Source organism: Misgurnus anguillicaudatus, chromosome 8 (genome assembly GCF_027580225.2).
Source record: "Misgurnus anguillicaudatus chromosome 8, ASM2758022v2, whole genome shotgun sequence".
In the NCBI taxonomy this organism is placed as follows: domain Eukaryota; kingdom Metazoa; phylum Chordata; class Actinopteri; order Cypriniformes; family Cobitidae; genus Misgurnus; species Misgurnus anguillicaudatus.
In genome coordinates, this window is record NC_073344.2 from 10,639,218 (window position 1) to 10,691,505 (window position 52,288).

The window sequence follows — 52,288 nt, forward strand, 5'->3', positions numbered from 1 at the left end:
ATTCTTACAGTTATTCAAAGATGCACACATTATTCCGCATATTATTTGAATATTAGTTGAGAGTATATAATGGCAATGAACGTCTTATATGGCAATAAATATCCACATAACTAAATATAACAGCATAATGAAATAAATAAAAAGACAAGGAAGTAGGATTGGCATGTAAATTGTATTATTATTACCGGAAAAACAGCAAAATAACTGAAATAAACTCTGAGGCCATGCGCCAAACACGTTAAAATAAATGAGCAATAACAGTGGAAAAAAAACATTATTATCTCTCAAAACTTTATATGACAAAAAAATTATATTTAAAGGAAAAATTCTTACAGTTTTTCAAAGATGTAAAGAAAGTATTCCATATTACTCCCATTTATGAGCACGTTCATCTCTGGTCTCGCTCTGTTATGTAATATCTGATTGACAGGTGCGCATCTCCGTCTTTCAAACAGGTATCATTTTGTATAGTTACTCATTTAGGAAAATTATCCATGTATAAAGATTTTATTATTATTTATGAAATTATTATGAATTTTTATTTATTTTTTGCAGATTGATTACGATTTGTATTACCCTAGTTTTACTACATACAAGACCTTTTTTACCACGGAGGGCCGGTGGTATACGAAATTTCCCGGTAGATTTTTTGGACGCCCCTGATTGCCACCAAAAAACGGTATGCAGGATGTAGAGACTTATACCGTGTCAACAAATTTTACATAGAGAGCGAAAAAACAGATTTGAGGCTGTATCGCACAACTTGCGCATATTGACACGATACTTGGTACTTGTGATTGCAGTCAGGAATTTGCATGCACAGGAGGTTGCATGCACAGTTTAATCCAAGACAAATAGTTTACATGCCTACAACTTTGGCCGCGATTGACATACTTCTTGAGACTAGTTGTTGTCAAGTCAAACGATACCAAACATGCCAGGTTTCACCTTACGGTTAGTCCAGTGCTGCGAAATACTGTAGCACTTAAAAAACATTTGCGAATATCTCTGCATTTTTCCGTTCTAGACTATATACTAATGACAACAAAATTCCAATCGAAAATGGCTGAAAACTGCAAAGACAAAAAGTTTCTTTTTTGTGTGTTTTTAAACATATATGTTTATAACTCCTCAATGAAATTAGATATTTTACCAGATTTGACACACTGATGTCTGAGGCCACACAAAAAAAGATGGTATGCCTGAGCAACTAGTTTTATAATTGAACAAAATTTTTGAACGGCAAGCAAGCCATATGGTCATACAGCTGTATCTTCGCAAAATAAAAAGTGTATTGTCATGAAACTTCCTACTTGTAATCACAGTCATAATTCTGAGGTTACATGCACTTTTCATCATAGCGCCACCTTGTGGTCTCGAAATATGACATTTTTTTATTTTTATTTTTATTTAAAGGGACAGTAAGTAGGGTTTTAAGTGTTTTATTAATCAAAATCAATGTCTTTATTCATAATTATGTCCTCGTTGGTGTCAAATGACCCTCTGCCAGTGATCTGACTTTTCTTTGTAAGCTTAGAATTTCTTCTCTTTACATTGAACGGGTAAGTCCAAGGAGGCTTCCATGTTGTTTCGCCATATTGATAAACTATAATAGCACTAGCCTACCAACGTGTTTCCACAACGTGTTTTCGTTCAGAACCCGTGAACCAGCTGAAACGGACAAGGAGATCAGTGAGTACATAACGGCTACCGTAGTTGCAACACGCATTTGGAAAAGCGAGGCGCTAGAGAGCACTATTCGTTTGAATGCAAAATACAATTTCACCACTAGATGGGGGAAAATCCTACTTATTGTGCCTTTAAAACTAACGTAAATGTAAATTGAAAATCAGGACAGTCATCATGGATGATTCCTATTGTGGCTTAAAGTTTAATCATTGCTGGATGCCAATTTACTCACTAGTAACTAAACAGAGTACAATAGCCAGTCCTTCCAGAAAAACGCTTTTTTTGTTTTTTTGTGATTGTTGCAGGCAAAAATCCTCGATTTTGCGGCACGTTTTCTTAAAAAATGCGATGGAATATGAAGGATATTTATGCAATTTATGCGATGAAATTGTGGGAATTTGCGAAAATTGCGGAACTTGCAAAAACTGCGGAAACTTGCAAAAGCTGCAATGATGTTCACGTCACATAATCACGTCACTTCATAACGTTCCCATTGCAATAGAGGACACGGCTGCGCTTTTGGGAAGTAAATGCAACATTTTTCAACTTTCTGCTAATATATATGTGACTTTTTGCTACAAAAATGCAGAGATTATAAAATCATGCAAGCCCCGCATTTTTTGTGCGCGGAAATATGTAATTAATGCGGCGAAAGTGCGTCGTATTTAAAAAAAATGCAGCCCCGCATAAATATGCGGACTTTGGCTGATTATCCAATATATCGCGCGATCGCACAATCGCGTTTTTCTGGAGGGACTGACAACCATTTAGCAACTCCTATATCTCTGCATCAAAACACCGTAGAGACACAGGGGCAGGTTCTTTAAACTGTTAACCCAAACTCTACTTTATTTAGTAGTGTGCCCTTGTTCGGCTTGACCCCCGGTATTGCTTCTTGCAGCTATATTTCATTTATTTAGTTTTATTTTTTGCTATGGTTAGATGTCTATTAAATTTTTACAATGCAATGCTCTACCACTCAGCTATACAGGAACATGCATTCCAATATGATTTTTTTAATGTATTACAATATTTCAATTGTAAAAATGAATTTTTTCAGGAGTCAGTAGTAGGCAGTACTACCACGATACATAATTTATTATCTTGTTACATAAATCATAATTTTTTCATCACAGTAACACATTTTCTCCACTATTGCAGGGCGTGCAGAATTTTCATAAAAATTTGTTACTATGCAACAACATATTAGTCCTGTTAACTTGCCTTTATTTTTACAGTATATAAAGTATATTTCTCTTTTCTTTCTTTTAGTTTTGGCATTAAATATTCCCAGACATTTAGTTACTGGAATTATAAGATTCACCTGTATGTATATTTGTGTTTCAGCAAAAGTCATACATATTCAGTGGTTTCCTTAAAACATCACAGACATTGTCATGATTAAAACCTGCGTGTTCTTAAACACCTCTGCGGGACATAAATCTACTCTCCCCGATGTGCTCATTTTAAGAGCCCATAAATTTTACATTTTGTCTAAACCTTTTACCAAAGGATTCATGCTGTGTGAAGCCAAACAGTGCTGTATTATCATGTATTTTAATACTCTAATTATTCCGCCTTTGCTGTACCAAAAACACTTACTCAAGGTCGGACTCACATTTGCAACCAGCTGAAAACCTCAGTGCTATTTAATGTAAAAAATGCCAATTAATCTACACTAGTCTGTTGAAAATGCACTTGAATCTTCTTTATCCCCAAAAGAAAATCAAGTCACAAATATTGTTTCATGAAGTCCCAATGCACTGTGTGTTTGTATAGCTGGAGGTCTAATAAAAGATCAATTGCAAGGCACCTGTTTGTACAGAGACATGACTGCCACTATGCGCTCCTTGAGTAAAAACAACAGTACGTGTGATGTCAGTTTCATCAAAAGCCTGCAAGGCAACAAAGGGAGATGAGAAGACAGAGAGTGCCTTTTAGATGTACCCAGACCTCCTGAGGTTACACCGACGTCTCTCAACTTGAGCAAATCACCTAATGAAGACAGCGGTTTAAAGAAACGCCATCTTTTGGCGAGTCCAAAATGAATAACCATAAAAAATAGCAAAAAGTGACAGTTTCGGTGAAGTGAATGAAAGGTTGGGGATGCATCATTGATAGTCTTGCTTTGGAAACCAATTCACATCGGGCCCTTAGGGAAATATTATGCAAACATATGCGGCCCCAGCGAACTGTCAATATCTTTTGTCATTTCATGGATTTTAAGTGATCTTTGAATTTAATTTCTTGCATATTCCATTTGCCTTCGGTGATACAAAATGCTTGAGGACGTACCTTGAGGCGGTGTCAAATAGCCTTTCAATTTTATTTTTTTGTGAGAAAAATAGATTCAACAGTGAAACGCACGCTATCACAGAATGGATATTTTTTGCCGCTGGAACGCCCATCTGAAGTTCAGGATACAACTGCTAATTTAGGTCCTCCTGACAGGAAAACGTAAGCGATCTTCAAAGCCAGCCTGGGAGTCTTTGTCTGCTTTAGCGTCAACATTGCCGCATGTATCTCCGAGGGAAAAGAAATAATTGGCTGTATTGTGCCAGGCATATGTGTCAGGTCTGATAAGCGATATACTTGTGATGTACACGTTGACATGAAAGGAACATGGAAGCAGACTCTCTTTTGAACTCTCAATGTGTTGATAAAGTAAGCATCCATATTTAATGTCTCCATATTCACCTACAGCGTATGAGATATTGCTGAAAGGTGGGTGAAAGATCTAGTTTTTCTACGCCTACACCTGCAACTTTTTCCCCTGGTGGCTGTCCCTGTTTGCAGTTTGTGATTTGTGTGCTTTCCTCTGTTAACGTTTCTATTATGCTAATTAACTCTGGTTTAACACTTCTAAGGAAACTTCAAAGCTCCACGTAAAGCAAGTTCTGAATAAAGAAAGTGTCAGGTTGCAATATTTTAATTCCTACTGGCCACCGTCAAAAGTCCAAAAGGATTTCCGTTTTCATTTATGTTTCTTAAAAATGTTTTTATGCCTTTATTTTACTATTTAATGGGATGAATATTGGGATTTCAGTGTGAAAACAAAGCATGATTGATAGGTAGTGATGTTCAAAAACACACAAACCTGTAGATGTGGTAAAGAAGTAAACTCAAAGACAAATAAGTTGGCATTAGTTGAAGTTTACTCAAAATTTACAGTTCTCTTATTCACATGCCCTCACATGAGGGTTGGGCGGTATATCAAGTTTTGGTAATATATTGGTATTTTTTCCAGCAGGATACATGATGAGACAATACATAAACAAAGGCTTTTGTGGACTTCCACATACAGTAGAATCAATAACAACAGAGTCCTTTACAGTAGTTTATTTCTGATAACAAGGAAATTAAATTACAGGTAAATTACCTTTGATCATATATCATATCTAATGCGTATCAACTATTACACGTATCAACTATTATGACGTTACTCTGTAAAATGAATGTATATACACAAAATTTTAGTGTGTTGTCCCAAAATTAACACTAATGTGTTGTGTTTAACACATTCATTCTAAGAGTGCAATATTAGCTACAGGGGTTGCATAAGGCACCTTAAAGGGACACACCACTTTTTTGGAAATATGCTCATTTTCCAGCTCCTCTAGAGTTAAACATTTGATTCTTACCATTTTGAATGAATTATGCTAAGCTATGCTAAAAGTGGTACCGCCAGACCCGGAGATCAGCTGAATGGATTCCAAAACAGTAAAAATCAAATGTTTACCTCTAAGGGAGCTGGAAAATCAGCATATTTTCAAAAAAGTGTAGTATCCCTTTAAAATTCCTCCTAAGAGGTGGCAATTTCGAACAATTTCGCTCCACCCATAACCCTACCCTTAAACAAATTAGTCACCTTGTAAAACAGTTATAAATTGCTATAATATTGTGTTGCCTACATTAATGTCAGAATTCCATTTTGAAATGTCTTGTTTATACCCTAAAAGCGTCTGTTGTTAGCAGGAAAAGTCTGTTGCAGTAATGTGTACCCCAGAGGCATACTTCTTCAGGTTCAGAGAGGTACATAGAAAGATTTTGCTTTGTAAGTCCTGGTTACCTGCAAGTCACAGCTTCTCATTCAAATCTGTACATAACATTTAATTCACGTATGAGTTATATTTCATATTTCCATGGTATCGTACAATGAACACAAATTACTAGATTTTTATTAAACAACCTGTCTGAGTTTCAGGTTTAAGTAAATTCACTTTCAGCTCTTTCAAAGAGTTTCTCTAAAATTGCCTGACAAGCAGTCAAAATGTATAAAACCTCAGGTGTCTAAATAATTAAGCAATATCGCTCGAGTAGGAGTGTGATATAGCTCTATATCATCACAGCCGTGATGATATAGAGCTATATCACACGACTCCGAGAGCGATATTGCTTTCATACAACAGTTCGACGGCACACGTTTGAAAAACGAAAACTAGAAAACAACAACGGAGTTATTTTAAAAGCCTCTTTGTTTGAGAACTACTTCTTCCGCCACGGATTTGAGGGCGGCCAGAATGACAGGTAAAACTTTCGGCTGCTTTGAAGCTCATAACAACTCAATGGACGGAAAAGCCGTTACTTTATATTACCGTTTCTTGGTCACAAAGTGTAGTTTTAAGATTAGTTCAGTCGAGAATGTATATGTATTATATTTAAATCTGCAGTCGATTAGTAAAGATAGCGCCTGTTTGAACGTTTGCTTAGTGAGATTCGGTACGAATGAGAACCAAAGCATGAGCGGACATCAGTGTTCACTCGCCCCGCTGACCACCGCTCTCTCTGGGCTACATATCTGACAGAGATACCCTGGCTCAAATGTTGGCCTTGTTTGTCAGCAGTATTTGGTGTCATGATCAAACTATTACTTGTTTTTTTAATTCATATTTAGTGTCTTTTGTGTTGTTATTGTTTTGGCGCGAGGTAAAATTTAATAAAACTACTTGTATAACGTTACTATTGCTTTCTCATTTATTCTTAACGTGATACGAGCACTCGATTATTATTATTAAACTTTGTTCTTGTCAGTACTATATAAAACGTTTTTTTATAAGTGTCAGAGAGATGTTTTTGCATGCTGCTTATAAATATACCAGTGGCGATATCTCATAACATGTTTTAATAGTCACGTCACGATAAAGTAAATGATCAATGTCCACATTTAAAAGCTGCGGTGCTTACCTGCAGTTCCACGGTGTTTTCGCGTTCTGATAAAAGATATAGCTCCAGAAAAAAACGAGTGTTTATATTCCTCTTTCCAAGTGTTAATCGTCCACACGATGTGACAAGACATTTCTCCCATTAACTTTAACGTAACATACAAGAGCGCTGATCTTTGAAGGAATAATAACTTCCGATTGTGGATTCACAGACTGATTTATGAGCTAGTAATAATGAGACCCACGGAGAGTGATTCAAAACAGGGCGTCTGTGTTTTTCCATTCAGAGATGAGCTAGTCTCGCGTAGCCAGACCTTCAATACAACAGTTTGTGGGCGTGACGTCTGAGGCTGAGACTAGAGATGAGCCTGCTTAGGACCTCCATTCACTAGGTGGCGGAATAATACGAAAGGTGAAGCGGTTACAGTGCCGTTATCAGCACAATATCGTATAGCTCTTAGCCAATCAGATTCGAGAACCAGAAAGAACTGTTGTATAAGTTACTTTATTGTACCTTACAATATTAATTGTTTTTGTTTTTATCATTGTAATAAGTTACTTTACACATATTAAAGCTGTAATTGTGTAACCTTTACATGTTTATAATAAACCAAAAATCAGTTATACTGTAGAGCAGGGATTCCCAAAGTGTGGTACGCGCACCCCCAGGGGTACGCGAGCTGCCACCGGGGGGTGCGCGAGTGGAAAAATGTAACGGCGGTCTGGTTTTTTAAGTGGGATTTTTCCATACAAAAATGAATAAAAAACATGAACAGTAAACATTTCCTTTGTAATCGCTTTTATTTTAAATAAAAAAACTATACTTTTAGTTTTTGATAGAAACGTAGAAGACAGCTGCTGTCTTTTTCTACGCACTGCTCTTCTGTTATGCACTGCAGCCGCTATATGCGCATCAACTCGTTTCATTCATTCCATATTATAAATATGCTTAACTGGCTGAAATCAGGGAAACTGTCAAGTGGGACGTCTTATGATAAAGTTGTTAGTCACGAAGGAGTAGAGGGACCAAGAGAGAGAGACTTTTTTTATATGGCAAAAATAGAAATAATCAAATGGGACGAGACATGGGTGCGTCTAATGCACAGGCACACGCGAGCAATGTGCTTTCATGCATGGTAGAGAGACCGGCAATTAATTTTATAATAAAATACATAAATACTTACAAAGACACTGTAGAGAACTTATTAAAAGCTTTCATTTAATTTTGTTTGAAACTTGAGCTGTTATAATGAATCTGCAAACTATTATACACTTTTTGTGCGAACTGTAAGCTTTTGTGAATGTGTTTGATGGGTCTGCACGTGACGCACGCATCTTGAGGGAGAGCGCACTGGTAAACATGAGGAAAGCTCTCATATGTCATCTAGTAGCTGGCGGCAGTAAGTGTACGTTTCTTACCATAGTAAACTCGAATGGCGTCTAAATATTAAACGCATACACGGGGGCGCGCATCATCTACGCTGAGCGTAGCTGCGTCTAGTCGTAGTTTCAGATGGTGCAACAGGCGTAAATATTTTTCACAATGTCAGACGTAGCTAAGCCCGACGTAGGACTTACACCCAACTTCTTTACGTCCGGCTGGTGCAACCGGCCCCTGGTTATTTGCACATGATTAAGCATGAGTCTTTATGGCGAGTCTTTATTTTTTTTTGAAGTGGGGTTTGGGGGTGCGCCAACCCGGTCGGGACATAGAAGGGGGTGCGCAGGAAAAAAGTTTGGGAACCGCTGCTGTAGAGTGTTGAAAACTAACCATACGCCGATTCGCAAAAGTAGCTTATAACAATAATTTATCATTTCACACGTTAGATCGGATTTTGTGGGAAATGTCAGTTTGACAACTTCACTTTTAAAAGGATACAATAGTTCACCCAAAAAATTCTGATCATTTACTCACCCGCGTGTTGTTTTAAACCTGCATGAGTTTCTTCATTCTGCTGACCACGAAGTTATTTTGATAAATGATTGGTAACCAGCTGACTTTCATAGTAAGAAAAACAAATACTATGGAAGTCAATGGGTTCCATTGACTGTGCATGTGGGTGAGTAAAGATGGAATATTTTTTGGTGAACCATCCCTTTAACCCATTTAAAGATTTAAAATAACCTGTAATTTTATGTTTTACAATAGATTTTTTTTAATTGGCGATAGAGAGGCAAAAGTTCTGCATTACAACTTCAGCCTTTTACCTGGAACAGCCCTTTTTGAGTGGGGGGTTAAAAGCTGAGGCACTATGAAGTGGAAAAACATCCACTTTTTGGACAAAGTATATGGTAACATGAGCCACATGAAGTTTACAGCTCTGTTGTGTATCAGTTTCTTAGTTTATACAAAGTTTTTGAATAGGGTTTGTTTCCAAATAAACTGAAAATGTCCCACTGGCCTTCATTTCTATTTTGATTATATTGTTAACTTTAATAAACCTCAAACATGTATACATTTATTTGTCCCAAAAATGGTCGGACAGAGGGTTAACAGAAGTTGCACATAACAAAGATTACCATTGACTCAACTCCATAGAGAGCACCCATCAAGATCAAGTCTGATATGTAGTGTTACACTCCACAATCATGCAGTCAAATTACCACAGACTAATGTATGACACTTACTCAAACTTTATTAAAACAGCACAACACATCAAGTCATGATGATAGTAACAGGTCCACTAGAAACCACAGCTCCCTCACTAGAGGTGGACACCACATCAACTGCTCTACCTGCAGAACAAGAAAGAGAAATGAAAAAGCCACTACTACACAGACAAAGGGTGTTTCTAAATACACTTCCTCATTCCTACATTCTACAACCTGGTTTCCAATTGAGCCTTCCCATCTTGTGGACATCTCATCAATTTAATGCCTATACTTTTTGTATATGAGACAATATATTTAACATTCATGTTAAGACCACCCATATAAAATGATCAGTGAAACCAGTTTTACAGCACTTAAGAATGTTTGTCTTCATTTTAATGTAGTAATGCTATGAACTTCACTCAATGCACTTTATAATGTAAAAGAAAAGGAACTCCCTTGAGTCTAAGGTTATGCAGTTTCACTTAATTCTCGGTCCTCACGTCCTTGAGGAAACAAGGACGCAAGGAACTGAGAAGCACCCCAATATTTAAACAACTTACGTTTCCTAGCACAGCTCTGCTCACAGGACCCAGAAGCAGGATGGCAGACTGCAGCACTGCAGTGAATGAAGATCTGACAAGAGAACATGAACCCTTAGTACCCTCAAAACTACAGAGGGAGTAAAAGTGTTAGGTGATCAAGTGATCATACAGTTTCCTGCAGAGGGGCCATTGATGCTGGATCCACAAATGTAAACATCTTTACAATGAAGCGTTTGTAGTGGGTTGGGAATGGAAGATCAGAAGAGCCAACCACAGGAACCAGAGTGGTCAGGTAACGATCATCCTGGTAAGGGCATCTAAAACAGAGGACTTGCAGTCAGGACTTGTTCACATCAGGCTAACTGGACAATCACTTCACATCCTACTTACCCATTAACTAGAAGGTCCCACTGGGGTAGACCGAGTGGACTCGGGGTTGATGTCGCCCAACAATGTCCCAACATCAGGACAATATTGGGGTCAGTCCGCTCCATAATGCGCACCTCAACATACACAGGCTCTCGCAGGACCTTAGTGACTGGATATTCAGCATCACTGTAGTAGGAAGTGTACGCCTCATCCCCTGAGAAACATCATGTGTGTTACTGTTGAATGCAGTTTTACAAAGATACTGTAGTAGCTTGTTTCAGGAGGACATTTATGAGTTACCTTCTGCACAGCCTTTGGTGATACACTGACCATTTGCCAGTCTAAGCTCCACCCTGAAGGGTCCAGGAGCAGCTACTGGTGGAGGAGGAGGAACAGTGTTGACCTCCACAACCAGAGCTTCCACAGCAGTGGCAGAATATCTACACTGGAAGAGAAGCCTACACAACAAACAGTGAACTTCTTGGATTTGTTTATTGAGCTCTAGTCACGATAAAACACAAATGACTTACTCAAAATGGCTGTCTCTTGTGATGGAGCCAAGAGGTCCAATCCCCACTTCATAGGATGAAGTCATTCTGTTCTCATAAACCACATAGCCGTTTTCCTCCTGTCAACAGGAAGATGGACAAAGTCAAATCTGTTCAAGGACATCGAAATCAACAGCTAACTCACCATCATGCTTGTGCCACAGGCTGTGACAGGAAACTGGTATATGGCAAAGGAAGGTGTGGAACCAACAGGAGCACAAGGTGGATCACTTCCACCCAGTAGATGGATTGAATCCAGACTCAGATGAGGCAGTGTAACATCTCTAGCCACCACTAACACAAACTGACCATCTCTGATACACTGGACAGTCACTGTAATGAGAAGAAAAAGACCAAGTCAGAGAAACTGTTTGACAGGTAACGTTTTACTAGTTTAACAATCTTACCTGACATCCCATAATAACACCGCTGTCCATTAAAGCAGCAGTTGATAGCTTCACACTCAGCACCACTGATACCAGGTTGTCCACATTGGATCTGATCAGAATCAGCAACGCTACACATGTTAAGAGGATCCGTTTTCAGCACTGGCAGCTGCTGCGGTTGTTTTTGTTGCTGCTGTGGTGGTTGCTGCGGTTGTTTTTGTTGCTGCTGTGGTGGTTGCTGCGGTTGTTTTTGTTGCTGCTGTGGTGGTTGCTGCGGTTGTTTTTGTTGCTGCTGTGGTGGTTGCTGCGGTTGTTTTTGTTGCTGCTGTGGTGGTTGCTGCGGTTGTTTTTGTTGCTGCTGTGGTGGTTGCTGCGGTTGTTTTTGTTGCTGCTGTGGTGGTTGCTGTGGTGGTTTTTGTTGCTGCTGTGGTTTTTGTTGCTGCTTCTGCTGAAACTGAAACATCTGAGGAGACTGTTGTCCAGGTTGTTGATAGACTGAAGCTTGAGGAATCTGGGGTGAATTACTCCACCATGGAACAGCATGGCAGAAAGCACATAACCACACAAACAGCACCAACTGCCTCATAAACCAACTCTCTCCCATTGTTCCAGAATTTAGTACACCACCAATGTGTTTCCCTACTCTTTATATATTCTGCACACTGCCACTTTAACACTGGTCCCTCCCTGTTCAATTAACAATCATGGTCCTTCAGATTAACCCTAAGTGACTACAAGCCGCCGCTAATTATAATTAATAAATGTGCCTGCGCTAACATTGGACAATACCAAGAGTTTTACTAAATGATCTCATCTTTACAGCATGACAAACAGCAATTCTAGAGGACATTTTTTTTACATTGTGCAAGAGGAATGCATTTAAACCAGCCAATGTGGTATTTAAACTAAGGCTGAAGAAGTTCTATACTCTGTAGACTTTATTGAATCTTTTCCAAAAGAGGCATTCATGGATAAACAAACCGTAAAGGCAGATCTTTTTACTGAGATCTTTCACATGCACAGACTTACTCTGATTATGCTTAATAAGCTGATCACTTGTAAGGTCGTGTCTACTCACTGAAATCTTTTCTTTAAAGTTAAATCCAATCGGCACATGTAGACTTCTGTCCGTTTCCCCAATCTATTGTTAACGCCTGAAAGGTGCTGTGTGTAGACTTTAGCTGCATCTAACGGTAAGATTATGAATTGTAACCAACATCTCAGTCCACAGCTCACCCCTCCCTTTAGAATCACATAGAGAAGCTACAGTAGCCCCCACAAGACAAACACATCATCATCTGAGACAGCATAATGACGAAATGTGTTCGTAGAGCAGTTTGTCCATTTAAGGCTACAGTAGAAACATGATGGTGACTTCCATGTAAGGGAACCCGTGGTGTATGTAGCTAAAAACGTCTCATTCAAAAGTAATAAAAACAATACAGTTTATTACGTAAAGTCTTTATACACCACTGATAGTATAGTCATGTACATTAAATTACATTTCTGTCAAGAGATCCTTCTAAAGTTACACAATACCCATTTCCATTGCACATCCAAAAACTCCTTTAAACAATTTTCTCCAACTAATCCTGACCTTGTGCATTGATCCAAGGATGAAGCATGACTTTAAACCAGGAGGGGGGAATCCTGGTCCTGAAGGGCCACTGTCCTGAAAAAATCAAATCAAAGCGTGTTTTCACATATACACTGTTTAGGTCGGCCCAAATGACGTGTCGCTCCGAGTATGGTGCGTTTGGGTCAGTGTGAACACAACAGCCGCACTCGGGTGCGCACTAAACGGCCGCTCCGAGACCGCTCTAAACAGGTGGTCTCGGAGCGGCTGTCGCCGAACTCTGGTACGACCCACCTGTGGTGTGAACACTGCCGGACCTCGGGCCGAACCAAATACAGGAAGTTCTCCACATGTCTGAGCCACTAGGCTTCCGTTGTGACGTGAGCCGAGTGTTATATTGTGGGTTAACAACAAACAAGCCAATCCTGGTCCGTTGCATAGAGATTCGCTGTCTCCTTTACGTTTGAGCTGATGATTTTATAAATGCATAGCTGTCCTCCACACACAAATAGTGACATTACAGGCTTTTTGGCAAACGGCTCCGTGAGAAAGGCTTTAATAGAACAGCTACGCAATTTCGTGTTAAAGCAAAGAAACTTTGCAAAGACGTGCATCGTTTATCTCCACATCTTGATAGCTGCGCTTTCCCTGTCAGGCTGGTTGTCGTGGAAACGTGGGGGTGGTCATGAGACGGTAAGAGCTGTCAGAGACCAATGACAGCACTGACCGTTGTCACATGGTGTACGGTGCGGCATTTCGAGTAAAGTAAAAAATATATATGTGAACACGGACCGCACTGACTGAAAAATGATACAATGTATTTTATTGGACTTTCATGGATAATTTCCCCCTTCCGACAATCCCAGCTATGTCCTGAGTATCGTGATGGTTCTACAGATTATTTTATCATATACGTCATCAAGACGTATTTTGGAATATTAACCGTTATAAAATTGCCTATTATTCCTAGTTTATCGTATATTGTTGTAATATACTAATGACTTGCCAATGTAATGCTCCAACCCAGTATCACGCTAAAGCGTGTAATAGACACGCTGGTCCACTAGAGGATGCGTGTCAATGTCACGCTTTGCCTCCTCTAGGCGTGAAAATGACACGCATTTATGAGGATGATAACCAATAGGGGGCGATAATTTCTTATTGCCAACAACTTCAACAAGAGAAGCGACGCAGTGATATTGCGTTCTCTGGAGCTCCATGGGTAAGGCTTTCTTGGAAATTTGGTGATTAATGTTACTAAAATTGAGTAAATCCTGTGTTTATGTTAAGTCTTTGTTGCAACGTCAGCAATATAATATCACCGCTAAGGCAACAGACAAGTCAGTGCACGCGTTTGGTCAGAATCCAATTCGCTCATATTTAGGACATAATTGTTTGTTCAGGTGCGGTCATTTAAGAAATCCTAAAGTTGGTGCAGCATAACATTTAATTTGCGTGTGTGGACTATGGAGTTATCTATAGTGGTTTTTACGTTACTAAGGTCAGAAACATTATTGGATGACTGTTTGATAATCAGCTAATGTATTAATCACAGAAAGCTGCAGTGACTGCATTATATTATGTTGCTAAACAGTTGTTCTAGCGTTTTTAAACCAGTAGTTTTAATAATTTCGCGCGGAATGCAGTTCGTGAAATAAGCTCTAAATGAAAAAATAACCGATTTAAGTAAATAATTGTGTTCATTGTAAATCTGCTCATCTAAACATACAAGGCGGAACCAATCGATCACAGAGAGCGATCGCTGCTGACACCGTCAGCAGCACTTACATTCAGATTACAATAATATTTCACATTATTACATTCAGATTACAATAATATTTCACATTATAAGTGTTTTTATATCAAATAAATGCAGCCTTGGTGAGTAGAATAGATTTATTTAATTATTTAATATTATTTATATAATAAGGCTAGTTTGTGCAGTTACATCTATGTCAATTGATCGTTAGAAGGGATTTAAATTGATTGTGTTATGTTCTGTAATTGTTGTTAATAAATCTTTCAGAAGAAAGTGTGTAAAAGTTTGACTACAGTAACCATATCTAACCAAGCTTCATGTACCAAGATAATTATTTCATTTATTTCTCTGAAGTCAGATCAACTGTTCATTTATGCAGTTTATGCTTTATTTATAGGTAGCATAACTGTTACCTTTTTTTTACAGTTCTGCATATATAATATGACAAACCTAGGAGACTTTGCTGTAAGAGAATTAATCATGTTTTTGTTTTCTTTTCTCAGGTCCGGTCAGTACCCACCACCCTTCCCTGTTCACCCACAGTTTATACTTTTTCTTAGATAACCAACGGCTCTTTTAAGAGCCACTTCAATAATCAACTCACTCACTCTCCTCAAGTAAGTATTGCTTTTTAATTTTTTTAATCTTGCCCTGCTTTGTACTTCTCAAAGTCTCTTTCACTCTCTCCCGTTTACTCTTATCTTTATTAGAAATGCCAGGCCAGGGGTCAACAACTAGAAAGTGTGTGGTCTGCCATACACAACTAAATGTAGCTTGCAAAACCTACAACACATGCAAGGTAGAGCAGCAACATAAGCTTCGGGTAAAAAAGAACTGAAGAAATGTGATCAGAAGCGGGAGAGCTGGGTGCATGATGAAGATATGCTGGTATGAAATTGCGATTATTGTTTTATATACATACATACATACAACATATATATGTTATTTTGCATGTTTGTTATGTTTTGTATTTGTCAAGGCCTGGAAGAAAACCAAATGCTTGGGGGTCAGGTTCTGACACCCCGTTGTCACTTGACTGAGACATCCATTACATGCTTGGAAAGATTAAAGAACCTATTCAAGGTAAGATTATTTTTTTATGTATTAAAAATTACAGGTAAATATGTGGTGCCTTCTCTCAACTAATGTAGTACTCAGATTGTGATTGATGTTTTTAGTTTACAACTGACTTTTGACAAATGTGTCACACACACACACCACGTGTTGAATGCATGCTCGAAAGTGACCCATGCAATTTAAAGGGATAGTTCACCCAAATAATTAACATTGTCATTATTTTCTCATTCTGACATTGTTCTAAACCAGCATGAATTCCCTTTGTCTATTGAATACAAAAGATATTTTGATAATGTATGATGATGTTGCTCATTGACTTCCATAGTATTTAAAACAAATACTATGAAAGTCACTGAGTACTGTCAACTGCATCCTTTGCCATCCTTGCTCATCAAATTATCATCTTTAGCATTCAAAGGACTAAAGATACTCATATAGGTTTAAAATAATGAGTGAGTAAATGATGACAGTGTGAACTATTCTTTTAACCCATCTTAGTGAGTAGTAAACACACACACAACAGTGGGCAGCTATCACTGCAGCTACAACTGCTCTCAAGTGTTGGGAGAGGTTAAAAGCTAGCTAGCTTTATGTAGCTGATCATGTTTAAGTATCAATAAAATAACATTAATAACTCCATCTGCTTGGTTGTCAGTTTAATCTAAAATAAAATTAAATGCACACACCAGATGATCCAGTCCAGACACAGGACGACAGACGATATTAAACTAAGCTTGAACTCTAATGTGGATTAAAGGGTTGACATTTTATTCTACAAATGCTTGCAAATAGGGCTGCAGGATAAATTGCATGAAATTGTCCTGCACATCTCATCAGTGAAGTCAGTTCTTTGATTAGTAGTAAATCACCATCACCTGTTTTCAGATGGAGCAGCATTTACTACACAAAGCTGTGTTTCTCTGAAAAGCTAGACAATATCCAGTTCATTGTCACAGGCAATTTGTCAACGATGATAAATGCAATATTGCGTAGCTTGTCAGTGTACTTCGCTTTGTGTGGTAAATGTTGCTTCATCTGAAAGCAGGTGATGTTGATTTACTACTAATCAAGGAACCAATGTCTGCATCTAGAGACCAAACATTGGCACTGATGTATGTTAAGATATGTCAGTACAAGGTGTTTTTCTAATTAAAACGCTCAAACATGCATTTTACTTTGGGACTAGTATCAACTCTGACCAGGAAACCACCCCTAAAAGTGATAACACTGGTCCTATCAGAGTAACTTTACAATTGCATATATTTTATCATTTGTTTATAACATTAACTATCACATTGAATTGGTAGACACTGTAAATAGTAAATATTGTAGTTATACAATTTCAGTATACCAGTAGAACAAGTGGCACAATTGGTCAACATCCAGACTATCAAACATCCATCACATTTCTATTTTAAATTATTACTGTTTGGTAGAACAATAAGCACTTTTTACATTTGTAAGGTCTACATCTCTTGTTACTACTGTGGCTGCAATTTATTATGATTATTTTTATTGTCGTTTTTCTCTTAAAATAATTGTTTAGGTGTTTGGTCTATAAAATTGTTAAAACGGTTGATCAGTGTTTTCTAAATAATTCTGTATTTCGAAAATGTAGGCGGGACCTCACAAGGTGTTGCAGAACAAGTCAATAAAACCTCATCAGCCCGAGTTGAATCCCCAACTGGACCACAAATGGCCCAACCTGATCTCCAGGTACCAGTGGCCCTGCCTCATACCAAAGCAGCTCCAACTGGACCACCAGCAGCCCTGATTGGACCACCAAAGTCCCCAATTTGACAGCCAGTATCCCTTTTAGGACCCTCAGGACACCATGCAACACCACTGCAGCAATCTGGGAAAAGAAACCCATTACCCAGATGTACCCCAAAGAGCCTCCCCAGTTTCTCTTGGAAAAGGTAAGCAAAAAAGGAGCTTTATGAAGTGCATTGAAAATAAATTCTAAGCTTTATAAAAAAACATACTCTTACTTTGTGTAATGTGAAACTGTAATCAAATTAAGAGTCCTGGGATCCCTGCATTCAAAGCATTTGGAATAAGAGTTGCAGAAATTGATATTTATATACAGTGGTGGTCAAAATTATTCGAACACCTGACAGATCTGAAATATTGATTTTTTTTTTGTTTCCAAAACATGATTACTTTTCATAACAATGGTTGCTTTGAGCACAACAAATATCAGATGAGGTGAGTCGTACTGTTTTTATCCACTTTTAACTTTATTATTTGGTATGTTCACCTTTTGCAGCAATTACAGCAGCACATCTCTCTGGCATAGTGTCAATATATTTACTCAGAACTTTATCGGTAATGTTATCTCATAGCCCATGTGGGTTTAATAATCTGTCAGGTGTTCTAATCATTTTGGCCACCACTTTAAGTAATGAAAACAGCATTGCATGAATTTTGACGAGAGGTACCATCAATCAAATAACAGTTTTGTGTGTGTTTGGCAAATTCCATGAAATGCTGTTGTCATAACTTAAATCATGCCTTTGTTTGCCTATATCTAAGACATCGTTTTGGTGGGCTCCAATTAGGGGTGCAAAATATATTGACTCTGTACCTTTATCACAAAATTTCATTGCATAATAACATAAAGAAAAATGGCATACTTTCTGTTGACTGTGTGGATTAGTTGCGTTAGATTTAGAGCCCACTTGGAACTGCTAATGATCATGTTTCATTGGCCAGTTGCCCAGTCACGTGCAAGTGTCCATGCAAGTATAAACTGTCTATTTGAGATTATAAAGCTGTGGAATAATAGGCTATTTTTGTTGTGATTACTTTACTGTGATGGCGTTATTTCTTACTGACTGTACAAGACCTTTTGCGTCCAGTGCTCACCGTGTGCAGCCTTTATGAAAATAAGTTTTTATTATAAACTGGACAAATTTTCATAATAATTTCTACATTTTAAATGTTTCTCTGTTGTTAACAGATGGTGTGAAAGAAGGCTTTCCAGCTCTGACTACAGTGCGGCCAGATCAAAGGAAAGGTGTGTTGACAACGGACAGTTAAATGACTTTTAAGCTAAATTTGAATTGGTTGATGGGGAAAAAGATCACAATCTAACTAGATGAATCAGCAATGGCCTTTAAATTCAGGAGGGGATATTTATGTAGTAGGATGAATCGCGTGCGATTATTAATGCAATATTTCCCCTCTTGTCAGTGAACTACAGCTCTGTGTAGTAAATGCGCTCCATCTGAAAGCAGCTGATGGCCATTTACTACTAAACAAGGACGAGATTTACTGACGAGATGCGCATTACAATCACATGCGATTAATTGTGCAGCACTAGTATGTAGTGTATTACAGTCTGTTGTGAATTAATGAACGGTACTTATCTGCAGTGTGGAAAATGTTGTACATGGTGGTTCTTGCACTCTATGGGAAAGTACGGATTTGATTTAAGGAGTGTATATAAAAAAATGTCAGACTATTACTCCCATTCCATTTTCTAAAATGTATTATTCAGAAATTCTGAATGCCCACACAATGTGACAGGGAGACAGGATTTTTACCCTGTGAAGAGGGTTGCCAAATCCAGAGTTATTAAGGTTAAATGTAATACAACTCAAACAATACACAGGTTATATAATGTTCCAGTTGAAAAGGGATGATATAGTTTTTTTTTGTTTTGTTATTGATGTAATGGTCTTAAACTTATTGGTAAACACAGTAAATATTTGAAACTAAAAAAGTCCCACTATTTTTTAGGGCCAGAAATGGAAGCAGGTGGAGTGGGAGCCGTGCAAACTTTGGTATGTACAACGTCTCAGTCATGCCAATGAGAAGTGTCATGTTCACTGTTAATTTTAATCTGTTGTCAGTATATCTAATTGCCACTAACACCTACTGTCCACAATTAACATGCAAAACAATTTAGGCAAATAATGAAATTAAGGTAGTATGCCCAAACTAAATGGCCTGCGTGAAGTCATAGTTCTGAGGATTTGTCAACCCATTAAACTCCTTGTAGAAGATAAGGTCGAGACAAAATTTAAGATTTTGGCATCATTGCAAAATTAGCTTTCCTTGTCTCTAGGTATTTATATAGATTTACCTTGCTCATGTGCTTTTCTTTAAAGTCTCATTCTAGTCAAGAATTGTATCAGTTAAAATTTGAACATCATAATAAAAAAAATAATATAATATAATAATATAAAAAAAGTTTTGCTTGTCACATTGTATGCGCAGATCTATGATTATGCTAATCTACTCAGTTGCACAGCTAAAACATCTGTATGTAGCATCTACTTACACGTATATGGTCTAAGACCAGTGGTCACCAATCCTGGTCCTGAAGGGACGGTGTCTTTGCAGATTTTAGCTCCAACCCTAATCAAACACACCTGAAGGACCAGGATTGGTGACCACTGTCTAGACGCATAACTGCTGAGCTTAGACTATATATACACATACATACATACATACATGCATACATGCATACATACTACTGATGCACGCGTTCAACTGTGTTGATGTGATTGGTTATATTATGTTTGTGACGTTGGAAACGCAGGTGATTTTAAACTACGGGAATTAGACTGCGGAATATTTTCTCCATATAATTAAAGACAAAGTTGTTGAATAATGATTTTGCACATGGCTTGTCTTTAATTGTTAAAAACACCAAATTGAGACATAAACAATGTTAACATTGTGATTCATTTATCACATATGTTGTCTTAAAGTTAAATGTGAACTTCACATTCCTCTCTTTGGAGTTACCAGAACAAAATGCAATAAGTCAAGTGATGCTTTAACACAAAATTGATGTAAAAGACCAATGAAGGCTTTCTTTTGCATTGTTGACTTGCATATCCTACTGTGATTTAATAAAACCCCACCAAAACACAGCTTTAGGAAAACAGCTGAAGTTTTAATGTGTGTCTTAAAGGAAAACACCACCATTTTCAATATTTACTATGTAATTTAGACAAATGCATACATATCTTTTTTCAATGCGTGCACTTAATCTTTGTACAGTGCTTCTTGAATGCTTTAGCATTTAGCCTAGCCCCATTCATTCCTTAGGATCCAAACAGGGATGAATTTAGAAGCCACCAAACACTTCCATGTTTTCCATATTTAAAGACTCTTACATGAGTAGTTACACGAGTAAGTATGGTGGCACAAAACCAAACATGGAAAGTGTGGAAACCATGGAAGTGTTTGGTGGCTCCTAAATTGAACCCTGTTTGGATCTTAAGGAATGAATGGGGCTAGGCTAAATGCTAACACATTCAAGAAGCATTGTACAAAGATTAAGTGCATGTGTTGAAAAAAGATATGTATGTATTCATCTAAGTTGAGGTAAGAACATAGTAAATATTGAAAAACTGTGGTGTTCTCCTTTAATGTGTCTACAGTTTATTTGCCCAACCAAACATGTAATTGCATTTTTTCTTTTTGTGTTACAGATAAAAGAAGTGGCCATTGGAGTGGGTGGCGGATGGGGACACTTGTTAGTGCTTCGGCATCTTCTTGGGGACCTGATACAATAAGAAGCACTATTATTTACTCTGTGTAACTTGTTTTTCTTTTATGTTTTAAACAAACCATTGTTTCCTGGACCCTTTTATTGCTCCTCCTTTCACTTGCTTTTTTGCTCTTTTTTGGATATTAATTCTGAATACTGTTAAAACTGTTTTGCAACCAAATTATTGTCAATTTAACTGTTTTAATCGATGTTATATCCTACTGTGATGTAATGATGTTAAGTACAGTGAGTCTATTTACTCTACTTTTTTCAATAAACATTGAGGAATTCATTGGTTTCTTTATTTTCACACACACACTATTTATTAAAAAGTCTACTTGGTGAACATTCAAGACAACATAAAATGTATTTGCTCAGAGAATAAAAAACATCCATAGCTGCTGATCCTTGTATTATTTATAGTAAAACTGTTTAGTTTCTAGAAACAAGATATTTTGTTCTGCCTGTCTTGTGTTGTTAAAAACAAATCAATCATCCATTCTAATTGATCACATATTTTACCTACACATTTTATCTATCAAGCAATGGAAATGATGTGGTTTAGAGCACCTTAATTTTTAATGTTGATAGACAACTCTATACAAAGCTTTTTTTACTTGAAGATTGATGGTGGGAAATAAGTAATTGTTTATACATTTAATAATTTTGCAGACGCTTTTGTCCAAAGCGACTTACAAATGAGGTAGCATTAAGAGCAACACAAGAACAACAATACATAAGTGCACCAGAAATAGTCTCAGTATATAAACAAACAATACATAAGGTGTTGAGTAATCACACCATCATTTAAATGTTGCCAAATGCATTGTGAACTTCTGAGCAATAGAAAAGTTTTAAAACATCAGTGTGTCATATAATAACTCTTTAAATTAGATGATGATTCTGAAAATAACCACTTACCCATATGTGCACAGCCCAAACAGACAGACATAAAATTAAGAGGATGGACACTGGAGTTCTGCAGTACATTACTTGAAGCTAATTGGGATGTGATCAGCCCCCCTCAACTGTTGCTGCTTTGAGGGCCATCTATAATGACACTGTTATGAGGCCCACAGTAGTGTTTGATTCAAATAAGAAAAAAATTCATTAAGGAATTGAATACTATGTCTGACAAATGCACTGGACCATTTCATGTCTTTGAAATGTGTGATACAAGGGCTGAGTGGGCAGAGTGACATTGTCATAGGACTAAACCAAATATACAGTTGCTTTGCTTTGATATATTGACATCTGAACTATAAAAATGATGCACATATGCGAGTCTCATCATTCAGAAAAGAAAAGGGACTACAATGATGAGACCAACTGTTTTACAAAGCCCTTGAACTCTTCCATCATGAGGAGTACTGTTTGGTGTGATCACTAATAGATAGCATCACAAAACATGATACAAATTAAATTTCACTTTGCTGTCATGTATAATTATTAATTCTGACAACACTACTGTGCTTCACTTCTGCATAACCCTAAATGCATACTCATGCTGGTATGCTGTTTTTTTCCAGCAGGGAAATGATGTGTTTTGGTGCTGGTTTGCTGATGACCAGCATAATTCCCATGCTGGGTTGGTGCTGGTGGTCATCGCATACCAGCACCAATCCCATGCAGGTCATACCAGCAAGAACAGCATGCTATATGTTGTGTTTTGGTGCTGGTATGCTGGTGACCAGCTAAACAAGCACCAAACCAGCATGGGAATTATGCTGGTCTATGCTGTTTTTTCCATTAGGGTTTAATATTCCAGACATGAAAAACACTACAAATAATTTCCCTGTTGCAGTGTATTATAGACTGTTTAATATGTAGTTCTTAGGTTTGCAAACTAGGGTTGTAAATAGACCATTTCAAAAGATGTAAACACTAGAGAAGCACTTCCTGTTTCAGTTTTTTAACACTAGATAAATGTTGGGATAAATTACTACCAACAGAACATATATAACTGATCAAAAAGTTAAACAAACATCTTAAAGATAATGATATAGCCTATGTGTGAAATAACAGTCACAAACTGAAACAGGAAGTGCCTCTGGACCAGTATTGTTTACATCTTTTCAAAAGAACTATAGTATAAAGTGACTTTCTAACAGACATGCTATTGCCAAACAATAAAACATATTGTAAGAAACGAGTTCATGCTAGTTGCTAAGCTAACAGCCTGACCACAGACACATATAGGCCTAAGTAAGTTAAACGTATTGGGGGAAAAAGATACTGATATTGCTAAGAAATCATTTAAAATGTCATTATTTATAATTGTGTTTTGTAATTTGAAATTTAGGCACTAAATGTTAGGGGCTGGCTATTTATTTCTATCCATCCATTGCTTATCTGTTTGGTTGGGCTACGCGGTGTATGCTACACCCTCAAGTCGGACTGGTCACCATCACTGATTTACTAATAGAAACAACACTCCAGAGAAATTTTAGGGTCTCCAATTATCCTATTGTATTCATTTTCTTTGGGTTAAGTTTAGTATGTCTAACTTTTAGGTTTTAATACAGAAAACACAGCAAATAATAAAAATAACTTTATTTACAAAGCATTTTCCCGTGCTGACAAGCATTTAATCAAAGACCAAAAGCATTCACACATACTATATGTAAATATATGTATTGATAGTATACATAACTTAAAAGTTAATCATCTTTGAACTGTCTAGTGTTAATACCCTACTATTATTTATAATTTTAAAGGTACATATATGAAACAGTGTAATAGTTACCTCAAGAAAATGGCATTGTAAAACATTTCCTTTCATTGAAAAGGTAACAACAGTATTAACTCATGCATCAAATATGGGTAGGCTATTGATCAGTCATTTATGGAAAGTATTTCATCTAATGACATACAGTTAGTTCACTCCAAAAGTACCACAATCACTGTGAAAAAAAACTTTATACAGTATAAAACTATACAACAATAATAGTAACATATGTAACACAGGCAAAATAGATTTGCACATTTTTCTACAGTAAATGTCATTATGTTGACAAGATGATATGGGCACAGTTTGGTGAAGTAACCACTGCAAAAGAATTGTGGCATTTGCAAGTTGTAGCAACACAGTTGACTGTAGGAGTAGTCTGTGAAACATCGGAGGTGGAGGGGAAACCTAATAGCTAACCTGCTGCTTGTAAACGGAGATATGGATTATCATACAAAAACTTATTTAACAGTAGTTTCCCATCAATCTATGAGGCTAATGTTGCTTACACACTGCAGGAAACGGTTGTCTAAAATAAAAGCACTGTATCAGACATCCATTACATTTCCAAATAGTTTTATGTTTTCCATGAAACACACCTGCAGTTCAGTGTGACACACAGTCTAAATGCATACACCAGTTCAGAGTTCCAAATCCAAAATGTCATCTGAACTCTCATAATCCAGCTCTTTGTGGTCCTCCAGTATCTCCTCAGGCTCATCCTCCAGCAGAGAAACAGCATTTGGTCCTAAAGCAGTGTTCTTCACTCTCCATCCCGGAGAGCCGGTGTCCCGCAGAGCCCAGCTCCAACCCCAATCAAACACTCGCATACCTGTGATTTTCTAGAGATCATGAAGACATTGATTAGCTTTCAGATGTGTTTGATTAAGGTTGGAGCTAAAGTCTGCAGGACACCGGCCCTCCAGGGCCGGGAGCGAAGAACACCGTCCCAAAGCCTGGCTGTAACTTGAGCAAACTTGGAACTTCTCTACATCTGCAAGCCTTTTCTGAAGACGACACAGTAGCCAGCGATGATACACTTCACTTAAACTGCCTAAAAGGAAAAAATTGAAGGGATGCATGAAAATACTTAGAGGTTTTACTTGAGGCTTATTTTGTACATTATGTTAATACTGCTTTCATTATGAAGGTCCAATTATATTCCTAAAGATTTCACATTAGTATTACTAATTACATTATACTATTAGGAAATAAATTTAAATACCTCCATGTACTCCTTTTTAAACTATATACAACAATTGCCATGCTTTCATTGTGTCTTGATTTTCTTTGTTTCTATTCTATGTAAAGAACTACAGATCATTAAGATCCAACCACAAGAAAACTATAACGTAACACTTCAGGATCTAAAAATGAGTGGGGTTTTATTGTCGTATTTGCTATTCAGTGCGTCTAATCATCTAGATTAGCTGTGATTTTTATCACCAAATGACAAAGTAACTTGATTTCAGAATGTGAAACTAACATGTGTCTTGAGACTTTTGTAACCCTTATTTATAGAAACCAATGGCATGTATCATTGCAAGATGGTAATAAAAGTTAACCTCTTACCACTGTTTTTGCCTGAAGACATTTCTGATATCATTTTCCTGATGTTCCTAGCCAGGCTTCTGAGATAGGTGCGGTGCAGTGGTGTCTCATCTCCCTCATCACAATGATCTTTGCTTCTTGAAGGCGCACTTTTGAAATCTTCTTGGTGAGGGTCTTGCTGGATTCTGAAGTCACACAAATAACAACATCTTAAACACAATTTTGACTGGTATATTCTGAAAAGCAAGCAAAACAAAAGCAGTGCATGTACAGCCCATAATTTGGTGCAGGGTGCAAAATATTTGATTCAGAAAGTCGGCTATGAGAGGTTAAAAAGAAACACTCACACAGTAAAGATTGTCTCCCTTTATCTTTATATCTATATAAGAACAACTTCTTATGCTGCTTATGAGCCTTTAAATAATTCTCCTTATATCACATGTGGTGTAAGCCTGCTGAAGACCTAGTTTCAACATCACCCTAATGAAAAATAATGGACTAAATCTTCAGAGTAGCAGTAAAATTAAAATGAATATTGTAATTGTGTCATTCAATAATTTAAAAGTACAGACAAAAAATATTATGTTTGTTCTTTATCTGTTGTTTCTCTCAAAAGCACTTTTGGTGCAAAAGCACATTTGGTGCAATGAGGCACGACGCCAACTGGATGCCCCGTGGGTGTGCATTGTTTTCAAATAATTCAAAGGACTGGAGTCAATTATTCCTCTTATACCACAGTTACCACAAACATTGCTCTGGTGCCTATTTTTAAGACATTTGACAAGTTAGGTGTGCAGTTATCAGAAATTAATGCATACCCACAGAACATTTCTCACCCAATCAGAATACAGCATTCAACATACCCCTGGTATAACTGCAATCAACAAAAATGACTAAATGTTTTAGATGAGTTATCAACATACCAGTGTGATTATAAATGGTAAATGGTAAATGGACTGCATTTATATAGCGCTTTTAACAGACCTATGGCCATCCAAAGCGCTTTACAATTTTGCCTAACATTCACCCATTCATGCACACATTCATACACCGACGGCGGTGTCAGCCATGCAAGGCGCCATCCAGCTCGTCGGGAGCGGCTGGGGTTAGGTGTCTTGCTCAAGGACACCTCGACACTTGGTCAGGTGGAGCCGGGGATTGAACCACCAACCTTCCGGTTTGTAGACAACCTACATGAACCACTGAGCCACTGTAAAGGCTGGCTTTTCGACGAAGACTAAGAAACATTTGTTCAATTCATTTCTGAAGGTTGTGTAGGTCATCACATCTGGTACCTACCAAATCCTAAAGCAAAAAAAATAATACAAGTAAATGATTATGATGTCTTTTAGGCTGTACATGTCCCAAATCAAATTAATGTCTCAAAGGAGTTTACAAGGACACAAGTTTATTGCGATTAAAACAGGACATACCTTTACTTAAATACTTATACATGGCAAAGATTCTCAGTTACAAAATTGATTATCACACTGCAATATTGTAAACCAATTTCAATAATGTCCATAAAATACATTACCATCAGTAGCCTTTTGTCTGACATCTTGTACCCACTGATTCACAATGTTCTCAGGACACCCCAGTTCACTGCTCAAATCTTCCCGTCTCTGAGACTCAGCCTTTCTGAAAGAATGCCATAAAAATATGTTTGTCCTTGCAATCTTTAAAAGTGAGAAAAATCTTTGTGTCTATATAACTCAGTCATAATATAAGACCTTGATGTATCTGCTGGTTAATGCTGAAGGCCTTCTTGCTTCCATTTGTTCCACCCAATAGCATGGACAGTTAGCATGTCATTCCTGGCTATTAACAAGACATGTATGTGATGAAGGAAGAAAGGTCCCATTAATGCTTGTGGTATTTCAATTAATCCAGAAACTGACAATTGAGTTTAAAATTTAAGAGAGAACTACATGCCAATTTTTTATGTACTTTGAACAGTTACAGCTTACTCTTATGCAATCTCAAAGTACTAGACAGAAAGAATAAAAAAGTGAAAAAATAAAGACAGGTTTCCTAAAATATTATAAATAGGCATCAATTAGATACTTGGTTGTGAGGCCACAACGAGACAGGTAGCTGACCATTTTGACCTCCTCAACTGCAGTTGTACCAGCACCTTCCTGATTTTTGCCAGATTATCTAACAAATGTGTGACACTTATATTACAACCATAAACAGTTACAGTGTATTAATAAGTAATACAAATACAGTTTCAAATGGTACGATAAAGAATATGCATTACCTGACACTTGGTTGAATGAGCCTTGGCATGCATGACAGAAAGGAAAGGTCTCATCTGCAGTAAAGGTCTGAGTTCCAACATGGAGACTGACGCCTTCTCAAGGTATGGCCAAAACTTGCAAGCAATATCTGTTCAAAAGAACTCTCCGTTTGTGGCTGCTTGAAGCTCCTTCTGCAGGTATAGGTGGATAAGAAAATATTACTTCCCGGCACATTAAGAGCTTTGAGTAGCACTCCGTGTCTGCAAACAACCACCTCAAGGCCCTCTTCATCAAGTTTGCTTACTTTTCTGTTAGTTTCAAATTACATCACACCAACAGGCATCTTTATAATGATTGTAGACAATAAAGGTTTACTTTTAAACTAAAGGTTTTTCAGGATTCATGGAGCATTAAAAAGTTATTCTTCTGCTTTCTCTACTCCAGGTACACAAACTAGTTGAAAGTCAGGGTGACAAATTGATATGTAATAATGAATGACCAAGCTATTAAACTAACCACTTTGGGTGCCAGCACACATTCCCATATCCAAATGATTATTTTTGTAAAACGCACACCTAACCTGCCAAATGTCTTAAAATACCCAGAGCAATGTTTGTGGTAACTGTGGTATAAGCAGAATAATTGACTCCAGTCCTTTAAATTATTTGAAAATAATGCACACCTGCTGCGTAGCAGCCCACTGTCAAATATTCCTTACGTATTATATAAGCTCACAACAGCTGGGATACATTAACTATTTAATAAAGCAAAAATTACACATTTCAAATGATGGATTTAAATCAAAAAGTTTATTTTTCCTTAAAACTACAAGAGTAAAAGAACTTACTCTTTTGACAGACGGAATCTGTAGGTTTTTCTGTTGCCATCTGCACAAAGAGCGAGCATTGTTGGGTGTACATGCCGGGCAGGTGAAGTGCTCTACACTGGATGTTTGCATGATCATAAGTGCAGAAATGTGGAGGTCTCACTGTAGGCAATAAACAGACTGAAAACAGAAGTTCAATAATTTGTGAGAAAGCATTAACAATGGGCACAGTAATATAGCTTAGAAAAAATGAGGCTGACAAATCACAAATAATCTGGTAGAACATGGATACCTGTAGCTGAAGCTTTGTATCTCTTCACTTCTGCTTCTTTTTAGTAGTGGACGTCCTTCAGCATTTTCTCCACCTATCGGACATTAAATGTACTCCCTTTAATGGCTGTTGCTTTGCCCTTGGGTTCCTCTGCCTTGCATAAAAGAAAGTGTGCCTTGTATGGTAATACTGAAATACAGCGAACTCTTGAGCAGTTCACACAATTTTTGCACTCTAAATCACACACTTTAGAATGATCACAATACTGCAAGAACACAATCTCAACAAATATACTCACCTTGATTTGAGCAAGAAGCATGTCTGCTATGAAAATAACACCCTCTGCTCTCCCTCTGTCTTGCTCAGCAGCCATTTCAACAATACTACATTGGTCAGACAAAGAGGCATAGGCTAAGTGTTTTGGACAGTGAGAGAGAGAGTAAAATGAATAAAATTACAATACTTGAAAACAGAGAAGCTTGCGAAAGAGTGAGTGAGTGAGTGAGTGACCCTTTTACTGTTTGTACACAATGATGACGTGGCAACGTATGCGCACGCAGTTTGGCAACGGAAGCACGGCAAGAATCAGCAGTGAAGCAACACAGACAGAGAAAGTTAGTTTAAAAAGTTGACTTATCTTCTACACAGTTACCAGATCCGTGTACTATAGTGGAGTGGATAGAAGACGTTAGAAGATGGCCAAATACTAAACATATATTATATTAGTGCAACCAAATGCTACAACCAGACGTTTTGATGTGGGGAAATCGTTTTAATAAACTTTCTGAGTTGCTTACACGTTAGAACCACTGGGAAATAACATCACTTCCGTTGCCAAAATGCGCACGCAGGCTATTTGATCACGTGGGCTGTAAAAGGGTCTATTGAAGTGGCTCTTAAGAAGAGCCGTTGGTTTTCTAAGAAAAAGTATAAACTGTGGGTGATGTTAACAGGGAAGGGTGGTGGGTACTGACCGGACCTGAGAAAAGAAAACAAAAACATGATTAATTCTCTTACAGCAAAGTCTCCTAGGTTTGTCATATTATATATGCAGAACTGTAAAAAAAAGGTAACAGTTATGCTACCTATAAATAAAGCATAAACTGCATAAATGAACAGTTGATCTGATGAGAAATAAATGAAATAATTATCTTGGTACATGAAGCTTGGTTAGATATGGTTACTGTAGTCAAACTTTTACACACTTTCTTCTGAAAGATTTATTAAAAACAATTACAGAACATAACACAATCAATTTTAATCCCTTCTAACGATCAATTGACATAATGTAACTGAAAAAACCAGCTAAAACCAGCTTAAGCTGGTCAAGCTGGTTTTAGCTGGTCTCCCAGCCTGGTCATAGCTGGTGTTATCATGCTGGTTTAAGAGGGGTTTTGGCGACAATTTTTAGCTGGTCAGGCTGGTTTTAGCTGGTCAGGCTGGTCTTAGCTGGTCAGGATGGCTGGTCTTAGCTGGTCAGGCTGGTTTTAGCTGGTTTATGCTGGCCAGGCTGGTTTAGGCTGGTCTTAGCTGGTTTTAGCTGGTCAGGCTGGTTTTAGCTGGTCAGGCTGGTTTAAGATGGCCAGGCTGGTTTAAACTGGTCAGGCTGGTCTTAGCTGGCCAGGCTGGTTTTAGCTGGTCAGGATGGCTGGTCTTAGCTGGCCAGGCTGGTTTTAGCTGGTTTAAGCTGGTCTTGGCTGGCCAGGCTGGTTTTAGCTGGTTTAGGTTGGTCTTAGCTTCTCAGCCGGCATTTCAACGTTGAATCAACGTCAGGGACCAAAGTTGCATCAACGTTGAATTACCTTTTGGTTTTGCAAAGTGAATCAAAGTTGACTTCACGTTGTTTCAATGTTGATTTCACAACATATCAATGTTGTTTCAACGTCACACTTTCAACATAGGTGAATCAAGGTTGATATCGCAAAGCAGTTTTAACGCACTTTTTAACACTAAATATAGATTTTCACTTTAAATTTCAGTACGCACCAAATGATTTGCTGTACATATCATGTTTTTAGTATAATTATTACAAGAATGCAACTTGCTGCTCATTACCTACAGTACAAACCCATCCATAAAACTAAACATCTAAAGTTGGTAAAGTTTGAATGTGAATGATAGCATGTGCCTACCCTTTCTTAATAAACAAAAAAGCAGCTGTTAAAATTGATATTTTATAGATAAAAACAAATTCTTTCAAACAGCTAGGTTTCCAGTTAGTAGTGCGGAAGTTGAATATTCCAAATACAGAATAAAAACATAAAATATGAAAACAAAATAATATTTAAAAGTCATTTTATTCATCTGAATAAAAAAAATATATAGGAAAACTGCAAATATGAATTTTGTTGAAGGTTTAGCTCACAGTCTTCTTATGGCCACCAACACCCTTCCATTCTGGCTCATACTGTACTTAAAACCCGATGAAAGCATCTAAAGAGAAAACAAAAGTTATTTCATTTTCAAAAATGATGCATTTTTAGCCCATGTATAAAAAAATCTTGTTATTGCACATCAGGGTGTGTGTGTGTTCTTTAATGGTCTGTCTAGAAACATAGCATAGCCATCTGATGAAGGAAGAAAGCTGTTGTGTTTACGGTGACAATAAGCTTCAATCAAGATCACCTACAGTGCATTCAGAAAGTATTCAGGGTAGACCCCTTTCACATTTAAATTTTAAGGTGGTTGCATGATACTGTAATTGTTTAGATATTTTCCTCATAAATCTACAATACATACCCCATGACAAACTAAAAACTGAATTTTAGAAACTTCTGCAAATGTATGAAAAAATTAATATTATATTTACATTATACAGATCATTTGCATCAATATCTGCAATTAAGCTCAGCTGCCTCCAATTTCTCTTGATGGTTGCTGATGGGTTCTGATGAACACATGAAGATATTTTGAGGAATGTCTGTAACCAAACTGTCCGGAAGCACCATTGACTTCCATAGTAGGATAAAAGAATACTATAGAAGTGAATGGTGCTTCTGATCGCTTTGGTTAAAAATAAATCCAGCAGTTGCAAAGATTGCTGTGTCATACCCAAAAAGACCGGAGGCTGTAACTGCTACTTCAAAAGGTGCTTCAACTAAGTACTGAGTAAAGGGTCGGAATACTTAGGTCATATCAACTTTAACCCCCCCCCCCCCGCCCCAAGAGATGCTGAACAGAGCAAACATTGACTGGTTGCTTTACGTGTGGGTCAAACAGCCTTTTGTGCAGTCCCTTACCAATAAAAGCTAAGATGGACTCCAGACCTTCTGGACTGTCTGTGAGAGACTTCAAACTCGCCCAGACCAACAAGGCATCTTGTTAGCAGACATCTCGACCTGATCAAAAAATTTGATTAGATACTGGTCTGGTCCTATTTTTAATATATGTTTTACAAACTTACCACAGGTGATCTGGCAAAGCAAAGACTTATAAACAGCATCTTCCCAAATCTCCTCTTCAGGCTCATCATTGCGTTTGATAAAGTTCAGAAAAAGAAAAACGTATTTCATTAGAATACAATCATAAATGTAATGTTTTGGTTAGAAATACAAAAAACTGTGGCCCAAGTACAACTTTGAAAGAAATAAAGAATGTTTACATTTTTTGTCATGGTACAGTGTCACTTCATTACTTTTTGAGTGGTACAGATTGGGCATCTGGAAAGACACATGACTTCACCTCTGTGTATTTTATCACACTTCTTCAAATTGCATGGTAATCTGCCTACAATATAAAACACATAATAAAATAAAAAACAAATAATGGCCCCTTTTCAAAAGAAAATATAAATTGTGAAATACAAAACACTGTATCTTAGTTATTATGATTAGTAGAATTTGACCTGAATACAAAACAAATACTAAATGCATTGTAATGTTGTAGGGGAGATGCTTCAAAAATAAATTGTAAATGATTGATTTCTATTACAACATGCTAGCTTGGTGGTGTGTTACAATGGTGGGTGGTAGCTCATGGACATAGCCATCATTTAAAAAATTATGATTAAAACCATAATACATAAAGATAGAAAATAATGCTGTTATGTACACCACCACAAAGACCAATTTTATATGTCAATATGAAGCCTCTCTAAAACTTATGTCAACATCCACTCTGAACTATGAATTAACTTTTGTCTCTGTCTATTGAAAACAAAGGGTTTGAAATATGTAAGCCTACATACTGTAGAAGGAATAGTGACATACAAAAGAAATGAATTGCTGTGCTGAACAATAACCATTGTATCCTAAACTATTTTCTTATATTTTCCTAATGACAATGATAAACCAGATATGCACTTTTTGAGCACTTGTGTTTTGGATGCAAATATAAACACAAAGTAATACTTACTCTTCAGCCAATGGAAAACATCAAAACACAACAAGAAAATGACCTGTAAAGAAAAGTAAACATAAATATACAATAGTTATTAATCCAGAATTGATGGCTTCTGTTTAAATTCTTAACAGTTTTAACAGGCTAACGTTACTGTAAACTGTGCCCGTACTGTAAGTTAAATAATCTTACATTTACGCGTCAAACCCTACATTTAAATAACTCGCGTTATAATTAACTAAACAATGTCAAATAAATTTGAAGAACGAGGATAACACATTTTTATAGAAGGTAACGTTAAAGACAAATAAAAGATCTGCACTACATTAGCTCAGATGCGTCACGAGCACAGTCAAACCACTGCATCAACATTCAACATTAAAGTTCAGAATATTTGAGTCATATCGAATTAACTGTTACTAAAAACAAAACAAACATAACTGTGAACTTATTTTAATGACTTAACCAGGAATTAATAAAAACGTACCTTAGAATTTGCCATAGAAATGAAAACTGTCGTCTGAGGTAAACGGTTAAAATCCAACTCACGAGGACGGAGGCGCGCGCCCGCAAATACGTGTGTTCGACTTCTTGCTGCGCTGACAGGTTGATAACGTCAATGTACCGCGAGAGTGTAATTCTTGACTCGCTCTCGCGATACATTGACGTCACCAACGTATGATGTCGGTTCTCGCAGCGCAGCATGAAGTCGAACATGACTAATAACCATAGCTAATAACACATAACAAAAGACAAAATGTTAAAAAAACAACAATAAAGATGGTAAAAAAGATGTCCCACGTCCAGACGGAACTGAAAATTAGAACTTGTTTAACAATAAATATTTCTTCTATTAAAATAAACTGAAATATTGTGCTTTTAAAACATAGCTTTTTAGATCTTCATCCGAGGGTGGGTTCAATTATTTCATAAACATGCATGCACATTTTGTTCTAAATGGACAGAGCTTTATAAAAAAATAAAAGAAATGTTTTTATTATAATAAAAGTGTAGTAACTGGTTTTTGATTTAACAACAACAATAAACATAAAAAACTTATCTGCTAAGATAATAACAACCAATGATAATTATTTTAATAATTTAATAATAATACTTATTTTAATAATTAAAATATTTAAAAAAAATGATTAGGCCCTACTATGATTAATGGCAAACTAATGGGGGCTAGCTAAAAAAAATATGGGGCATGTGTGGGTTTTCTGTGGGCATGCCCACTAAAAACCCCCATGGGGCTCAAAAGGGCAAAGTCATAAGGAGCCCGCTCGCCTTGCCCATATGGGCCCTGTGTGGGGCCCATTTGGGATGTGGTGTGAGTTTGCCCTGCCCTGCCCTGCCCACACCGCATGGGCATGTTTTGCTTACAAAAGGCTGAGGGAGCTGTCTGTGGCACAGTAAAGAAAGCCGAGAAAAGGTTGGATGTTATTACATTATTAATGGTATTCTTAAAATTTATATTTGAAACGTTATATTTTAGACATTGTGATGAAAATATACTAAAAATAAAACAACCATAATAATGCTTACAAAAATAGCCTAATCCATCTCCTGAATTCATCATATGGAAATCACATGCCCCACCAGTGTTAAAATCAATGTTATACATAAAATATTTGTAGCTTCTTAAACTTTATATAATATGAGCAACCTAAAACATTTTTTACCAAAAAGGCACTTGTTTTGAAAGGGAAAAATAAAGATACAAAGATGATTTATTTGCATGTGTCTAATATATTTTTAACTTGATCAATTACTTTTGTTAAATTTTAAAAATATAAGTATTTTCATAAAATGAGTTTTTACATTTTTATCTAAAGGATTCACAAATTAAAATGTCATAAAACAACCATTTACCATTCACCGTACTGACATTATTTCAACCAAATTTCAACGTTGATTTTTAAGCATTGTATTAACCTTTTGCAACCGTTTACCATTCACCGTTGTTTCAACATTGTATCAATGTCAACGTTGAAGGTTGGTCATGCCTGCTTGGTGGTCAGGCTGGCTTGTCTTAGCTGGTTTAAGCTGGCCAGGCTAGAAGACCAGCTTGACAAGCCTGGCCAGGCTGGGAGACCAGCTTGACCAGCCTGGGAGACCAGCTTGACCAGCCTGGCCAGGCTGGGAGACCAGCTTGACCAGCCTGGCCAGGCTGGGAGACCAGCTTGACCTGTCTGGCCAGGCTGGGAGATCAGCTTGACCAGCATGCCAGGCTGGGAGACCAGCCTGGGAGACCAGCTTGACCAACCTGGCCAGGCTGGGAGACCAGCTTGACCTGTCTGGCCAGGCTGGGAGATCAGCTTGACCAGTCTGGCCAGGCTGGGAGATCAGCTTGACCAGCATGGCCAGGCTGGGAGACCAGCCTGGGAGACCAGCTTGACCAACCTGGCCAGGCTGGGAGACCAGCCCGGCCAGGCTGGGAGACCAGCTTGACCAGCCTGGCCAGCCTGGGAGACCAGCTTGACCAGCCTGGGAGACCAGCTTGACCAGCCTGGGAGACCAGCTTGACCAGGCTGGGAGACCAGCTTGACCAGCCTGGCCAGGTTGGGAGACCAGCTAAAACCAGCTATTTCCATCTTAAACCAGCTAAAACCAGCTTGACCAGCTTAAGCTGGTTTTAGCTGTTTTTTTCAGCAGGGTGCACAAACTAGCCTTATTATATAAATAATATTAAATAATTAAATAAATGTATTCTGCTCACCAAGGCTGCATTTATTTGATATAAAAACACTTATAATGTGAAATATTATTGTAATCTGAATGTAATAATGTGAAATATTATTGTAATCTGAATGTAAGTGCTGCTGACGGTGGCAGCAGCGATCGCTCTCTGTGATCGATTGGTTCCGCCTTGTATGTTTAGATGAGCAGATTTACAATGAACACAATTATTTACTTAAATCGGTTATTTTTTCATTTAGAGCTTATTTCACGAACTGCATTCCGCGCGAAATTAATAAAACTACTGGTTTAAAAACGCCAGAACAACTGTTTAGCAACATAATATAATGCAGTCACTGCAGCTTTCTGTGATTAATACAGCTGATTATCCAACAGTCATCCAATAATGTTTCTGACCTTAATAACGTAAAAACCACTATAGATAACTCCATAGTCCACACACGCAAATTAAATGTTATGCTGCACCAACTTTAGGATTTCTTAAATGACCGCACCTGAACAAACAATTATGTCCTAAATATGAGCGAATTGGATTCTGACCAAACGCGTGCACTGACTTGTCTGTTGCCTTAGCGGTGATATTATATTGCTAACGTTGCAACAAAGACTTAACATAAACACAGGATTTACTCAATTTTAGTAACATTAATCACCAAATTTCCAAGAAAGCCTTACCCATGGAGCTCCAGAGAACGCAATATCACTGCGTCGCTTCTCTTGTTGAAGTTGTTGGCAATAAGAAATTATCGCCCCCTATTGGTTATCATCCTTATAAATGCGTGTCATTTTCACGCCTTGAGGAGGCAAAGCGTGACATTGACACGCATCCTCTAGTGGACCAGCGTGTCTATTACACGCTTTAGCGTGATACTGGGTTGAATGCTCAGTTAACTTGAATAAACCAGGTTTCATGACGTATGCAGCCTTCATATGCGACCTCCGCAGGGTACAGCCTTCGGATTGAGAAACGGCCAAAGTGAAGTTGATGGGACAGCAGAGATGATCAGCTTGTTGATTTGTGGCAACAGCACGAATGTTTATACAACGTGTCTTTTAAAAATTATTCCAAGCACTATCATTGAAATTTCTTCCTGCAAATCGTCCGCCATGCTTATTCTGAAGTCTTGCAAGATTTTGTGGGATTTTCTGTGTTCACAGTCGAGACTCTGGTTAAAATCTGTTTGTGTGTGGTGTGCTGTCTTTCACACATAATGGCACACCACACACTATAGGAGCAAAACGCTTAAAATTTTATCCTCATGCCTGTAGTCTCTCACATTTTTAAAATCTTATAAGATGTAAAAAATCTTTTGGTGTGTACACAGCCTAATGGAGACACTGCATAGGGAAGCAGAGTGTTAGATGTAATGCAACACATTTAACTACAGAAAAGAAAAAGAGCCATCAAGTGCCTAGGTTAGGAAAAGAGGAAAGATGAGGAGAAACATACAGAAGATAAAAGTATGTGTGCTGCTATATATAATGAAGTATAATATAAAGTATATCTAATATATCATGTAGCTTGCTATGCAGTTACACAGAGCAGTATTATTTTTTTCTGTCCAACTAGCTGATGTAGCATTAAGCACCCACTGAAAAGTTTAGGATCACTTAAAGTGCCCATATTATGAAAAACTCACTTTTTCTTGGTTTTGGGGTGTTATTTTGTGTCTCTGATGCTCCCACACGCATACAAACTTGGAAAAAAATCCATCCATGCTGTTTTGAGTGAGATACACGTTTCTGAATGTCCTCTGCCTTGAGTCTCAGATCGCGCGAGTTCAAACTCAGCTCTGTTGTGACGTCACAAAACGTTTCGTCACATTCAGTTTGAATTTTCCCGCCCACCACCCCACTTGCAGGTCTCCACCCACCAGGGAGCTATAGAGAGAGCACAGAGCAGTCAGTCACTTTGCTGTTACCCTCTGTGCTGTTATCATGTCTCACTGAAATAACAGCGTAATTTGGATATTATGGAATATACTCCCGCCTACTTTTAAAAACACAGTTTTAACGCGTGGTTATTGGAACCCGGAGTAATCTTATATACAGTGTGTTACGACGCAAATAGTCCTCAGATTGTAGGCGATAAGACCTTCTGAATAAAGTTCTGAATAAAGAAAGTGTCAGGTTGCAATATTTTAATTCCTACTGGCCACCGTCAAAAGTCCAAAAGGATTTCCGTTTTCATTTATGTTTCTTAAAAATGTTTTTATGCCTTTATTTTACTATTTAATGGGATGAATATTGGGATTTCAGTGTGAAAACAAAGCATGATTGGTAGGTAGTGATGTTCAAAAACACACAAACATGTAGATGTGGTAAAGAAGTAAACTCAAAGACAAATAAGTTGGCATTAGTTGAAGTTTACTCAAAATTTACAGTTCTCTTATTCACATGCCCTCACATGAGGGTTGGGCGGTATATCAACTTTTGGTAATATATTGGTATTTTTTCCAGCAGGATACATGATGAGACAATACATAAACAAAGGCTTTTGTGGACTTCCACATACAGTAGAATCGATAACAACAGAGTCCTTTACAGTAGTTTATTTCTGATAACAAGGAAATTAAATTACAGGTAAATTACCTTTGATCATATATCATATCTAATGCGTATCAACTATTACACGTATCAACTATTATGACGTTACTCTGTAAAATGAATGTATATACACAAAATTTTAGTGTGTTGTCCCAAAATTAACACTAATGTGTTGTTTTTAACACATTCATTCTAAGAGTGCAATATTAGCTACAGGGGTTGCATAAGGCACCTTAAAGGGACACACCACTTTTTTGGAAATATGCTCATTTTCCAGCTCCTCTAGAGTTAAACATTTGATTCTTACCATTTTGGAATCCATTCAGATGACCTCCGGGTCTGGCGGTACCACTTTTAGCATAGCTTAGCATAATCCATTGAATCTGATTAGACCATTAGCATCACACTAAAAAATAACCAAAGAGTTTCAATATTTTTTCTATTTAAAACTTGACTCTTCTGTAGTTACATCGTGTACTAAGACTGACAGGAAATTAAAAGTTGTGATTTTCTAGGCAGATATGGCTATGAACTATACTCAGTGTTGGGAACGTTACTTTAAAAAAGTAATTAGTTATGGTTACTAATTACTTCTCACAAATAGTAAATGAGTTAGTAACTGCGCTACATTATTATAAAAGTAATTAATTACCAGGAAAAGTAATTACTGCGTTACTTAAAAAAAAAAAATATTTCAAATAACTTGAATGCCCCTTACAAAATTAAATATGTTAAATGACTAAAATGGACACTAAAGAGAAATCACTAATTTTGTGGCAGCATGTGACGATGTGAGGTGCTTTATTAGATCAGAATTACTTTTTCTTCATGGGCATAAGTTGCACGTTACACAAACATTCTTGCCTTTCACCTCAACAATGGAAAAGTAGTGCTCTATACTTCGTGTTTGCGACAGCTACCTTTGAGCTTGTTGTACTTGCCATCGCCCTGTCGCCGGTGTTTTCTGAGTGATTGATGCGCGATGACCGGGCTGCATGTCAGTGCTTTGAGATGGGGCACAGCAGCAGCACCGTCCGCTGCTTGTTGAGAAGAGAAAACGACGCGTATTTTCATGTCAGTCTACAAAAGTCTCCAACCACGCCAGAAAAGATAGCTAGATTTGTCCTATAAAGTCGCTAAAGTGATAGAAAGTTGCTAAATCTAGTGACAAAGTGACCAAGTTGCTCAGACTTTTTAACACTGCTCTGCTCGCTCCTCGGACTGCGCGTGTGGGGGGGGGCTTTTTGTGAACTCTGCCTCTGGTTGGCTACCGATGGAAATTAAGCCAATCACCATCCGTTATGTTTCTCACAACACACACAAGAGAAAAACAGTGTTTGGCTGAGAGAGTGAGCATACGCGGCTGAAAATCACTTCAGTGAGATCAATTTTAGTAACACGCAGCATTTTAATGTCAGTAACGATAACGGCGTTATAAGGAAACAGTAATTTATTTGATTACTCGTTACTGAAAAAAATAACGCAGTTACTAACGCCGATTACTTATAACACCGTTATTCCCATCACTGACTTTACTCTCATTCTGGCGTAATAATCAAGGACTTTGCTGCTGTAACATGGCTGCAGCAAGCGTAGTGATATTATGCACTGCCCAAAAATAGTCCCCTGCCCTTGAATGTAACCAAGGGAACTTAAGGGTGTTGCAGAAAAAAAGCTTTAGTATTTTATAACGGCAAAACTGGGTGGCTGTCGTGAAACACTTAAAGATTTCCCTTACCTTTAAACCGTTAAAGGGATTATACTGTATGCAAGACCCTTAAATTATTCTTAGTATTTGTTTCAGAGATCAGTTTAGCCACTAGCCAGACCTATAAATACTGTTGTGTGTGCCCTGCTGTAACATGGCTGCAGAAGCGCAATGATATTACACAGTGCCTGAAAATAGTCCCCTGCTATTGAAAGTTACCAAGGGGACTACTTTCAGGCCCTGCGTAATATCATTGCGTCTGCTCCAGCCATGGTACGACAGCAAAGTTCTTGATTATTACGCCAGAATGAGAGTATAGTTCCTAGCTATATCGACCTAGAAATCGCAACTTTTAATTTTCTGTCGGTTTTAGAAGAGTCAAGTTTTAAATAAGAAAAATATCAAAACTCTTTGGTTATTTTTTTAGACGTGATGCTAATGGTCTAATCAGATTCAATGAATTATGCTAAGCTATGCTAAAAGTGCACCAGACCCGGAGATCAGCTGAATGGATTCCAAAACAGTAAAAATCAAGTGTTTACCTCTAAGGGAGCTGGAAAATGAGCATATTTTCAAAAAAAGTGTAGTATCCCTTTAAAATTCCTCCTAAGAGGTGGCAATTTCGAACAATTTCGAACAATTTCGCTCCACCCATAACCCTACCCTTAAACAAATTAGTCACCTTGTAAAACAGTTATAAATTGCTATAAGATTGTGTTGCCTACATTAATGTCAGAATTCCATTTTGAAATGTCTTGTTTATACCCTAAAAGCGTCTGTTGTTAGCAGGAAAAGTCTGTTGCAGTAATGTGTACCCCAGAGGCATACTTCTTCAGGTTCAGAGAGGTACATAGAAAGATTTTGCTTTGTAAGTCCTGGTTACCTGCAAGTCACAGTTTCTCTTCAAATCTGTACATGACATTTAATTCACGTATGAGTTATATTTCATATTTCCATGGTATCGTACAATGAACACAAATTACTAGATTTTTATTAAACAACCTGTCTGAGTTTCAGGTTTAAGTAAATTCACTTTCAGCTCTTTCAAAGAGTTTCTCTAAAATTGCCTGACAAGCAGTCAAAATGTATAAAACCTCAGGTGTCTAAATAATTAAGCAATATCGCTCGAGTAGGAGTGTGATATAGCTCTATATCATCACAGCTGTGATTAGGCCACTCGGCCGGAGGCAATCACAGCCGTGATGATATAGAGCTATATCACACGACTCCGAGAGCGATATTGCTTTTATACAACAGTTCGACGGCACACGTTTGAAAAACGAAAACTAGAAAACAACAACGGAGTTATTTTAAAAGCCTCTTTGTTTGAGAACTACTTCTTCCGCCACGGATTTGAGGGCAGCCAGAATGACAGGTAAAACTTTCGGCTGCTTTGAAGCTCATAACAACTCAATGGACGGTAAAGCCGTTACTTTATATTACCGTTTCTTGGTCACAAAGTGTAGTTTTAAGATTAGTTCAGTCGAGAATGTATATGTATTATATTTAAATCTGCAGTCGATTAGTAAAGATAGCGCCTGTTTGAACGTTTGCTTAGTGAGATTCGGTACGAATGAGAACCAAAGCATGAGCGGACATCAGTGTTCACTCGCCCCGCTGACCACCGCCCTCTCTGGGCTACATATCTGACAGAGATACCCTGGCTCAAATGTTGGCCTTGTTTGTCAGCAGTATTTGGTGTCATGATCAAACTATTACTTGTTTTTTTAATTCATATTTAGTGTCTTTTGTGTTGTTATTGTTTTGGCGCGAGGTAAAATTTAATAAAACTACTTGTATAACGTTACTATTGCTTTCTCATTTATTCTTAACGTGATACGAGCACTCGATTATTATTATTAAACTTTGTTCTCGTCAGTACTATATAAAACGTTTTTTTATAAGTGTCAGAGAGATGTTTTTGCATGCTGCTTATAAATATACCAGTGGCGATATCTCATAACATGTTTTAATAGTCACGTCACGATAAAGTAAATGATCAATGTCCACATTTAAAAGCTGCGGTGCTTACCTGCAGTTCCACGATGTTTTCGCGTTCTGATAAAAGATATAGCTCCAGAAAAAAACGAGTGTTTATATTCCTCTTTCCAAGTGTTAATCGTCCACACGATGTGACAAGACATTTCTCCCATTAACTTTAACGTAACATACAAGAGCACTGATCTTTGAAGGAATAATAACTTCCGATTGTGGATTCACAGACTGATTTATGAGCTAGTAATAATGAGACCCACGGAGAGTGATTCAAAACAGGGCGTCTGTGTTTTTCCATTCAGAGATGAGCTAGTCTCGCGTAGCCAGACCTTCAATACAACAGTTTGTGGGCGTGACGTCTGAGGCTGAGACTAGAGATGAGCCTGCTTAGGACCTCCATTCACTAGGTGGCGGAATAATACGAAAGGTGAAGCGGTTACAGTGCCGTTATCAGCACAATATCGTATAGCTCTTAGCCAATCAGATTCGAGAACCAGAAAGAACTGTTGTATAAGTTACTTTATTGTACCTTACAATATTAATGGTTTTATCATTGTAATAAGTTACTTTACACATATTAAAGCTGTAATTGTGTAACCTTTACATGTTTATAATAAACCAAAAATCAGTTATACTGTAGAGTGTTGAAAACTAACCATACGCCGATTCGCAAAAGTAGCTTATAACAATAATTTATCATTTCACACGTTAGAGCGGATTTTGTGGGAAATGTCAGTTTGACAACTTCACTTTTAAAAGGATACAGTAGTTCACCCAAAAAATTCTGATCATTTACTCACCCACGTGTTGTTTTAAACCTGCATGAGTTTCTTCATTCTGCTGACCACAAAGTTATTTTGATAAATGATTGGTAACCAGCTGACTTTCATAGTAAGAAAAACAAATACTATGGAAGTCAATGGGTTCCATTGACTGTGCATGTGGGCGAGTAAAGATGGAATATTTTTTGGTGAACCATCCCTTTAACCCATTTAAAGATTTAAAATAACCTGTAATTTTATGTTTTACAATAGATTTTTTTTAATTGGCGATAGAGAGGCAAAAGTTCTGCATTACAACTTCAGCCTTTTACCTGGAACAGCCCTTTTTGAGTGGGGGGTTAAAAGCTGAGGCACTATGAAGTGGAAAAACATCCACTTTTTGGACAAAGTATATGGTAACATGAGCCACATGAAGTTTACAGCTCTGTTGTGTATCAGTTTCTTAGTTTATACAAAGTTTTTGAATAGGGTTTGTTTCCAAATAAACTGAAAATGTCCCACTGGCCTTCATTTCTATTTTGATTATATTGTTAACTTTAATAAACCTCAAACATGTATACATTTATTTGTCCCAAAAATGGTCGGACAGAGGGTTAACAGAAGTTGCACATAACAAAGATTACCATTGACTCAACTCCATAGAGAGCACCCATTAAGATCAAGTCTGATATGTAGTGTTACACTCCACAATCATGCAGTCAAATTACCACAGACTAATGTATGACACTTACTCAAACTTTATTAAAACAGCACAACACATCAAGTCATGATGATAGTAACAGGTCCACTAGAAACCACAGCTCCCTCACTAGAGGTGGACACCACATCAACTGCTCTACCTGCAGAACAAGAAAGAGAAATGAAAAAGCCACTACTACACAGACAAAGGGTGTTTCTCAATACACTTCCTCATTCCTACATTCTACAACCTGGTTTCCAATTGAGCCTTCCCATCTTGTGGACATCTCATATCAATTTAATGCCTATACTTTTTGTATATGAGACAATATATTTAACATTCATATTAAGACCACCCATATAAATGATCAGTGAAACCAGTTTTACAGCACTTAAGAATGTTTGTCTTCATTTTAATGTAGTAATGCTATGAACTTCACTCAATGCACTTTATAATGTAATAGAAAAGGAACTCCCTTGAGTCTAAGGTTATGCAGTTTTACTTAATGCTCGGTCCTCACGTCCTTGAGAAAACAAGGACGCAAGGAACTGAGAAGCACCTCAATATTTAAACAACTTACGTTTCCTAGCACAGCTCTGCTCACAGGACCCAGAAGCAGGATGGCAGACTGCAGTACTGCAGTGAATGAAGATCTGACAAGAGAACATGAACCCTTAGTACCCTCAAAACTACAGAGGGAGTAAAAGTGTTAGGTGATCAAGTGATCATACTGTTTCCTGCAGAGGGGCCATTGATGCTGGATCCACAAATGTAAACATCTTTACAATGAAGCGTTTGTAGTGGGTTGGGAATGGAAGATCAGAAGAGCCAACCACAGGAACCAGAGTGGTCAGGTAACGATCATCCTGGTAAGGGCATCTAAAACAGAGAGGACTTGCAGTCAGGACTTGTTCACATCAGGCTAACTGGACAATCACTTCACATCCTACTTACCCATTAACTAGAAGGTCCCACTGGGGTAGACTGAGTGGACTCGGGGTTGATGTCGCCCAACAATGTCCCAACATCAGGACAATATTGGGGTCGGTCCGCTCCATAATGCGCACCTCAACATACACAGGCTCTCGCAGGACCTTAGTGACTGGATATTCAGCATCACTGTAGTAGGAAGTGTACGCCTCATCCCCTGAGAAACATAATGCGTGTTACTGTTGAATGCAGTTTTACAAAGATACTGTAGTAGCTTGTTTCAGGAGGACATTTATGAGTTACCTTCTGCACAGCCTTTGGTGACACACTGACCATTTGCCAGTCTAAGCTCCACCCTGAGGGGTCCAGGAGCAGCTACTGGTGGAGGAGGAGGAACAGTGTTGACCTCCACAACCAGAGCTTCCACAGCAGTGGCAGAATATCTACACTGGAAGAGAAGCCTATACAACAAACAGTGAACTTCTTGGATTTGTTTATTGAGCTCTAGTCACGATAAGACACAAATGACTTACTCAAAATGGCTGTCTCTTGTGATGGAGCCAAGAGGTCCAATCCCCACTTCATAGGATGAAGTCATTCTGTTCTCATAAACCACATAGCCGTTTTCCTCCTGTCAACAGGAAGATGGACAAAGTCAAATCTGTTCAAGGACATCAAAATCAACAGCTAACTCACCATCATGCTTGTGCCACAGGCTGTGACAGGAAACTGGTATATGGCAAAGGAAGGTGTGGAACCAACAGGAGCACAAGGTGGATCACTTCCACCCAGTAGATGGATTGAATCCAGACTCAGATGAGGCAGTGTAACATCTCTAGCCACCACTAACACAAACTGACCATCTCTGATACACTGGACAGTCACTGTAATGAGAAGAAAAAGACCAAGTCAGAGAAACTGTTTGACAGGTAAGGTTTTACTAGTTTAACAATCTTACCTGACATCCCATAATAACACCGCTGTCCATTAAAGCAGCAGTTGATAGCTTCACACTCAGCACCACTGATACCAGGTTGTCCACATTGGATCTGATCAGAATCAGCAACGCTACACATGTTAAGAGGATCCGTTTTCAGCACTGGCAGCTGCTGCGGTTGTTTTTGTTGCTGCTGTGGTGGTTGCTGCGGTTGTTTTTGTTGCTGCTGTGGTGGTTGCTGCGGTTGTTTTTGTTGCTGCTGTGGTGGTTGCTGCGGTTGTTTTTGTTGCTGCTGTGGTGGTTGCTGCGGTTGTTGTTTTTGTTGCTGCTGTGGTGGTTGCTGCGGTTGTTGTTTTTGTTGCTGCTGTGGTGGTTGCTGCGGTTGTTGTTTTTGTTGCTGCTGTGGTGGTTGCTGCGGTTGTTTTTGTTGCTGCTGTGGTGGTTGCTGTGGTGGTTTTTGTTGCTGCTGTGGTTTTTGTTGCTGCTTCTGCTGAAACTGAAACATCTGAGGAGACTGTTGTCCAGGTTGTTGATAGACTGAAGCTTGAGGAATCTGGGGTGAATTACTCCACCATGGAACAGCATGGCAGAAAGCACATAACCACACAAACAGCACCAACTGCCTCATAAACCAACTCTCTCCCATTGTTCCAGAATTTAGTACACCACCAATGTGTTTCCCTACTCTTTATATATTCTGCACACTGCCACTTTAACACTGGTCCCTCCCTGTTCAATTAACAATCATGGTCCTTCAGATTAACCCTAAGTGACTACAAGCCGCCGCTAATTATAATTAATAAACGTGCCTGCGCTAACATTGGACAATACCAAGAGTTTTACTAAATGATCTCATCTTTACAGCATGACAAACAGCAATTCTAGAGGACATTTTTTTTACATTGTGCAAGAGGAATGCATTTAAACCAGCCAATGTGGTATTTAAACTAAGGCTGAAGAAGTTCTATACTCTGTAGACTTTATTGAATCTTTTCCAAAAGAGGCATTCATGGATAAACAAACCGTAAAGGCAGATCTTTTTACTGAGATCTTTCACATGCACAGACTTACTCTGATTATGCTTAATAAGCTGATCACTTGTAAGGTCGTGTCTACTCACTGAAATCTTTTCTTTAAAGTTAAATCCAATCGGCACATGTAGACTTCTGTCCGTTTCCCCAATCTATTGTTAACGCCTGAAAGGTGCTGTGTGTAGACTTTAGCTGCATCTAACGGTAAGATTATGAATTGTAACCAACATCTCAGTCCACAGCTCACCCCTCCCTTTAGAATCACATAGAGAAGCTACAGTAGCCCCCACAAGACAAACACATCATCATCTGAGACAGCATAATGACGAAATGTGTTCGTAGAGCAGTTTGTCCATTTAAGGCTACAGTAGAAACATGATGGTGACTTCCATGTAAGGGAACCCGTGGTGTATGTAGCTAAAAACGTCTCATTCAAAAGTAATAAAAACAATACAGTTTATTACGTAAAGTCTTTATACACCACTGATAGTATAGTCATGTACATTAAATTACATTTCTGTCAAGAGATCCTTCTAAAGTTACACAATACCCATTTCCATTGCACATCCAAAAACTCCTTTAAACAATTTTCTCCAACTAATCCTGACCTTGTGCATTGATCCAAGGATGAAGCATGACTTTAAACCAGGAGGGGGGAATCCTGGTCCTGAAGGGCCACTGTCCTGAAAAAATCAAATCAAAGCGTGTTTTCACATATACACTGTTTAGGTCGGCCCAAATGACGTGTCGCTCCGAGTATGGTGCGTTTGGGTCAGTGTGAACACAACAGCCACACTCGGGTGCGCACTAAACGGCCGCTCCGAGACCGCTCTAAACAGGTGGCCCGGAGCGGCTGTCGCCGAACTCTGGTACGACCCACCTGTGGTGTGAACACTGCCGGACCTCGGGCCGAACCAAATACAGGAAGTTCTCCACATGTCTGAGCAACTAGGCTTCCGTTGTGACGTGAGCCGAGTGTTATATTGTGGGTTAACAACAAACAAGCCAATCCTGGTCCGTTGCATAGAGATTCGCTGTCTCCTTTACGTTTGAGCTGATGATTTTATAAATGCATAGCTGTCCTCCACACACAAATAGTGACATTACAGGCTTTTTGGCAAACGGCTCCGTGAGAAAGGCTTTAATAGAACAGCTACGCAATTTCGTGTTAAAGCAAAGAAACTTTGCAAAGACGTGCATCGTTTATCTCCACATCTTGATAGCTGCGCTCTCCCTGTCAGGCTGGTTGTCGTGGAAACGTGGGGGTGGTCATGAGACGGTAAGAGCTGTCAGAGACCAATGACAGCACTGACCGTTGTCACATGGTGTACGGTGCGGCATTTCGAGTAAAGTAAAAAATATATATGTGAACACGGACCGCACTGACTGAAAAATGATACAATGTATTTTATTGGACTTTCATGGATCATTTCCCCCTTCCGACAATCCCAGCTATGTCCTGAGTATCGTGATGGTTCTACAGATTATTTTATCATATACGTCATCAAGACGTATTTTGGAATATTAACCGTTATAAAATTGCCTATTATTCCTAGTTTATCGTATATTGTTGTAATATACTAATGACTTGCCAATGTAATGCTCAGTTAACTTGAATAAACCAGGTTTCATGACGTATGCAGCCTTCATATGGGACCTCCGCAGGGTACAGCCTTCGGATTGAGAAACGGCCAAAGTGAAGTTGATGGGACAGCAGAGATGATCAGCTTGTTGATTTGTGGCAACAGCACGAATTTTTAAACAACGTGTCTTTTAAAAATTATTCCAAGCACTATCATTGAAATTTCTTCCGGCAAATCGTCCGCCATGCTTATTCTGAAGTCTTGCAAGATTTTGTGGGATTTTCTGTGTTCACAGTCGAGACTCTGGTTAAAATCTGTTTGTGTGTGGTGTGCTGTCTTTCACACATAATGGCACACCACACACTATAGGAGCAAAACAGTTAAATCTAGGATTTTTTATCCTCATGCTCTATCACATTTAAAAAATCTTATAAGATGTAAAAAATCTTTTGGTGTGTACACAGCCTAATGGAGACACTGCATAGGGAAGCAAAGTGTTAGATGTAATGCAACACATTAAACTACAGAAAAGAAAAAGAGCCATCAAGTGCCTAGGTTAGGAAAAGAGGAAAGATGAGGAGAAACATACAGAAGATAAAAGTATGTGTGCTGCTATATATAATGAAGTATAATATAAAGTATATCTAATATATCATGTAGCTTGCTATGCAGTTACACAGAGCAGTATTATTTTTTTCTGTCCAACTAGCTGATGTAGCATTAAGCACCCACTGAAAAGTTTAGGATCACTTAAAGTGCCCATATTATGAAAAACTCACTTTTTCTTGGTTTTGGGGTGTTATTTTGTGTCTCTGATGCTCCCACACGCATACAAACTTGGAAAAAAATCCATCCATGCTGTTTTGAGTGAGATACACGTTTCTGAATGTCCTCTGCCTTGAGTCTCAGATCGCGCGAGTTCAAACTCAGCTCTGTTGTGACGTCACAAAACGTTTCGTCACATTCAGTTTGAATTTTCCCGCCCACCACCCCACTTGCAGGTCTCCACCCACCAGGGAGCTATAGAGAGAGCACAGAGCAGTCAGTCACTTTGCTGTTACCCTCTGTGCTGTTATCATGTCTCACTGAAATAACAGCGTAATTTGGATATTATGGAATATACTCCCGCCTACTTTTAAAAACACAGTTTTAACGCGTGGTTATTGGAACCCGGAGTAATCTTATATACAGTGTGTTACGACGCAAATAGTCCTCAGATTGTAGGCGATAAGACCTTCTGAATAAAGTTCTGAATAAAGAAAGTGTCAGGTTGCAATATTTTAATTCCTACTGGCCACCGTCAAAAGTCCAAAAGGATTTCCGTTTTCATTTATGTTTCTTAAAAATGTTTTTATGCCTTTATTTTACTATTTAATGGGATGAATATTGGGATTTCAGTGTGAAAACAAAGCATGATTGGTAGGTAGTGATGTTCAAAAACACACAAACCTGTAGATGTGGTAAAGAAGTAAACTCAAAGACAAATAAGTTGGCATTAGTTGAAGTTTACTCAAAATTTACAGTTCTCTTATTCACATGCCCTCACATGAGGGTTGGGCGGTATATCAACTTTTGGTAATATATTGGTATTTTTTCCAGCAGGATACATGATGAGACAATACATAAACAAAGGCTTTTGTGGACTTCCACATACAGTAGAATCAATAACAACAGAGTCCTTTACAGTAGTTTATTTCTGATAACAAGGAAATTAAATTACAGGTAAATTACCTTTGATCATATATCATATCTAATGCGTATCAACTATTACACGTATCAACTATTATGACGTTACTCTGTAAAATGAATGTACAGTGGATATAAAAAGTCTACACACCCCTGTTTAAATTGCATGTTTTTGTGATTTATAAAATGAAACCAAGATGAATCATTCTGGAACCTCTCAATTCCCCACTTCAAACCCATATACCAAAGCAATCAACATCAAGAACAATTTTGTGGTGAACAAATGGCAAGCAAAGTTGCACAATAATCAGGTTGCATAAGTGTGCACACCCTTTTACAATAGTGATTGTGGCAGTGTTCAGAAGCAACCAATCACATTTAGACTTAAGTAAATATGAAGTAGTACATACCTCTCATCAATTAAAATTACCTTTTAACTATTAATGAAGTGTGCCTGGTCCTAAAGGATTTTTTTGTGTATCATCCCACTGAAAATGCCATTGTCGGTGTAGAGCTTACTCAGCAGGTACATGATCCCATTGTTGAAAAATATCAATCAACAGAGCGTTAAAAACATTTCCAAGACACTGAATATACCATGGAATACTGTAAAAACAATAATCCACAAGTGAAGAAAATATGGCACAACATTGACATTACTAAGACCAGGCATCCACCTAAAATTTATGAGAAAACCAGGAAAGAAAATGGAAGGCTGCCGAGAGGCCTACAGCAACATTAAAAGAATTGTAACAATATCTGGCAAGTACTTTTTGCTCCCTACATGTGACAAAAATCTCCTGAATTCTTCATGTTTGGGCTATTAGCATTTTTAATCAAAAATATCATGAAGTCCATCTAAAGTTTGTAAAAACAAATATTTCTATATCCCAAATCCATGTGGAATAATGTACTATAGTCAATTGAGACCAAAGTTGAACTTGGGCCGTTATACCAAAATATATATTTGGTGCAATAAAACCCACATCACATTACCAAATGAACACCATGCCCAGAGTAAAGCATGAAGGTGACAGCATCATACTTTGTGGCTGCTTTTCTTCAGCAGGAACTGGGGTTTTAATCAGGGTGTATGGAATAATGAATAGCTCCAAATACCCGTCAATTTTGGCCCAAAACCTAAAGGCTTCTGCCAAAACACTTAAAATGAAGAGAAATTTCACCTCACAGCATGACAATGACAGAAAGAACACATCTAATCAACAAAGAAATTACTTCACCAAAACAAGATCAAGGTTTTGGAATGGCCCAGCAAGAGTCCGGATCTAAATCCCATCCAAAATCTATGGGGTGATCTGAAGAGGGCTGTGCACAGGAGACACCCAACCAATTTGACAGATTTAAAATGCTTTTGAAAGGAGAAATGGCAAAATATTGCAAATTCAAAAGTGTCAAATTGATTGACACATTCCCATTAAGATTGAATGCTGTGATAAAATCTAAAGGTGCCTAAACTAAGTTTTAGTTTAATGGTGTGCACACTTGTGCAGCCTGGTTGTTGTGCAGCTTTGCTTGCCATTTTTTCACCACCAAGGTTTTCTTGTTGTTGTTGGCTTTGATGTATGGGTTGGAAGTGCGGAGTTGGGTTGGAGCGGGTTCCAAAGTGATTCATTTTGTTTTCATTTTTTAGATCACAGGGGCCTGCAATTTTAACAGGGGTGTGTAGACTTTTTATATCCACTGTATATACACAAAATTTTAGTGTGTTGTCCCAAAATTAACACTAATGTGTTGTTTTTAACACATTCATTCTAAGAGTGCAATATTAGCTACAGGGGTTGCATAAGGCACCTTAAAGGGACACACCACTTTTTTGGAAATATGCTCATTTTCCAGCTCCTCTAGAGTTAAACATTTGATTCTTACCATTTTGGAATCCATTCAGATGACCTCCGGGTCTGGCGGTACCACTTTTAGCATAGCTTAGCATAATCCATTGAATCTGATTAGACCATTAGCATCACACTAAAAAATAACCAAAGAGTTTCAATATTTTTTCTATTTAAAACTTGACTCTTCTGTAGTTACATCGTGTACTAAGACTGACAGGAAATTAAAAGTTGTGATTTTCTAGGCAGATATGGCTATGAACTATACTCAGTGTTGGGAACGTTACTTTAAAAAAGTAATTAGTTATAGTTACTAATTACTTCTCACAAATAGTAAATGAGTTAGTAACTGCGTTACATTATTATAAAAGTAATTAATTACCAGGAAAAGTAATTACTGCGTTACTTAAAAAAAAAATATTTCAAATAACTTGAATGCCCCTTACAAAATTAAATATGTTAAATGACTAAAATGGACACTAAAGAGAAATCACTAATTTTGTGGCAGCATGTGACGATGTGAGGTGCTTTATTAGATCAGAATTACTTGCCACAGACGTGGAGAGACTTTTTCTTCATGGGCATAAGTTGCACGTTACACAAACATTCTTGCCTTTCACCTCAACAATGGAAAAGTAGTGCTCTATACTTCGTGTTTGCGACAGCTACCTTTGAGCTTGTTGTACAGTAC

At 37.9% G+C, this 52,288-nt stretch overlaps 2 protein-coding genes and 2 long non-coding RNA genes across 5 annotated transcripts; all 4 read right to left on the minus strand.

The window, feature by feature from the left end:
• Positions 1 to 9,469: 9,469 nt before the first annotated feature.
• LOC129450782 (zona pellucida sperm-binding protein 4) lies at positions 9,470 to 11,910 on the minus strand. The gene is made up of 8 exons (XM_055213786.2): positions 11,313 to 11,910; positions 11,051 to 11,238; positions 10,888 to 10,985; positions 10,658 to 10,815; positions 10,379 to 10,571; positions 10,158 to 10,305; positions 10,007 to 10,079; positions 9,470 to 9,587 (listed from the first exon to the last, which is right to left on the minus strand). The coding sequence occupies exons 1-8, from the start codon at positions 11,893 to 11,895 to the stop codon at positions 9,508 to 9,510; spliced, it is 1,521 nt and encodes a 506-aa protein (XP_055069761.2). The 5' UTR covers positions 11,896 to 11,910; the 3' UTR covers positions 9,470 to 9,507.
• A 14,794-nt stretch (positions 11,911 to 26,704) lies between these two features.
• LOC129452133 (uncharacterized) lies at positions 26,705 to 36,671 on the minus strand. 2 transcript variants are annotated; one of them, XR_012370725.1, is made up of 8 exons: positions 36,545 to 36,671; positions 29,130 to 29,810; positions 28,853 to 28,985; positions 28,582 to 28,740; positions 27,755 to 27,925; positions 27,225 to 27,651; positions 27,029 to 27,132; positions 26,705 to 26,796 (listed from the first exon to the last, which is right to left on the minus strand). It is a non-coding gene; the product is annotated as an uncharacterized lncRNA (long non-coding RNA). The 2 variants fall into 2 exon arrangements; XR_012370724.1 differs by lacking the exon at positions 36,545 to 36,671 and having other exon boundaries at positions 29,130 to 30,088.
• Positions 32,304 to 35,252, minus strand: LOC141365652 (uncharacterized). The gene is made up of 3 exons (XR_012370726.1): positions 33,657 to 35,252; positions 33,185 to 33,227; positions 32,304 to 32,557 (listed from the first exon to the last, which is right to left on the minus strand). It is a non-coding gene; the product is annotated as an uncharacterized lncRNA (long non-coding RNA).
• Positions 36,672 to 43,622: 6,951 nt separating the features above from the next.
• Positions 43,623 to 46,108, minus strand: LOC129450838 (zona pellucida sperm-binding protein 4). The gene is made up of 8 exons (XM_073870284.1): positions 45,469 to 46,108; positions 45,207 to 45,394; positions 45,044 to 45,141; positions 44,814 to 44,971; positions 44,535 to 44,727; positions 44,312 to 44,459; positions 44,161 to 44,233; positions 43,623 to 43,740 (listed from the first exon to the last, which is right to left on the minus strand). The coding sequence occupies exons 1-8, from the start codon at positions 46,091 to 46,093 to the stop codon at positions 43,661 to 43,663; spliced, it is 1,563 nt and encodes a 520-aa protein (XP_073726385.1). The 5' UTR covers positions 46,094 to 46,108; the 3' UTR covers positions 43,623 to 43,660.
• Positions 46,109 to 52,288: the final 6,180 nt, after the last annotated feature.

What these genes read in the sequence shown, in the direction of transcription:
- LOC129450782 (XM_055213786.2), bottom strand. Translation starts at nt 11,895, where the DNA reads ATGGGAGAGAGTTGGTTTATGAGGCAGTTGGTGCTGTTTGTGTGGTTA. An exon ending in GTGTTATTATGGGATGTCAG is followed by an intron (nt 11,239 to 11,312) that starts GTAAGATTGTTA and finishes TTCTCATTACAG; the next exon opens with TGACTGTCCAGTGTATCAGA. An exon ending in GCAGAGCTGTGCTAGGAAAC is followed by an intron (nt 9,588 to 10,006) that starts GTAAGTTGTTTA and finishes CTTGTTCTGCAG; the next exon opens with GTAGAGCAGTTGATGTGGTG.
- LOC129450838 (XM_073870284.1), bottom strand. Translation starts at nt 46,093, where the DNA reads ATGGGAGAGAGTTGGTTTATGAGGCAGTTGGTGCTGTTTGTGTGGTTA. An exon ending in ACAAGAGACAGCCATTTTGA is followed by an intron (nt 44,972 to 45,043) that starts GTAAGTCATTTG and finishes TTTGTTGTATAG; the next exon opens with GCTTCTCTTCCAGTGTAGAT. An exon ending in TGGGACCTTCTAGTTAATGG is followed by an intron (nt 44,460 to 44,534) that starts GTAAGTAGGATG and finishes TCTCTGTTTTAG; the next exon opens with ATGCCCTTACCAGGATGATC.